At 38.8% G+C, this 72089-nt stretch overlaps 1 protein-coding gene and 1 long non-coding RNA gene across 2 annotated transcripts; one reads left to right on the top strand and one right to left on the bottom strand.

The window, feature by feature from the left end:
- Positions 1-11649: 11649 nt before the first annotated feature.
- On the bottom strand, positions 11650-12890 carry LOC110713358. The gene is made up of 2 exons (XR_002509880.1): positions 12486-12890; positions 11650-11885 (listed from the first exon to the last, which is right to left on the bottom strand). It is a non-coding gene; the product is annotated as an uncharacterized LOC110713358 (long non-coding RNA).
- Positions 12891-19683: 6793 nt separating this feature from the next.
- Positions 19684-21205, top strand: LOC110713478. Its single transcript, XM_021891921.1, has 2 exons — positions 19684-20395; positions 20919-21205. Exons 1-2 carry the CDS (start codon positions 19684-19686, stop codon positions 21203-21205), a joined length of 999 nt encoding a protein of 332 aa, XP_021747613.1.
- Positions 21206-72089: the final 50884 nt, after the last annotated feature.

Genomic DNA, 72089 nt, shown 5'->3' with positions numbered 1-72089 from the left:
TTAAGGGCTATGAGACCTTAGCTCATTTGGTTTGTGGTAAGATGGTTGTCGCTCTCTAGCTAGTTGAAGCTTTAAAGGTGATTTTTGCTATTCCACTATCGTCATTCTTGTGAGGATGTATATTTATTGTTCTAGCCATCTACATTTCTTGCATATGTGGAATTTGGATTCTTGGCATTGCTAGCTCATATCGAGAATTTGGCTTGATTCTACCCGAGATCGAGACCGAGCCAACCTAGGGGAAGACGAAGGCAACTAGGATTTTTTGTTTTGTTTTATTATTTTTCATTCTTTTTTTTTCTTTTGCACTTGCTCAATTAGTACCCCAATTTGATCCCTTTTCCCTTCTTTGGCATAACCACATTACAAACCAATGGACCTTTGATTTATTTTCACCTTTATAAGTTTTTGTGAAGCATTCTTGGGACTTGATTTGTATGTTTAGTTAATGAAATAGAGAAAAAGAAATGGAAAAGGAGTGAAAAACTCAAATTTTGGTACTTGTGATTATCTTTGTTATGATGAATAAATAGCAAATGAGAAGAAAAAAAAGGAAAAGAAAGAAAAAGTCGTTCAAAGTTAAAAGAGGCGAGAGCAATGAATATTTAAAAAAAATTAAAAAGTGAAAAATATTGAGAAAATACAAAAATATTTGTTGTTTGGTTGAAAAAGAATAAGCTTAGGGGAGGAGTTACTTTGCGATCTATTGTTAGGATTTTTGATTTGAAAGTTTTTAGTTTATTGAGTTTGAATTGAGGAATGGTCAACCTTACTTCACTTCTAGTTCACCACCAATTTCCAAATTTATTTCCATACCCTTTACCCTATCCTAAACATTTTAACCCTTTTTAAGAACTTTTGACCTTAGTGAGGTTTAGTTACTACCGGTGGAGGGTAATCAAGCCAAGCCTATTGAGCGAGCTATCGATGCTAAGATGTCGGTTAGCCTAAATGTCTTTCAATTTTTATATTCTTCCGGTTCCTTCAAGGAATCTCGAGATATCACCTTAAAAATGGATGCTAAACTAGTGAGGACGCGGAAGTTTGTTTGGAGTTAAGGAGGAGTGTAAGTCCCTCTAAGTTCTCCACCCTTTGCATGCTTTATGTGTGTACCAACCTTAGCTATTCTTTTGCTTGGCTACCTTTAATGTCTATAAAGGATTGTATTCTTGTGCACTTAGCCCGTTGTTTGTGCTTAGTTTGAAATGTCAAAACTTAAGTTTTCTTAATTTCACCTTTGCCTTAATTGTTATGTGTTGCCAAGAGTTGTGGGTTAAACCTCTTTGGAAACCCTCACGAGAGCTTACTCGTCCTCTTTGGCGATATGGGGGTTTAAAGGGCTTGATGCATACGCTAAATGCATCCGTGATTCCTACGGCAGTGAGTTAGTGTACATTCTTTCTATTTGTTTCTATTTTGTTTCTTTTGCTTTCAATAATTTCATCTTGTTCTCTTTTTCCCTAGCTTTGCTCGAGGACGAGCAAAGGTTTAGCTTGGGGGAATTTGATGAGTGACATTTATGTCACTCTTAGGGAGTAGTTTTAGAGTCAATTTCGGGCTCGGTTTATCTTATTTCCCCTTGTTTTCTCATTAATAAAGTTTCTTTTTATTTTAGAGTGTTTTAGTTTAATTTCTTTATTTAATTAGTTTTAGTTTATTTTCGTATTTTATTTGGTTTTGATTTATTATATTTTGTTCTTTATTTTTCCTTGAAAGTATCCTAATTTACTTTTATTTATTTTAATTAGTTTTTAGTCTTTTTCAAATTCTATTTGTTTGTGTTTTATTTAATTTTGTTAGTTTTAGTTTTATTTCTCTCATTTTCTATTTTAGCTTATTTAGTTCTATTTTATTATTTATTTTATTCTATTTATCTCGGTTTCACCCTCGGGTTTGTTTGTGTGTAGGCTTGAGTTCAAGGTCCAAGACGAGGCTTTTCAATTGCCACCCAACACCAACGTTGCTGCCCCTTATCCTACATCACTCTCTCCCTCTCTAATCTTTCTTAACCTCCACCACACCAATCAGAACTCCCCTGCTCCAGTAAGAACAACAGCAACAAAACCCACACATAACTCCACCTGTTCACACTCCCTCACGCAACAAAGCAGCCACCACCAACCTCCAATCACAGCCCGCATAGCTCACAACTCCACCTCACAGCCGCGTCTAACCAACACCCGCTGCTACAACTGCCACAGGCCACCACACCCATCCCTGACTCACTTCCCCTGCAGCCGCGCTGCACATCTCCGTGCAACCACCAACCACTACACCAGCTCCACCTACAACCTTAACGACGACACCAACAGCAGAACCTCGCACCTTCCCTCACAGCACACCCGCATTAATTGGTCCTTTAATCAACATTCACACCACTCAATTGCAGAAGTTGTGCAATTCCAAATTGCCCAAGTCGCAAGAAATGTCGCAAAATAAGAGCAAATGGCAAATTAATCGAGTTTGGGAAAACCGTTGAAGAGTTCGGTCGAAGTTAAAGTGCAAAAAAAGTAAGAATCATTAAAACTTTTCTGATTTTTACAGGTTTGGTCGAACACACCCATGGTTCGATCGAACTAACCCCATAGTTCGGTCGAATCTACCCTTGGTTTGACCGAACCATCTCACAAGCTTCTCACGTGGTGGTTTAGAAGATCGAACAGTCTAGATTGATGCCCAATGATAGGCGATGATGATGAACACTGGTGATTTAATGATGATGATTGATGATCGAATATGGTGAGATGGGAAGCAGAGGATTAAAAATCCCATTTTAGAGCAGCTACAATTCGAAGAAATGTGCTGATGCTTTATTGGGTGGGATTTGTTTTCATTTTAATTTCTTTTTCTTTCTTTCTTTATTCTTTTATTTTTCCTTTTTTTTTTTATTTTCTTTTTGTTTTTTTTGTTTTCCTTATTTATTTTCCTTCTTTTATTTTTATGTTATTTCTTAGCTTAGTATAAATACCCATTTTAGGGGTAACTAGGAAAAAATGGAGAACATAATTATTCTACTTTTCTTAACTAGTTTTAGGAGAGCTTCTCTCTCTAGGGTTAGCTTAGGATTAGAGTATTTTAGAGAGAGAAAGTGAGGGTTTCACCATTGTTGAGCTTGAATTTTGAAGAAAAAGATTGATTATCTTGTTTGTAGACTTTCATCTTCAATCAATGAGAATCTTTAACTCTCTCTCGTCTATTTTATTTGCTTTCTTTTGATTACTGTTTTAGTTGTTATTATTGCTTGTTAATCATGTTCATTCTTGATTATTTGTTAATTAATCTTGTTATTGTCATGATTAGTGAGTAATTTCCCCATTAAGGGGATGGTTATGGTGTAGTTGGACCTTGAGCATGTTCTAGGGTTTGGAATTGATTTATTTGTGATTAAAGTCTTTATATGCTTGATATTCTTCAATCTACTTGCAAAATGCATGTTGTTAGTTGATTGGGAGTGAGTTATTGTTAGAAGATGCTATAGCAGATCTAGCAAGAGACATTTGTATCGATTGTTATTTGATAGCACCTCCTAGTATATAGTTCTAATGTGGAAGGATAGAGGCTATGTTAGGAGAATCCAATGAACCCTGACAGGTGGCTAGATTAGACCTTTTATATCGATATTCATGCATGTTTAGTTCATGATTAATTCATCTTCTATGCCTTTGTTTCTGTTCAAGTGAATGTTATACCTAAACCATTTCCCTTAGTGTTTTATTTCTTGTTTTAGCATCTTTAGACTTTAGTTTATTTATCTCATATTCCGGACTAGAATAATTGTTGATAATATTTGGTGGTGTTTACTCGTTCCCTGTGGTTCGACCCTTATGCTTTCCTTATACTCGTATTAGGTTTGTTTAGGTTGTATAAATTTTATTTGATCTAGGGATAGACATTTGACGACATGTTTATTTCCCTTGTCATTACACTGAATTAGGCACTCTCACTAAGAAACCCAATGAACATCCTTACGAATCTATTCAAAAGATTCGCTATTTCTGTTCCTACATGAGTAATGTCCTAACGGATAGGGTTTATGATAATCCTGATCGTATTTCAGCTATGATTGTCCTCTGCCTTACAAGAGGAGCCTCCTTATGATGCTGTCAAAGCAAAATTTTCAGATTTCTATTTATTAGGGGACATCCCAAACTACCACAAATATAGATATTATTATGGACAATGGTACCCAGACTACAGATTTTTAATTTCTTATCATGTTATGGTCGAGAAAGCTTATTGTCGACATTTCCACCTTCCATACCCTGAGTACTATTTTGACAATCTAGTGGGGCGAAATCCCCCTTCTCCTAGTCACCAGCAAGGAATTCTTCTTCTTCTTCTTCTTAACAAGGTGGCCAAGCAGTAAAAGGAAAGCAAGGGGAGGGAGATAGTTCCCTTATGGAGATTCCTAATCCAAATCCAAATCCACCTCCAACTCCAACCATTATAGAAATTTCTTCTGATGAGGAGGAAGAGGGAGAGTTCGTGCAAGTAGAATATGAACCAGAGTCACCTGAACCCATGGAGGAGACAGATGATCCTGAGTTCGACCCTAGTAGCTACAAGCAGTTTGCGGACAAGAGAGACAACATTCTAAAGGATTATGTTTTTATAAATTCCTTCATTAGGGATTCTTAGTTTTGATTTCAGTTTATTATTCTTTCAGTTTTAAACTAATAAGTGGCATGACCACACCGAGTCAGTGAGCTTATGTAGTACATAAGTTCTTAGAACTCAATTTTTATTTCAGTAACTATATTTTATTTTAATTAATAAAAATCCTATTTATTTCTTTGTCAATTTATTTATATTATTGATAAATAATTCATTTTACTTTCCAAAATCATTCATTTCACATCACTATTCCAATAGCCAAATTTCAAGCAAAATCATTCCAATTAATTATTTCTAAGCTATGGGAATCTATGAGAATTATTTTATTTATCAATGTGAGGCTTTATTAAATGTATGGTTGGTTAGCAATAAATAATTAATTGGCAAAGCTACAAATTTAGGGAATTTTTAGCTTTTCCTATCCCAATTTGTTAGCTTCAAATGTTACTGTGAATGTTTCAAGGGTGCTAAGTAATAGATGAGTGTATGCCTTGAGAGCTAACCAAAGCCATTTCTAATATAGACCCTTTTTCTTAATTCAGGAGAAGCAAAATGGTAGGGGGAAGCAATTCTGGTAATGATGGGGTGATTTGATTGAGGTTGTGAGGCAATTAGCAGTTGTAGCCCAACAGTTGGCAAGGAATTCAACCAACAATGGGGATGCTTAGGGAGAACTTTTCAAGAAGGTGGCCCAAAGCAAACCACCAACCTGTCAAGGAGAGCCTGACCCTACCATACTGGAAAATTGGTTAAGAGAATTTAAGAAACTGTTTGGGGCAGTTGGATGCCTAGAGACTTACTTGGAATCAATAACCAATAACCATTGATGGGTGGGGTATTGAATTGTACCAAAACCTTTAGAGAAGTTCCTTTAAAGATCGAGGGGAAAGTGTTTATGTCTGACCTTATTAAGTTTGGGTTAAGTGATTTTGATGTCATCTTGGGAATGGATTGGTTGAGGAAGTACAGTGCAAAAATCAGTTGTCGATCGCAGAAGGTGAAAATGAAAACAAGTCAAAATGAGTTAGTGACTTATTGGATGCATGGTGAAACCAAATGCCCTAGGTTGATATCCATGTTAAAGTTGGAAATGTACATGAAAAGGGGCATCCAGTGTACTTTTGCAGTGTGAGGAACATGGATCATGAGGAGGCAACTAAACCAGAGGATATAGAAGTGGTGAATGAAGTCCTGGATGTATTTCCAGACGAGATCCCTAGAATTCCACCTAAGAGAGCAATTGATTTCACCATAGACTTAGTCCCAGGGACAACACCAATATCCAAAGCACCATATGGAAGGGCACCTATAGAAATGAGTGAATTAAAGGAGCAACTGCAGGATTTGTTTGACAAGGGATACATTAGATCGAGTACGTCTCCTTGGGGAGCACCAGTTTTGTTTGTTAAGAAGAAAGATGGGAGTATGAGGTTGTGTATTGGTTACAGGGAATTAAATAAGGTGATAATAAAGAACAAGTATCCACTTCCAAGGGTTGATGGTTTGTTTGACCAGTTAAAAGGTGCAACAACGTTTTTTAAGATTCAATTGAGGTCCAAATATTACCAGTTGAGGATTGCAGATGAGGACATTCCTAAAATTACATTCCTAAAGTTTACAATGATGCCATTTGGATTGACAAATGCTCTGGAAATCTTTATGGATTTAATGAACAGGGTGTTTTATCAATTTATGTATAAGTTTGTAGTAGTGTTCATAGATGATATATTGACGTATTCAAAGAGCAAAGAAGAGCATGTGGAACACTTGAGGGCAATTATGCAAACACTAAGAGAAAACAATCTTTATGAAAAGTTCTCTAAGTGTGAATTTTCGTTGGAAAAGGTAGCATTCTTAGGTCATTTTGTGTCTAAGGATGGCGTGGAAGTAGATCCAGCCAAGATTGAAGCAGTGAAGGGTTGGAATGCGCCCAAAAAAGTATCTGGTTTCTTAGGTATAATAGGGTATTATAGGCGTTGTGTGAAATATTTCTCAAAGAATGCTAAACCTATGACTACTCTGTTGAAGAAGGACAAGAAATTCGAGTAGGATGATAAGTGTGAAGAAGCATTCCAACTCTTGAAACAGAAGCTAGTTACAACACCAGTGCTTACACTGCTAGACGGCATTGGTATCTATGATGTGTATAGTGATTCATCAAAGAATGGCTTGGGGTGTGTGTGCTTATGCAAAATAGGAAGGTGATTGCATACACATCAAGCCAGTTAAAGACCCATGAAGTAAATTACCCAACCCATGATCTAGAACTTGCTGTAATTATATTTGCACTAAAGATCAGACATCATTACTTGTATGGAGTGACATGTAGAATTTACACAAACCATAAGAGCTTGAAGTACGTTTTCACTCAAAAGGATTTGAACTCTCGCCAAAGGAGATGGTTAGAGTATACGATGGATTATGACTTGAACATACAGTATCATGAGGGGAAAGCAAATGTAGTTGCAGATGCTCTAAGTCGTAAGACCAGTCATGGATTGAATACTTTAGTAGTGGATGATGAGTTATTTAGGGAAATGAGGAAAATGAATTTAGAAGTTGTAGAATGGGGAGTACCAGCTGTCATTCTTGCGAATTTGACTATCCAACCAACCATATTCGATGGAATAAGGGAAAACCAAGTAGGAGATGTAAAATTGGTTAGGATTCGTGAGAAAATAAAAAACTGCAAAGCTACAAATTTTAAAATTCATGAAAATGGGAGTTTGAGGTACAAAGGTCGATGGTGTGTAACCCAAAAATGCGAGGAAATGAAAATAAAGCTAATGGAAAAGAGACACAATACACCCTACTCAGTGCACCCAGGAGGGGATAAGCTATATAAGGATTCGAAAAATGTGTATTGGTGGCCTAGAATGAAGAATGAAGTTGCGGAATTTGTAGCAAAGTGTCTGACTTGTCAAAAGGTGAAAATAGAGCATAAAAGACCCCTAGGGACGGTGCAATCGTTGGAAATTCTTTGCTTAAAGTGGGATTACATTTCAATGGATTTTGTAACTTGCCTTCCAAAATCAAAAAGTGGAAATGACACCATTTGGGTAGTGGTGGACAGACTTACAAAATCTGTGGTGTTCATACCAATGAAGGAGACTTAGAAGATGAAGCAACTTGCAAAAGCTTACATCAAGAATGTTGTGAGTTTACATGGAGTTCCAAAGGATATTGTGTCTGACAGAAATTCCAGGTTTCTTTCAAATTAAAATTCTGGAAAAGTGTACAGGAAAACTTAAGTACGACACTTAAGATGAGTACAACGTTTCACCCTGCCACAGATGGAAAAACTGAAAGAACCATTCAAACCATGGAGGACATGTTGAGAACTTGTGTTATAGATTTCCAAAGAGGATGGAGGATAGCTTGGATTTGATTGAATTTTCCTATAATAATAGTTATCACGCGAGCATAGGAATGGCTCCATTTGAGGCATTATATGGGAGGAAGTGTCGTAGTCCAATTTGTTGGAACGACATAAGTGAAACAATGATTCCTGGGCCTCAAATGATTGAAGATACAGTGAAACAAGTAAGGGAAATTCAAGCCAAGATTCAAGCAGTTCAAAATTGCCAAAAGAGCTACTCAGATTTGAAGCGTAGAGAAGAAGAATTTGAAGTTGGTAACAAGGTGTTATTAAAGGTGTCACCAATGAAAGGGGTGATGAGGTTTGGAAAGAAGGGAAAACTTATTTCAAAGTATATTAGCCCATATGAGATACTGCAAAAGATAGGAAAGGTAGCCTACAGGTAGGCATTACCCGTGGAACTAAGCAAAGTGCATGATGTATTTCATATATCCCAATTGAGAAGATATATCCCTAATAAGTCTCATATATCACAAACTGAAACCATTGAATTAGACCAAAGTTTAACCAATGAAGAGAGACCTGTCAAAATTCTTGACAGTATAGTGCGTAGTACACACAATAAGAATTTTAAAATTGTAAAAGTTCTATGGTCTAACCAAGAATATGAGGAAGCCACTTGAAAAGAAGAAGATGAAATGAAAAATAAATACCCAGAGTTGTTTCAGGTATGTTGAGTTACAGAGACGTAACTTGTTTTCTTTAAGCAGGGTAGAATGTGGTAGAATTTCGCGCTTTTTCCTTATATTTTCAGTTATTTTTATGCATTTTGCACAATTTTAACAAGTATTTTGAGTTATGGTGTTCTCAAAGAGACACGAAAAGGTAAAGGTATGAAAAAAATACAACAATATTATACAAAGAGAGGAAAAAGTTTGAATTTTTTTTCCTAAGTTTCGGGATGAAACTTCTTTTAAGGGGGCAGACTGTAATACCTCGTATTTTTATACGTATTTTATTTAAAATAAGTATTTTGTGAAGTATTGAAATAATTTGAAATGTTTTATTCATGGTTTTTAATTATATATTTTAAATAAGTTTGGAAATATTTTATAAAAGGAAAGTTTGTTTAATTAATTATTTTATTTAAGTTCGAGTTTAATTTAAGAAAGTATTATTTTAGTAATTTTTTATTGGGAATGGGATTAGGTGATATGTCTATATTATATAGTGGTTTACCCTCGTCCTTTGGTCATAATTGGTAGTGTTTTTGGATCTTTAGAGCCACTTTTCTTACTAATTGGTATTTTCTAGTGTTTTTGTAATTTTGGTTAAGTTTTGTAGGGAATTGCACATTTGGAGCATTTTTCCAGGATTTGTGAAGCAACTACGAGCATTGGAGGAGCACAACCACTTTTCGTAGCCCAAGGCCGGTTAGTGTCATCAAATCGGTTATTAAGGGCTCGAAGTATGAAATATAGAGGCGTTGGGCGGAAGAATCAAAGCCCAATCAAGTGTCCAAGAGCCGCCAAAGAACTTTGCCCGATCAGGCTGCCCTCGCCCTGAGGCGTGCCCGACCGGGCGGGGTGGAAGAATAAGAGAAGCTTCGCCCGATCTCGTGCCCGAACGAGCGCGAGAAAAGACCCTACAAAGGAAAAGGCAGGCCCGGTCAAGCGGTGTGGCGCCCGACCGGACGCGTGTTTCTGGAGGAAGATTAAGTGTCGTTTTAGTTTGTTTAAGCTTAGGATTTTCTAGCTTAATATAAATACGTTTTTGTTAAGCAAGTTTAGTACTTCTTAGACCTCTTCTCTTAGCTTTTCTCTCTCTACTTAGTTTTTAGATTAAACTTCTCTCATTGTTTTTCTCTCTCTACAACTCTACAACTTTATTCTTAATTCAGTCTATTATTTCCATTAACTTTGGTAACGCTTTCTTCTCTATTATTTTCAGTAATTTAAATTCTCTATTTGATCATGTCTTGTTAATTTGCTTTGATTAGTTTAGATTTAATTATGTTTGAGTAGTTTTCTTTCTAAGGTTTATGGGGATCCATAAATAATATGAGGGGGTAATTTATTATTGTTAATTGTCAATGCTTCATTAATTTCCTATTGATTGATTTAATGCTATGCAATTATATTGGGCCTAGTTTAATTGTATGAATTATGCAATATTGATTCGAGATTTTAGAGATGAGAATTGATGTTTAGGCGTAGTTTCAATAGGCAGACTAATTTATAAATAGTTAAGTCGAAATTCGAGAGATGATATTTAATACTGGTAAATTAACTATGTGATTGTAATACGTAGATAAAGCCCTTTATGATCTTATTAATTGATGGTAAATTTAGTTACTTTATAATTTAGATTATTTTAATTAATTAGGAATAGGAAGACTTGTTTCCCTTTGGTTTGACCCTTCTTCCCTATCTGCATAGTTAGAAGAATTTAGAAATTATTTTTGATTAGGTGATACGACTTTATCTTGTCAAAATTTGGAATCGTTGCCGGGGAAACGATTTTATTTTTATTTCTAATTGTTTTTGTAGTCTAGATTATTTTCCTTCATCCCAGGGAACGTGAGTTCCTTGGGATAGTTCTCATATTTTTCGTCTAGTTCTTTGTTTATGCCCAGGGGTTCCAGATCAGGCTACATCCCTTTTGATCCTGTGATTGAGTGTTCTTTTCATAGACAAAAGAATTTAAACAGGAAAATAATGGCAGGCTCTGGGCCGATATTCCTAGGGACCCTCCATCTGATTCCAGCGATTTAAAAGTTTCTTAAGAACCAGAATATGAGATGACAGGAAATACACCTAAAAAGCTCAGCGATTATTCGCAGCCGTCACTGACCGATTTTCCACATCTCAATCCCACTCTGGCTCTTGATGGAGTGCAATTCGAGATTAAACCCTAATTTATCACGATGATAGAAAGGAAGCAATTTAGTGGAGCTAAGCATGAAGACCTAAATCTTCATGTTGCAGACTACTGTCAATATTGCAATACCATCAGGCAAGCTGGGGTCACACAAGACCAAATCAGGGAGATCCTTTTTCCTTTCTCTTTACGTGGGAAGGCTAAATTGTGGTTTAATGGTTTGGATAGAACTGCACTTGGTATTACTCAGTGGAAGACTCTTGTTTTGAATTTTTATGACAAATATTATCTAGCAGAGAGGACAACTTTATTAAGGAGTGCAATTCAAAACTTTTCCCAAGAGCTAGATAAAAATTTATATAAGGCTTGGGAAAGATTCAAGGATCTGCAAAGAGAGTGTCCCCACCATAATTTAGCATAGTGGCAGTTGATCCAAGCCTTTTATAATGGGATTGGAAATTCATCTAGAACTATTTTAGGTTCTGAAGCTAGTGGGAGGTTCACTACTACAAAAATGGCCAAAGAGACCCGTCCAAAAAAGCCAAAGAGACTGCTTTAGAGGCGGTCTCTAGCTAAGCGGTCTCTTTGGCAAAGAGACTGCTTTGATGGAAGCGGTCTCTAGAATGAATAAACTAAGACCGCCTATTGCTGAAAGGCGGTCTCTAGAATGAGAAAACTAAGACTGATTATTGATGTTAGGCGGTCTCTTTTTTGGGAAAACTAAGACCGCCTATTGACCTTAGGAAGTCTTTGTTTTTTTAAAATAGAGACCGCTTATCCAACTTCACAGGTCTTTTGGGCATCATTTAAAAATAAAAAAAAAACTTATTTTATTTGATATTTAAATCGTAAATTAAAATTACATTTCATCAAAATAACTAATTGATTTTTATACATTTAATTAATTTATACATGGTATAGATTATATAGTACAAAATTATACAAAATCCATAATTACATATATAAAAATGATTAATCCTATACAATGCTTCTTCATCCCGAACTTCAACAACTCATTTGTGTAGATCTTCTTCTTTAGTTTCGAATATGAACTGATCCATTTGAGTATAAGCTACAATTAACATATAATAATTAGCTTAACCCAGAAAAAATTGTAGTTAACAACAACCTCCACCTCAAAAAAAAAATAAAATTCCAAATCCAGAATTTCAAAAGTAAATTAAAAAAAAAAAGAATTCAAATGGAGTGCCCAGAAAAAACTATTCTACCCCAATTGAGTTGATAAAATCATTAATAACCTACGAAAAATGAAAGAAAAAGTATAACTAAACAAAAAATTTTTATTTAAAAAAATTACAACAAGTTCGCTAAAATTAATCCTCTTTGTGAAATGAGATCTGACTTTTAGTTTCAACACACTCTTTCGTTTGGTTGTTTTTGTTTTTTTATGAGATCTTTCGTTTGGTATTTTAAAATAACCTTTCAAGAGTAAATCTAGTTATCCATTGTGATTTTGAGCCGATAATTGTGATTTTGAGATATATTTTCATCTAATTTAAAGATTGTAAACTGCAAGATTTTTTGAAAACATCAAATAAATTACGGAAACAAATTTCAAGAAAAATAACCCACACATTCAAATCGAAAATCAAATCATTCTATAAAAATAATATACAAAAATAAAAGATGAAGAGAAGAGAGAGAGAAAAACCTTTGAACCCAAAGAGAGAGTGTCGAGTGTTCGAGCAGGAGAATGACGAGTTGATTGCTGAAGCACCGCCGCGTGACAAGCGATGATGAGGGATATATAGGGTGAAGTTATGTTGGCGGGGCTAAGATCGAGAAGGAGAGAGTATAGGTGAAGGACTGTGAGTGAGATTAATGGAAGTGCAAAGGTTAGAGGTGGTTGGATGAATTGAAACAAAATAGAGAGAGAAAATCAGGGAAGGGATAAGAAGGAAGGAGGCTGAAAGGAATCTAGGGTTTTAAATGAGGAGGGAGTATAAAAAACGGGTTGGGGTAAAGCCCAAAAGCTATAAAGGGGATTAAAAGAGAAAATGATAAAGTAAAAAAAAAGTAGCGTGTAAGCGTGAAAAATTAGCAAGAGACCGCCTAACATAAATATGTGGTCTAATGTGCTAGATGCAGAGATCGCCTAACTTAAATAGGCGGTCTAAGGTGTTAGTGTAGAGACCGCTTTTTTAAGAACACGGGTCTCTCCATTTTAAAAATTACAAATAAAAAATTCAAGAGAGACCGGTTCTCTTTAGTAAATGGTCTTTATTAATTTTCACTTTCTTAAGGTAGTATGAGAGAGACCCAATATTGGGTCTCTTGAAACAAAGAGACCTGTTATTTAATTAAGCGGTCTCTTATCTTAGATCTCTTTAGCCATTTTTGTAGTAGTGGTTTATGAATCTTAATGTTGATGATGCAGGCCAAGTTATCGAAAATATGGAAATTCAAAATTCCCAATATGGGAATCCTAGAGGTTTTGTTAACAAAGGGAAACATAGTGTTGACTCCGTATCCTTTTTGCAAGCTTAATTAACCTCTATTTGTTAGAAATTAGATAATCTTAGTACTGCAAGTATAGCTAATGTTTCTGCTATTAATAATAATTCTAAAAATGCTTTTGTGAAAATTGTGGAATTGTAGGTCATTGGGAACAAGATTGCAAGAGTTCCGTGGAGCAAGTTAATGCCTTTCAAGCCTATAAGCAGAAAGACCCATACTCCAACACATACAATCTTGGGCTCCAGAACCATCCATATCTTTCTTGCCGGAGCACCAATGTTCAAAACTCGATACCCCCACAACAATCACAAGCACCACAACAACCACAGCAGAAATATTACCATCCCAACTCTGGCCAGAAAAGCCAACCACAACAATCCTCCTCATCTTCTAACCCTGCTTTTTCAGAAATTAGAGCGATGCTAGCTAGTACGCAAAAGCACATGGAGAGTAAAGATGCTCAAATTGATTCGATCATAGTCCATAATAAAATCGTAGATAATCAAATTGCGCAGATTTCCTCTACTCTAGAAGCCAGCCAACAGGGAGCCCTACCATTGCAGCCAACCAGACCTTCACATCAAGCTTTTGTAATTACCCTGAGGAGTGGTTCACACTATGATGAACCCCCTATGCCCAGAGATGATGAGCCTGTTTTAATGAAAAATGCTAATCTTGATTATATCAAACCAAACAAAGTTGATAATAGCCCTACAAGGCTCAAAGGTAGTACTAATATTTTTGATAATACATTGCAGGGTACAACTCCAGGAAAGGTTGCAACTCAGGATGAGAATAGCAAAGTTCAAAAGCCAGTTATCAAACTTCCATTCCCTAATCGAAATTTGAAAAACAAATTTGGATAAGCAGTTTGGTAAGTTCCTGGAGATGGTGAAAGATTTGCATGTAACGGTTCCTTTCATAGAACTAATTATACAAATTCCTGCATATGCTAAATTCATGAAGGAAATATTGACTAGGAAAAGGTCTATTAGTGAGGTAGAGACAGTCGCTTTTACTGCAGAATGTAGTGTCGTACTACAAAATAAATCTCCACCTAAACTAAAAGATCCTGGTAGTTTTTATATCCCTTGTCATATTGGCAATCTGATGATTGATAATGCATTATGTGATTTGGCTCCTAGCGTTAGTGTCATGCCGTTGTCTGTGTGTTCTCAGCTAAATATAGGTAAATTAAAAGCTACCAATATTACTCTGCAAATGGCCGACCGTTCTTTTAAATACGCCCTAGGTGTTTTAGACTATGTTCCTGTTAGAGTAGGTAAATTTTATATACCTATTGATTTTGTTGTTCATGATATGGCCGAGGATTTGCAAACCCTAATTATTTTGGGTAGACCATTCCTTAATACTGCAGGAGCAGTTATAGATGTAAAAAGTGGTAAAATGACGCTATCAGTAGCAGATGATAAAATTATTTTTAATTTGAATAATGCCCCTAAAAGCCTCATGATAGAGGAGAAATGTTTTAGTATTGACGTGGTTGATAAATGTTCTAATAAGCCCCAACTCTTGTTACACATCCCTTTGAGGCGGTATCTAGTGTTGCAACTTCTACAGGAGAAACAATTAGATGGAAAGAGGAAGTTAATGCAATAGAAAGAGCCCTTTACTGTGAAGGGCTTGGTTTTGAAGATGACAACGAGGAGAAAAGTGAGCAAGTTGCGAAAAGTGAGCTTATAGTGAGAGTTCCACCGAATCGAGTTGTAATTGCTCAATCAAGTGAAAAATAAAGGCAATCAAAGGCCAAAAAGGGTTCCCTTGTAAGCAGTAGCGAAGAACCACCTGTTGAAGCCAAGAAACATCCGCCCGATCGAGTGAGTTGGCGCCCTACCAGGCGTGTTAGGAAGCAAAGTCGTGGTCTGAAAATTGCCCGACTGGGTGACAAACCGCCCAATTAGGCGGTTAGCCAAGGATCTTAACTTCTCGATATGTGGTAAAAGGGTCGTGTGGGGCCTAGATAAACCAGCGCTTTGCGGGAGGCAACCCGTAATTTCTTGCTTTTTAGTTTAGTCTTCTTTCTTTATTTTTCTCAACGTGAGGTGAGAGGAGAGAATTTAATGAGTTATTTGAGGTTTTGTACAAGTTTGAAGGAAAGAGTTAGTCAAATTTGGAGACAAGAAGAGAAGTAAAAAATTAGACTCAAGTGTTGTGCGCCAACCGGGCGAGCTCGCGCTCGGCCAGGCGTGAGAAGAGAGTCTAAAAAGGAGGAAATCCGCCCGACCGGGTGAAGCTCTGCCCGACTGGGCACGAGAGCTAAGGAGAAAAAAATTAACAATTTTCGCCCGACCGGGCCGAGAGTTGACGAGTACGAAACTTTTACTCGTCCGACCAGGCGAGATGGCGCCTGACCGGGTGTGAGAAATGAAGAAAAAATTTGAAAGAACGCTCACCTGATCAGGCGAGCTCGCGCCCGATTGGGCGCGAGATTAGCCTTACCTGGGCCCCCCTTTCTTTTTCTTCTTCCTCCTTCTTTCTTTCCTCCTTGTTCATCTTTCCACCATTTTTTCTCTCTCTAAAAACTTGAAACCTCTACCTTCTCTCTAAGATCTTATCTCCAATTCTTACCCAAATTCAAAAAATTTTCCATATTTCTTCTCCTCTCTTCATCCTCTACATTCCTACACCAATTTTACGTAATTCCAAACAAAATTTTTACAAACCTATATTGTCAAATGGCATCAAAGAGGGCAAGAATACTAATTAGGCGGAGTTCTAGTTTGAGCCAAGCATATGACCCGAACTTGCAGCTTCCACAATGGCCTACCATTCAAATCGCGACGGAAACTCAACAAGATCGGCTAATAAAACTGTATAGGATAGCTCCCGCTGAACTATCGCCCAGCTTCTCGGGATGCGCACTCATTGCCGAGATACCAACTGTGAAGGGCTCACTAGCCCGAAGGAGTCAGCTCGTAGAGCTAAACCATGCTCAAATCTCCACGAAGGAGATCATACACCTATAAATAGAGGGCAAAGTACAACGGAAAGGAGGTCAGACACACAAGTTATTACACTCTCTACATCTCTCTAAGTACACTTTCTTTCTCTAAACACTCTCTTACTTTAGCATCAGAGGGGGGTTCCTCGAGCCATCCCGAAGGGAAGTTTACATGTGTTGCCTTGTGTAGGTTGTCGACGGGACCCAGCTCACCCAGCAGAACCCTTGGATCCACACATGGAACAATTGGCGCTAGAAGGAGGGGAAGGATCATCTAACTTGAGGTTCACCAACTGAGTTAGGAACTATCTGACAAAACACCATGGCCGGGGAGGAAGTTGTACAAACACCCATACCCAAAGCCAATGACACCAACCAAACACCACAAAAGACACCACCAGCAAATGTCGATCCTAAAGGATCCGCTGAAAAACCCAAATCTACCATCTCACAAAAATCCAACCCCATTGGATCGACGTCAGCTGCAGTTAAAGCAGCGTTGAAACCAGTCGATCCGATAGGATCTAATTCCATTTTCAAAAAAAGTATGTTGTTGACAGGCGCGAACAATGAACCCATTGTTTCAGTACCCATAGCCCAAAAACCACAACCCGTAAACATGCCAGCCATCCTGAAGAACCTCTCTAAGTGCAGTAAGGAGCAGCTGGCAGCTATGACAGCAGTCCTTGCCAACTTTGGTAAGGGAGCGAGCTCGTCAACAACAGTAGGAGCTACAGAACTGGCGGTAAAGAAGCTAACACCCACGACCCTCACCCCCGAGCATAAAGAGCTTGTTCAGCTAAGGAAGAAAGTACTGGAGTTGGAAGCTGGCAATCTGAATCGCGAATAGAGTGTGGAGGAAATAGCTCAGGCTAGGGTCAGCCCCGAAAGGCGAGTTTCTCGCAGAAGGTCACAAGCCTCTAAGCAGGGACCCATCCTAGATAAGGAGAAGCGAGCGCGGATCCAGGTTATTCAAGATGATTCCCCATTTTGTCGGGAGATTCTGGAGGAAACGATGGAGAAGATAAAGAAGCCAAGTTGCAGGTACAACAGAACCACAACGCCTAAGAGCCATATATCAGCTGTTGAGAATCACATGGTGCTTTATACCATGACAGATTCAGTTTGGTGCAAAGCATTCCAACCAACCCTAAAGGGGCTGGCTACGGTGTAGCATGGAGCCATTCTAAAAGGTTCTGTATACTTATAATTAGCTTAAAAGGATGTTCATGGAGCATTTTATAACCTTGGTAGATCGAACTAAGATGACAACTGAGCTGATGTCACTAGTTTAGGGGAAGGATGAGCCCCTGAGGGAGTTTATCACCAGATTCAGTAAGGAGGCAACAACCATCCCGAATATGAGCCAGGAGGTAGCGTTGCTGGCAATGTAGAGCGATTTTCTACCAGGCTCACCATTCAGAGCGTATATGAGGCGTAAGAGCCTTCGAACGCTAACTGAAACGCTAGGTAAAGCGCACAAGTTCATCAAGGCAGACGAAAATGACAGAGCAATGCTGAGCAGGAAGGCGCCCTGTGACCCAATTAAGCGGGCAGAGATCACCCGGACAGGGGCAGACCCACTTAGTGTCATAGTGGGTCCCGTGACACACTATTAATTTTGAAAAAAAAAAAAAATTACACTCACTCACGCATCTTTCCACTCCCAAAGGCCAAAGACCCAGAACCCCTAATTCCCTTACAACACAGCCACGCTTCCCCTAATCCCCTCTCTCTCTCTCTCTCTACTCTCTCCTCCATGGCTCCATTGAAGAATTGAAGCTTCAAGCATTCAAGCATACTCGGCTAGTCGGCTACTCGCAAAAACTCCATTGAAGGGGCGTTTGAGCTTTTTCTTCTCCACCGAATCAATCTCAAAGGAGTCAAAGGTTAGATCTTGTTTAAGTTCTTTTTCTGTAATTATTTTGGGTTCTTCAAATTTTGGTAATTGTGGGTTGATAATTGAGTCAATCATTCGAATTTTGATAATTGTGGGTTGATAAATGAGTTGATAATTGCAGGGTCGAAATTCTCCATTGAAGGGGCTTCATACTTTCACTCTTTCAGAGGCTCTGAGTCACGCCTCACGCTGAGCTTCGCTCCTTCATTGAAGCAGCCTACTGCCTACAGCCAGGTTAGATCTTAAACTCTTTACTCTTGACAATTTGACAAATGGTGTACGAATTTTTTGTTAATGGAAGTAGAAATTGAACTGGGGGTTAATCGTACTTGTATTTGTATATTTATTTTTGTTAACCGTGTATTTAATTGTAGTTCTATAAGCCTATAACTATTGTGTATTTGTGTAAATTGTGCTATTTTAGGGAATTATGGTGGTATACTGGCTTACTTCCTGTCTCACTGTCTGCCTTACTGGTTTCGGTGGTGGTGCAGGGAAGGGGTCAAGGGGAGGGGGTGGCTGTGAAATTGGGCAAAATTGGTTATCAAAGACTCAAAGAGGCCAACTTTACCTTTGACAAACCCTTTACACTAGTTGATTTAGTCATGTTTTATAACTTGTTGATGTTGATTTGTTGGTAGAGAAAAAGTAATTAGAGAGTATGATGGATTAATAATAATTTGACTTTATAAAAGAAAGGTTAACGAAAATGGGTGGTAGTTGTTTGTATGAAATTTCTTACAATGTTCATTGATTCTGTTTTTGATTATATGCTATTTTTGTGATAGTTGGATTAATAGAAATGTTATAAAAGAAAGGTTAACGAAAAAGGGGGAAGTGTGTGAGCGTTTTCTTGGTATTGTGCATGTTCCTAATACTAGTTCTTTGACTCTAAAAGCTGCTATTGAGTCATTACTCATGGAACACTCTTGAGCTTTCTCTCAAGTTCGAGGTCAGGGTTATGATGGGGCAAGTAATATGCAAGGTTCAATCAATGGCCTTAAAACTCTAATTTTGAATGAATGTTCTCAAGCATACTTTGTTCATTGCTTTGCTCACCAACTTCAATTGACACAAGTTGCTCTTGCTAAGAAAAACTCAGATTGTGGTTGGCTTTTTATTGATGTACTTACACCTCTCTTGAACTTTGTGGGAGGTTCACCTAAGAGGAGACAATTTCTTCAAGAAAAACAACGTCAAGGGGTTGTAGAAGCATTGTCCTTGGGTGAAATTGAATTGGGAACTGGTTTAAATCAAGAACGTGGCTTATGTAGACCTTGTGATACTCGTTGGGGATCTCATTTTAAAACCATTTTGAATGTGCTTGATTTATATCCTTCAATACTTTTGTCACTTGATTCCATTGCAAAAGTATCTGATACACTTGATTCGAATAAAGCACAATCTATTACACACTTGTTGATGTCATTTGATTTTGTGTTTGTGGCACACTTGATGGTTGATATATTTTGAATTACAAATGCGTTGAATGTGGCATTGCAAAAACATGATCAAGATATTGTCAATGCAATGGTCATGGTTGATGTAACCAAGACTAATTTGCAAAAGTTAAGAGATGAAGGATGGGATTCACATATGGAAAAAGTCACTTCTTTTATGGCTAAATATGACATTGAGGTTCCAAACATGGAGGGGCAGTATATTGTTCCTGGGAGAAGAATGTATAGAGGTAAAGGTCCACATGTGACTAATATTCATAATTTTAGAGTTGAAGTCTTCCTAAGTGTCATTGATCTTCAATTACAAGAACTTGAAAATCGATTTCCCGAGGTAAGTAAGGAATTACTTGTGTGTATGTCTTGCTTTAATCCTGCAAATCGGTTTCATTCTTTTGACAAAAGAAAGTTAGTTCAACTTGCCAAATTTTATCCCGATGAATTTTCAAGCTCTGAGTTATTATTTTTTGAACATTCACTTGAAAATTTCATTGTTGATGTTCGAAATGATGAGAGATTTTGGAATTTGAAAAGTCTAAGTGAACTTTCTACGAAACTTGTTGAGACGGGAATGTTTGAAACTCATGATCGAGTCTACTTACTTTTGAAGTTAGTGTTGATTATTCCCGTTGCAACGGCAAGTGTAGAAAGAGTATTTTCTGGAATGACGCAAGTAAAAGATAAATTGCGTAATAGCATGGGAGATCAAATGTTGAATGATTGTTTGATTACTCATCTAGAAAGAGATTTGTTTTACAATGTTAGCATGGATGATATTGTACATCGTTATCAAAATATGAAAACTCGTCGAGAGCAATTGTAATAAAATTAGTACTTTTTTAGTTGTAATATGAATTTGAATTACTTTATGAAATGAACTTTTTATGTATTTTTTTTGTTCATTATTCAAGCTTTGACTATATTTTGATATTTTATGCGGTCGGTGGACGATGATGGGATGTGAAAAATTGTACTTTCACAAATGATCAATAATTGATGGTGACACACTATCTCGAAAATCCTGGATCCGCCACTGCACCCGGACATAAAACGCAGCCAGGGTTGACCAGCCAAGCAGAGTTGAACAAAGCCGCAGAGAGGAGGATAAAGCTTTAAGGGTGAGAAATTTAGATCCGAAGAGAGGAGGAAGACCTGGAAGGTTCGACCAATATACCCACTCGAGGTCTCACTTCTTCAGCATGAACAAAGCCGAGGATAAGTGGTAGAGACCCCCAAGGATGGTTAATAGGAATCGTCATCCCAGCAATTGGTTAGCCAACGTGGTCATTGAGCCTTGTAATTATCCAGAATGGTTAGCCAACGTGGTCATGGTGAAGAAGGAAAATGTCCAGTGGAGGATGTGTGTTGATTTCACCGACCTCAACAAAGCCTGCCCGAAAGACTACTACCCGCTGCCACGAATTGATCAGCTTGTAGATTCAACTAGTGGGCATGCTCTGCTGAGGTTCATGGATGCCTTCTCAGGGTACCATCAGATCAGCTTGCACAACCCGAACAGACAAAAAACCACATTCATCACCGAAGGGGGAGTGTACAATTACATAGCTATGCCCTTCAGGTTGAAGAATGCTTGAGCGACGTTTTAGAAGACAATGGACAGAGTGTTCATGCACCAAAAGGGTAGAAATTTTGAGGTGTACGTGGACGACTCAATCGTCAAGAGCGTCACACAAGTAGGGCATATCATGGATTTGGAAGAAACATTTTCCACCCTGAGAAAATATAACATCAAACTCAACCCGAAAATGTGTCTTCGGGGTGAGCTCAGGAAAATTCTTAGGCTTCCTGATCAGTGAGAGGGGAATAGAAGCAAATTCGGAGAAGGTTGAGGCACTCCTAAGCCTATTTGAGCCTAAATGCATCAAAGACATCATGCGATTGACATGCAGAATGACCGCGATGACCAGGTTCATCAGCAAGTCAGCCGACAAAGCTTTGCTGTTCTACCAGCTGTTGAAAGGGAACAGGAAATTTAAGTGGGGAGCCGCAGAAAAGGAAGCTTTTGAGGGTATTAAGGAGCATCTGACTAAGCTCCCAGCTTTTGAGGGTATTAAGGAGCATCTGACTAAGCTCCCAACAATGATCAGCCCGGAGTTGAAGGAAAAATTACAATTATACATTTCTGCGTCAATTCAGACAATCGCAGCCGTTCGCCTGGTGGAAAGACAAAAGCAGCAAAGGCCAATATATTTTGTAAGCCACGTGCTAACCGAGGCAGAGCAAAGGTACCCATTGGTGGAGAAGTTGGCCTTTGCAGTGGTAACAACATCAAGGAAACTGAAGCCATATTTTGACGCGCACATAATTCAAATCCTCACAAATCACTTGTTGGAGAAAGCGTTACAGAAAACGGACGCGTCAGGCAGACTCCTGAAGTGGGCTATTGAGCTCTCCGAGTATGAATTTGAGGTCAACCCAAGAGCAGCTATCAAAGCGTAAACCTCATTGAGCGGCCTTATCAGACTTCATTGTGGAAGCCTCGTACGAGGAGAAGGAAGATGATATTGGTATCTGGAAGGTGGAAGGTGGAGGTAGATGGATCATCAGCCCAAACAGGGAGCGGAGCAGGGATTATAATTACATCCCCAGAGGGAAATGTATTCGAGTATGCCATAAAAATTTAAATTCAAGGCATCAAACAACGAGGCAGAGTACGAGGCAGCTCTGGCAGGCCTACGTATGAGTATAGCAGCCGGAGCCAGGAAAGTCCATCTGCAGACTAACTCCCAGCTTGTCGCCAGTCAGCTGAGGGGGGCGTATGAGATTAGGGAGTCCACATTGTTGAAGTATGTGACCAAGGTGAAGGAGCTGGCCGCTCAGCTAGTCCACTTCCAGATAGACTTGGTCCCTAGAGTAGGAAATTCACAGGCCGACACATTATCCAAGTTACCTAGCTCCACCCTGCAGAGCCTCACAAGGACATTGATGGTGGAAGTCCTGGAGGAAAGCAGCATAGCTGAGAAAGAGCAGGTGAACTACATTAGACAACAACGGGCATGATTCACAAATATACTAGAATACAAAGTTCATGGCTCGCTGCCTGACGATGAAGTACATGCTAAGAAAGTGAAAAAAGATGCCAACTGGTACGTGGTGATGAACGGAGAACTCAACAAGAAAAGTTTCTCAAAGCCACTGCTAAGGTGTATCCCAGAGTGGCAACATGAGAATATAATGGAAGAAGCACACTCAGGAATATGTGCCAACCACATTGGTGGAAAAGCATTGGGAATAGAAGTTCTCAGAATGGGTGCATATTGGCCAACTCTGGCTCAAGACGCGCTAGCATATGTGAAAAAGTGCGACAAGTATCAAAAGTGCTCTCCAGTCATAAACGAGCCGGCAAATGATCCGACCCCAATTTTCAGCCCGATTTCGTTCGCTCGGTGGGGAATGGACATATTTAGATCGTTCACCACTGGGTCAGCGGGCAGAAAGTAACTCATAGAGGCGGTGGACTATTTTACTAAGTGGATAGAGTCCAAACACACCAAGTACATAAAGGCAACCCAAGTGAGGACGTTCATATGGAAGAACATCATCACAAGGTTTGGGATGCCACAGTGCATAGTCTTTGATCACGGATGCCAATTTGACTACGACACAATCAAGGATTGTCTGGAGGACATGGGCACTAAGTATGGAAGTGCCTCAATCTGCCACTCGCAGAGCAACGGTCAGGCTAAAACAGCAAAGAAGCTGATCTTAACAGCCCTACAGAGAAAGCTGGAGGAGCACAAGGGCCTATGGGCTAACCTAGTCCTAGAGGTGTTATGGGCAAACAGAACCACTGAAAAAGAGTCCACTGGTAAAGGCCCTTTCACTCTAGCCTACGGGGCCGATGCAGTTGTCCCAGTGGAAGTTCAAATCCCCAGCTTGAGGTTACAACACTACAAAGCATAAGGGAATGAAAAGTGCATGTTGGAAGAGCTAGACTTCCTGCCGGAAGTAAGGCTACAAGCAGCCCTCAAGCTGGCAACCCAAAACAGCAAGATCTCCAAGGCTTTCAACAAAAGGGTCAAGCACAAGAAAATCCTACCTAGAGATTTGGTCCTCAGAAGGACAACAGCAGTAGGAAGAGGAAACAAGCATGGAAAGCTGTCATCCAATTGGGAAGGCCCCTTCATCATTCATGAGCAGGTAGGACTTGGTGCATTCCTCTTTGCAGATCAAGAAGGTTAGGTCTTAAGGAATAGTTTCAATGCTGATGTGTTAAGGAAATATTTTGTTTAAAAATGCGAGAAATTAAGTAGAAATAGGGATAATTGTTTTAATTTTGCAAAGAACTCAGTATAGTACAGTTCATGTTATGTCAACTAAGGCATTTGAGCCATTTTAATTCAATGAAATACAAGCCTCTACGTGAGCAGTATACTGTATACACTTGTTTAGATATACCATGCTTTAGCATCATATACTAACATGCAGAAGTAAAAAAAAAAAAAAAAAGAGAGAAATTAAGCATGCAAGTGCTGAGGGCAGAAAGCACCCTAGCATGAAGCAGCAAAACAGCGTTAAATGGCAAAAAAAAAAAAAAAACTATCCCTCCCTAAAATCTCACCTTACATGCTTAAAGTAAAATAGGGCACCACCTCGGGGACGCCTGAGGGGGAGGCCTGGCACATTCAACTTGAGTAGGAAAGGGCAGTGAGAACGAAGAAGATGAGTTGTGCGGGAACACTAAGGTTCTCTTAGTCCCATCCTGCTCACCTCTTTGTGGTGGAGATGAGGAGGAGATAGATATATAATAAGCCCTTACGAAGAGAAGTAAGAGGCACAAAATAACAAGTCGCAGCATAAACAAGCTGAACGACATAAACATGTCACAGCAAAACAAGCTGAATGACAGATATTGAGCAGCCAAAAAGCTGATTGACACAAGTAAGTCTTAGCAGAGTAGACTAGATAATGCCCAGGCAGGCAACAATCGAATAAACTAATCAACATGCAAACAAGTCTCTACAAAAATTAAGTAGAGTATACAATGCCCAAGCATCCAATGCAAACAGGGCAGGAAGAGTAAAACGCATCGAAGTTCCTTCTAAACACAGTAGAGAACAAGAAAGCAAGAGAGCCCTTGGCAGCCAAATCAGGAAAATAGGAGGACCAACCTACGAGGCTTTGCTAAACGCAAAAAAGAGGCTGATGTGCTAAGGTCTAGGTACTACTACACCTTGGCCCAACAGCAGGTCCACACAAGCACGCATGCTATAAAATAATCAACAGGTAAAATAGTAGAAAAATCACCAAATACATACAACACAAGGCTGAACCTCTGCCCACCAGGGCAGAGTAAACATTCAGCAAGGAAAGTTGTAATAGCTACAAAGCTGAACCCCTGCCCACCAGGGCAGAGTAAACATCAAGCAAGTTAGTTACAATGTATGCAAAACTGAGCCCTCGTCAACTAGGACAAGGAAACACTCAGCAAATTAAGTCAGAGAAACATAAATCCAGGTCACGCTGGACAGGCCCAGCAGCAAAAGATAAAGTATTCTGAAAGGACGCATGAAAATATAATCTTTGGCGGCTATACACCCCAAAGACAGCCACAAAAGCTACCTAGTCACTACAGATCTGGGTGAAGGAAACTCAGAAGAACCACTGAAGTAGGAAGGTGACAGCCGCCATAACCTTTATTGCCCACCAGCCAAGGAATCCACCCCAATAGCCGCATCAATGTCAGGCCAGAGGAAAACCTCTAAGTTCAGCACATCGTGGTCAGGTACCTTGCAGTGAGCAGCACGGGGATGGTTAGCAGGCAACTCAAATAAGTCAGCCTCCCCAGTAGGCTCTACCTTAGCCCAGAAGGTGTTAAAGCGCGCTTGCTGCTCCGCACATTCACCATACAAGCTGCTCACATAGCGGGCTGTAGCCTCCCAGCCACCGTCATGACGATCAGCCAATAACTTAGCAAAAGCAGGGGAGAGCGCGAAGGTATTAAGCGCCTCCTTCCTAGCAGTTTCCAGATCGGTCACATGCCCGGCCCGCAGATCAGCAATCTTTGCTTCCAATGCCTGAACCCTGGCCTGAGAGGCTAATAGCTGCTCCTCGTAGCTCGCCAGCTTGGTCTGGGTGAGCTGAAATTCTCCCAACTGAAGTTGTAGGGCGTTCGCCCTCTCCCTTAGAGGAGTCACCTCACTGATAGTAGCATCCTTCTCAGCACGAGCCTACTGAACCTCCAAATCCTTCTAAGAAAGAATCAAGCCTTGATTCTGATACTCCTTCTCCACTGAAAGCAGGACATTGGACAAATCTCCAACAGACCTGACTAGCTTCAGAAAAGGCAAAGAAAGAAAAGGGTAAGCCAAAATAAGAATCAATTAAAAAAATAAAATAATAAGCAAAAGAAGGAAGAAAAACCAGAATCAGAGAAGAGAAAGCTAAAAGCAAGAACTAACCTTCTGCAAGTCATGATAAGCCGTAGCAGCAGGAAGACCGACTGAGCTGCGCGTAGAAGCCCTTCTGGGGGGGTCGTCCACGAACAAGGATTCATCATCTCTCACATTCATCCCAGGTCGAAAGGGAGCATTCTCAGCTCCAACAGGACACAGTATGGGGCAAAGATGGATATCAATGGGGACCTCAGAAAATTTAATGGGCCTAGTAGGGAGAAATGTACCCCTAGCAGAGATTGAGGTACGAGACAGCGGGTTCTCAAAAGCATCACTCAGAAATTGGTGAACGTAATGATTAAGTTCATTTGAGTACTGAGTATCAACCCCCCTGTCAGCATTCCCACCAGGAAACCCAGTGTTAGCAAATGAGAAGCAAAGGGATCAAGGCCGGAGGAGGTGCGAGCCTTCTTCGTAACAGGCTCATCCTCGGCAGGGGCAGAGGTCACAGGATCATCCTCCAAGTCAATAATCGGCTGATCCTGCTTGTAAGTACCCCCTGCCTGAGCGTGCCCAGCTCTGGAGGCACTTTAGAGCCGCCCTCTAAGTCTAGAAAGGCGTGGTTGAAACTTTGGAAGCTCCATGATAGTTTCATCAAGGAGCTGGAAATCAGCGGCTTCAACAAAAGGACCTACAATGTCCTTTGCAGTAGTAGCATTATCAATATCAGAAGAAAAGAGCAGAACATGCTCAGTAGAAGAAGTGGGCTTTACACCCGCAGTAGTAGTCTCAACCTCATTAGAGGGAAACTTGAGAACAATATCCGCAAAATCGTCAGCGGTATTCTTTGGATCATTAGAAGCTTGATCACGTTGTCTTTTGGAAACAGAGGTCTGAGGTGCCACCTGGCCGGAAGCCGCAACATGCTGCTTCTCAGGAGAAGCACCATGCACCACTCACGCCTCATATTCTGAAGCCCCTCTTCGAGGGGCAGGCCGAGTGTCGTGTCTACTCTAAACAGTGGAGGATGAAGGCTCAACTTCAGCACGGTTGGACCCTGCACGGTCAGCAACCGTCATGGTGCCAAAAATAGCCCGTAGCTCATCCGGAGCCAAACTTACCTCACTCTTTAGGGAGCCAGCATACACCTCTAGCGTGTCAAAGAGCTCAGGGGGATTGTCAGGAGTAGCAGTCAAAGGGTCCCTCAAATTTTCAACAAGTCCAAGGATGCGCTTGTCCAACTTGTCATAACCTGAAAAGGGAAAAATAAGAAAATAAAATAACATAAGGACCAAGGCAAAGAAGGAAAAAGAAGAAAGGAAATAAAAGAAGGCCAAAAACTTAACAGCCTCATGCATATAACACAAACGAATGGCAGAGAGCTGCTCGTTGCCCACAATGTATATAGAGTTGGGCAGCCAGATCTTGGGAAACTTCGAGTCACCAATCCCTGCTCCATGTAGAGCGTCGAAGGCTTCCGTCTCACGGACGGACTCGGAGGGGGGAATAGTAACCCCATCCATTTTAGTACGAATCTCCATGAAATTGCGCGGTGCAGCAAAAGTAGAGGGCACCTTCACCCGGAAAAACTTGCTAGTCCAATCCTTGAAGCGACCAAGCTTTGGGTAAGACATAACCCTGCCCTCCTTGGGAGCAACGTATTACCACCCAGACTCAGTCCTAGAAGCAGACCTCTTTAGGCTCATTAAGGACTTGAACAGGTGTAGGGATTTAGTGTACCTCCGAAACCACAGGAACCATAAAAGGCAAATCAAAGTATGAAGAGAAACTGGATGTAGCAAGGATATGCAAATATTGAAGGCACGGAACACCTTCTCCAAAGTAGGGTCAAGGAGAAACCTAAGACCCAAATCCAACTGAGACGTAAACACGACAATATGCCCATCAGGGGGAGCAGATAGATTTGCACCATTAGCAGGCAAGACCAACTCATAGCCCTCACAAAAACCGTAATACTTCTGCCCAATAGAAGCAAGGTTCAACCTTTTGGCGTCCTTGCGCCAGCTAGAATCTAGGACGCAGTTCTTAGGCCCATAGCACTTGTCAGTCTTGTCTTCCTCTACAGGCTCCACAACATAAGTGGGTTGGCAATCGAAAAGAGAGCAATCACCTGGGGACTCAGTCATCCTGCCCGATTGGACAACTAGAGAGGGAGAGGGTGATGAAGTCTCAACACTGCCACCCCGCACTATATAATGGTCAAACCAATTCATATCATCCATGTCATCAAGCCTAGTAAAACTATTTAGGGGCTGAACGTGGGGAATGGGGCTAACAGGAGACACATAAGGGGGATTAGCCTTAACGGCATCAGCTAACATCTTATGGCGCATTGCGCGCAGCCTTAAACGGGTGAGGTGGGACAAAGTAATCCCATCCTTAACAAGCACCCGCTCACAATAGGGATCAAAGAAATCAAGCGAGGCTTGCGCTGAAAAGGGCGAAAGGCACTACCCTCAGCGGGACGACTACTACCTGACTCGGATGCAGCAGTAGGAGTCGCAACAATACCCGTCCCACTCGCAGCAGGGGGAAAGTCAAAAGGCATAACATTTGTATAGGAGTGGGGGAAGAAGAATGAGAAACAGGAGGAGTGTGCGTAGGGCGCTCACCTGAAGGAGATGATCGTGTAGGAGAATCCGATTCAGTGGCCACTTGAGGCTCACTAATGTTCTGACTATCAGAAGCCTCGGACATTATGAAATCTACAAAGAAAAAAAGCCCACAAAGAGAAGAAAAAAGCAATGGGGCACCGAAAATCAAAGACCAGTTTAGGAGACAAGAACAATAAAGGAAGAAAGAGAAAGAATCAAGAACGCAATTACAACAACAAAAAGGGGGGGGGGAAATTAGACAATGACAATTATGGCAAATCAAAAGATACAATCTTGGGAAGAAAAACTCAAAAAGAAGCTAAATTGGGAAAATACATACAACAAAAAGGTACAAAGTAAGTACCTTTAAGAGAAAAGTAGCAGAAGCAACAGAGTACAACAACAATGACGAATGCAAGAACTTGAATAGAACAAAGTTCAAAACTGCAGTTAAGAAAGACAAAAGAAAAAGCAAATTAGTAAGGAAGTAAGAGCAAAGAAGAGAAAAACGAGGATGGTAGAAAATTGAAGCAAAAACAAAGGCGAAGAAAGCAGATACGTTCCACAACAATGGAAGAACACAAACGTCTGAAGAAGAAAACGAAGAGCGAAATCTTTGAAATTAAAGTAGAAAAGAGAGGAAGATGAAATAATAAATAAGGTAAAAAGAAGTGGGGGACAGTGAAATTAATATGGAATTAATGGGCGGTTGAGCATGAAGTAAAACCAAATCGCCATGCCACTTCAATAAAATCAAAACTGTATGATTGGATGATCGACACGTGTCCCATTCATACAAATGCTATTCCCACCTAAAAAAAAATAAAAATAAAATAAAATTTAATTAAAAAACAAAAGCAGACTTCAGTGAAAGTGATCGAAATCCCTCTCATCATGTTTCTTAGACTTCAGCGGGAGTGATCGAAAATCCTCTCCGCAAGATCGTCATTTCTCAGACTTCAGCGGGAGTGATAAAAAATCCTTTCCGCAAGATCGTCATTTCTCAGACTTCAGCGGGAGTGATCGAAAATCCTCTCAGCATGATCATCATTTCTCAGACTTCAGCGGGAGTGATCGAAATTCCTCTCAGCATGATCGTCATTTTTCATACTTCAACGGGAGTGATTGAAAATCCTCTCAGCATGATCGTCATTTCTCAGACTTCAACGGGAGTGATCAAAATTCCTCTCCGCAAAATCGTTATTTCTCAGACATTAGCGGGAGTGATCAAAATTTCCCCCTGTAGATTTAGCAAGTGGCGAACTAGTGTCCGCCTAGCAGGCAAAAACAAAGCCACCTTTAACACTCAGTACTTCTATAGAGTCCTCTCCAAGATTCCAACCTGACCACTCAAGTCTCTGGATTGTGTCCCCAATCCAGAGATTGGAGGGGCTAAGAGTGTGTAGGGTAACTTGGCTAGACGACCCGTTGAGACATGGCCGATAAGGCTAAACACTCAGATTAGCTGGCATGAATTGCCTCATACCACCTCTCGAGGGGATAGTTGTAGGGGATAGCTTCTACTGAGCTATTCCTTCCAGCTGGGATTAAGATTAGAAGGCTATGCCATGAAAAGAAAAGTCGGCATGAGTGACCTCATACCACCTGTTAAGAGGCTAGTTGTATAGGATAGCTCTCGCTGAACTATCGCCCAGCTCCTTGGGGTGTGCACTCATTGCCGAGAGACCAACTATGAAGGGCTCACCAGCCCGAAGGAGTCAGCTCGCAGAGCTGACCATGCTGAAATCTCCACGAAGGATATCGTACACCTATAAATAGAGGGCAAAGTAAAACGGAATGGAGGTTAGACACACAAGTTATTACACTCTCTACATCTCTCTAAGTACACTTTCTCTCTCTAAACACTCTCTAACTTAAGCATCGGAGGGGGTTCCTCGAGCTATTCCCGAGTGCAGTTTACGTGTGTTGCCTTGTGTAGGTTATCGACAGGACCCAGCTCACCCAATAGAACCCTTAGCTCCACACCTGGAACAAAAACTATATGAGCATGAGGTAATCCCTTCTCGGAGTTACACCGCCTTACTCTTAAGTCCTTAGGATTGTTTGATTATGTTAGGAGATTCATGAACAATATAAGAATGAGAAAATTTGTTGATATGCATTATCCTACATATCGTGAATTGACTTGTGAATTTCTTTCCTCTTTGAATGTTGTAAATAGAAAAAATAGGCCAAATTTTCATTTTAGGTTGAACAATAAGAAAATTAGTTTAACTTATGTTGAATTTGTAAATTATTTGATTTGGAATCCGAACTGCCCTACCATTGGAATTAACAATGTAAAATGGAAGAAATTTATCATGTTTTAACCGGTTTACCAGCCCCAAACGCTCAACATTCTAGTACCCGACCTATTCATCACCCTGTTCCTAAAATTTGGCAAAGATTTTTGGGTGTTTGTTTTATAGGTAGGAATGAGCCACACAATGCACAAACTAACGAGCTAGTTGTTATTGGACATTATGTGTTTAATTATGGTAAATTAAATATGGGTAGGTACATCATCCACTATTTGAGTAGACATGCCACGACTAGTACCATATCTAGTACCCCTATTCGGTTAGGAGGCCTAGTTACTAGGATAGCGGTAAAGAAGGCCTGTTTTAGTGAGACTAGGGCCCAAGGTCTCACTAACTGTGGGGGGATACCTACATTACCACTAGGAATCTACAAGACTTGGGTTGGGTACGGATGGATAGCCAAATTCCCTATTGGTGTGTTAGGGTTGGAACGGAGAAACCATTGCCTAACCCCGATTTGACCGCCTTTACACCTGGGAAAGATTCTTATACATATGTTGTTTTAATTTCCCATGCCCAGGGGCGAGCACCTCCACCACCTCCACCCCAGCCTAAGCCTATGGTAGCACCTTCTCCACCTCTTATGCCTCCATCTCCCCCTAGGCAAGACGCAGAGACCGTATGGGATCTCTAGAGCATAGGGCAGGCCTTAGGCCGTATTGAGGGGAACTATGGAAGATTAGACAGATGGTTGGTTTTATAGACCAACGTTTGGGCTACATTGAGAGGAACCAGGGTAAGACTTTATACCCTATGTTTGATGATTATGCTCGTCGGGTGCCATTCCCGACGATGCTCTCTAACCTGACTGGTTTCAGGCACCACCCCAGGGATACGTCAATCCCACCTCCCGTGGTATTTACACAGACTACTCAGCCTTTCATGGATATGGCCAGTACATTCCTTTTGGGGGGCCTACAGGGGGAACTTATAACCCTAATTATTTTGGTGGTAGTTCTTCTGGTGGTGCAGGTGGTAGCGGCGGTAGATTTGGCTTCATGGATGATGAGGCGGATGATTAGCCATGTGGGCTAGTTTCCAAGCCAATGAGTACATTTTCTGATCTTGGCTTGGGGAGATTTTTGAATTTTGGTATATTTCTTCTTCTCTTTCTCTTATTTTGGTGTGTTTTAGTATAGATTTAATTTTTTTCTAGTGTAGTTTTATTGCTTTGAAAAAAATAATTAAAAAATACAAAGAATTGAAAAATAAAAAAAATACAAAAATAACTCCAAGGAATTGTAAATCATGCTTCCCTGTGCCCCATAATTGAAAATTGTTTTGATACTTGGTATATGATGATGAGCATTGTGGATAGGTTAACCATGATTTGATATTTGATTGCCTTAACATGCGTCAATTTTGTGCAACTACTTGTGAATATAGTGCTTAACTAGTTGATTTTGTTAGGAATTGTGTGTTAGTTCTTGATATGCCAATGAATTTGAGTATTGGTTTGTAACTTTGAGTAATGTTTGTATGACTCAATATTATGCACATTGAAGAGGACAAAGGCGTTTGTTCTTTTAGGTGACTGTAGGCATCGTTTGATGTGCGCCTACGTTAAAGCATGTGTGAATATGCTTAGAACTCATATGAAGAGGGAATTGACATAATACGATTAGGGACAAGGAAAGTAGGGAGCCGCCAACAAGTTTTTAAGGAACTTGTAACCCGTTCACGAATCATAAAAGGCAACCAGGATAAAGGAACAACAATAGGCAACAACGATTGACCCGTGAAGGTTACACCCCATTTATAATCCATGAGATTACTAACTCCATATGGTTCGGAACCACGAAGAAGGATCGGGGATGATGGTACAAAGTGACTCATGGAGTCACATTCGCCCGTATTGGCCTCTACTCGATTATTATAGTGAAAAACATTCTTGCGATCTCAAAGGCATACAAACAGAGATTCAATTTTCTCCAAACTATTATTAAGCTAAATTGGTTTAATATTAATGCAACATATAATTCTATAAAATTTGTGATCACTTTAATTAACAACAAGATTAAAAAGAAACCTAAACCGGTTGTCCAAATTATCTTATTAGGCGTGATTTTCAGTTACATATTCCCTTTAAACATGCAATATAGTGATCAATAAATATAAAAAAAATAAGCATTAATATTGGAGGCAATTTAACAAAAAATTGTTGGTCAAATCAAATATAAATTATTAACCTAATCATGATACTAGCAACAAAAAATAAAATAAGTAATTAAATTAATTAATTATTCACATTCTGCACGTTCTTTTAAATTGCTACATCATGAATAAATTGTTAGTAACTTCAATAAAAAATATAAATCAAATTGAAACAATTAAATTAAATAAAAAGTAGAGTTTATTTAGTCCAAACCCTCAGTCAATTATACCTTTTACGCCTTGGTTTAAGTATAGAACTTTGGGTATTGTATGGACTCCTTGGAGTGCTTAAGGGAAGAATTATGGAAGAATAAGGAGGCTAATGTTTAGGGAAAAGAGGGAGAAGATAATTATTTGATGATCAATCTTATTGATGATTCCAAAAAGGTGAGATATGAACTCTATTTATATGTAAAAAAGAGGGTCAAGAAAAGATAAGAATTCGAATCGGATAAAACTCTTGCGATAAACAGCATTTTTTTGCGATTTTTGTTTTTATCATATTTTTTGATCCAGAAATCGGAATAAGATAAATTAGATATTGTTGGAAATCTCTACAAGTATACTTTCTAAAAAAATTATAATAAGATTAAAATATTTTGTAGAATAAAAGACATGGCCGAAATAGTGAGACAGTGTCAGTTTTGGATAGAGTTTGATATTTTATTCATATTTTTTCCGTTATAGCTCGGAATTGATATTATAATATATCATTGGAAATATAATTTCAAGGGCTATCCAACCGTTTAAAATTTGGATAAAAAATATGGGTCACAAAAATCATATCTGACTATCTTTGAACGTCTTTCAATTCAGATAGAAATAGGATTTTCAAAAAGAAAAATTTTATTCAATTTTAAACTCTTTAATCTTATCTTTTCAAAAAGGATAATTAAGATATTTTAGAAACTTATAGAAGCTTCTAATTAATCCTAATTGGTTATGGAATGGGATTAAATAATTTGGACCCTCCACATGATCATTGGGTCATAGGTAAGGTGGCCAGGGCTTAGGTTCGGTTTAGGCTCAATTTAATATTTTGGCCATAACTTATTCGTTATAACTCGGATTTAAACTTATAATATATCTTTGGAAAGATATTTTAAAGCCCCATCCAAATATTCAATAATTGAACCCAGATAATGGACCAAAACAAACTGGACTAAACATTTTTTTAAGAAGGACACGAAATGAATGATTTTATAGGACACGAATTGAATTATTTTGGGTTTAAAGGCACGAAAAGAAGAAAATAAGTTATGGTTTGGGGAAATGGGATGGAATTATGGATTTAATCACTCAAAGATTAAATACTCAACCCAACCAATAATGGCGGTGAAAGGTTGTTCTTCATCGGGTTTTTGGGAGACATTTTTAGGTGTCTACAGAAGCCCCCACTTTGACTGAGTTTGTAGAAACGTTAGTTTCAGAAACGATAGTCAAAATAGTCGATAGGGACGGAGAATGATTTAAGACGTTTTGCAATCCTAAATCACTCTGTATACGCCGATACCTGCAGAAAAATGTTAGTTCCACAGATAAAAGAGCAAAGGAATAGAATGCTTATCTAACACAAGTGTGTCGGTGACAAATGTGTTTGGTAGCTTCCTATGCTTGAAGGTATCCACCGAATGATGCTTTGTTGAAATACTTTCCATGCCTGAGGAAAGTCGACTGATGAATTTGGTAGCTTTCTAAGCTTGAAGAAACCTACCGGATGATACTTTCCATGCTTAAGGAAAGTCGACATATGAATTTGGTGTTTTTCTATGCTTGAAGAAACCCACCGATAATACTTCCCATGCTTGAGGAAAGCCGACAAAGGAATTTGGCGGTTTTCTATGCTTGAAGAAACCCACCGATAATACTTTCCATACTTGAGGAAAGTTGACAGATGATGAAATTGCAAGTCTCTGTGTATCGAGAACCTTGCGCCATGAAATGATGGTGGTTTGATTATCCCCGAACGTGGGTTGTAGTTGGTTCGCTTGCCCCCGAACGTGGGTTGTAGTTGGTTCGCTTGTAGATAGCCTGCTTGTCCCTGGACGTGGGCTGTAGATGGTCTACTTGTCCCCGTACGTGGGCTGTAGATGGTTCGCTTGTCCCCGAACGTGGGTTGTACATTGTTCGCTTGTCCCCGAATGTGGGTTGTAGATGGTCCGCTTGTCCCCAAACGTGGGTTGTTGATGGTTCGCTTGTCCCCGGACGTGGGCTGTAATTGAGACCTTCAAAATAAAATTTGCCAAGGGACTCGTATAGACTATGATTGACTTGACCAACTGACTTGACCAAGTTTGACTTGACACGACATGACATGACATGAGTATGACTTATGATTGTATGTGTATAGTTTAAGTGTGTGTGCACAGACATAAGCAATCGAAAATGCAAAAGCAAAAATTCCGTCATTTTTCTCATGAGATGAGTGAAGGGTACTGACTTTCTCCCAAAAAAGAAAGAAGTGAAAAAATGTTTTATTTTCGAACTTCCCTTGATGAGAAAATTTTAAAAATATTTTTTTAATTTCCCTAAAAAAAAAGTTATGAGAAAGGAAAAGAGTTTTGAACTTCTTCGTTGAGCAAGACGAAATGAATTGCATGAATTAAATTTCTTGTCTTGAAAATAGTTTATGCATGTTCTTAGGCCAAGACGCTAAGGACAATTACATCATGTGACACGATAGATGAATGAACTTAGGTCATGGAGCTAAGCATCATATATGGTGTAAAGAAATGATCTTTAACGTCACTTAGGTCTTGAAGCTAAGCACATATATAGATAACGTGATTATAGCATAATGAACGTTTCTTAGGTCAAGGAGCTAAGAATGATATGCTTTGTATGATTAGAAATCATTGATATATAAATGTTGCTCATCATATTATGCGATGCATGAAACAATGAACATTTCTCAGGTCAGTAAGCGAAGCAAGTATACAATGTTTCTTTTAATGAATGTTGTTTTGAAAGATGATGAAGCATGCACAGTGTTGAAACAAGATTTCATGATAAAGGGCTATTAAAGGGAAGAATGATTGATATGGATATGGATGTGTGAGTGAAGTGTGTGAATGTGATACTAAGGCTGGCTGCAAGGATTATGGTGATGGAAATATAAATGAGAAGAGCCAAATATGATGACTCTTTAGGCTGAGTAGGCTAAATGATGTGGGTTCAAGCCCCCAAGTCTAGCTCTAAATGGGTAGAGGTAAGCAATGGATATTCTTTGACTCGATCAAGCATATGAATGTGAATATGAACGTGGATATGAATGTGGTCGCACCTTGTTGTGAGGTTGCCTACGTAATCCGTTAGGAATCAGGCCGAGCGTAGCTCTAGCCGAACTTTGCACAAGTGTATGTACACCTCAAAGAGGCCTTTCAATGGTTGTCATATTGTTAAGTTGATGGTTTATAAAATAAAAGGGTACAAGGCTCAATACCCGAGAGAATCCCCAAGATGTGTAATTGTGAATTTGAAAATTTTGAATTTTGCAAGTTTATTTTCATTTTTTTTGTTTTGAATTTTTTTTTTATTCTTTTGAATCAATGTAGGCAATCTAAGATCATGCGGTCCATCACTCACTTACCATTCATGATTCTCAGTCACGGTACCAAGCACTCAATGAGAGACGCAATTTGAGACGTGTTCATATCAAAGACATTAGAACACTTGCCTTTAGTCATTGTGTTTATTGTTGTTCTAGTGCTTCTTTTTTTTTTTTACTTGCTTTTTGAATGTTATACAATTACACATCTTCAAATCCTAGGGTTAAGTGAATGTGGGTTGAAGAAATGAAGGCCAAACGTTAGACGAGGCTCAAAGTGGTTGATGAAGAAATGGAATGTGATTGAACGGTTAACAGGGAATGACAAGGTTGCAAAGGTGCCTCAAGTCATTGGTGTACCTTGTGTTTAGTTCGGTAATTGATTTTTTTTTTTAGAATGAGTGGATGAAAATTTTTATGATCAAGATGTAAAGGAAATTGCTCATTTTATTAATGGAATAAAGGTGAACGAAACACATGAAACATATAAAAATTTGAAACGGAAAACCTATGCTAGACATGAATGGGGGAATGAAGATGAATCATAAAAAAAGAAAAGAAATCATGAAATCTTGCACGAAGGATATGTTGTGCGCCTTGTGTTAATTTCTTCTTGCCGCCTGGAGGGACATGAAGTTTGTTTGCATCCACCAAGTCATGAATGACGTCCTTCAAATTCCAACATTGCTCCGTAGTGTGGCCCCTTCCTTGATGGTACTTGCAATAGGCATTGGGATTCCATTTGGCGCTCCTTTCTTCAAGTTTTAGCTCTGGAAATGGCCCAATAAGTGTGATCAAGCCTTGACCATAAAGGCGATCAAAGGCCGCATCATAAGTCATTCCTAAAGAAGTGTAAGTTCTTTTCTTCTTGGGAAATGGAGCATCAAGCGCTAACACTTCATTGAGATCAACTTGGCTTATATTGTTGGTAGTATTTTCGTGCTTAGAAGACGAAGAAGAAGGATGGTCGTTCTTCTTGTTTTTCCAAGGGTTATTATTGTTACTACCGACAGTCTTTATTAGATCATCCTCGATATTGATGCCAATGTCATATACAGCGTTAAAAGTGTTCAAAGGAAGAAATTTGAAATGTTGCTTATACTTGTGAGTCAATTTTTTTATGAATAGGCGAACCATCTCTTTTTCTTTGGGAGGATCTACCAAAAGTGCATATGTTTCCCTCCACCTGTTCAGATAAGCACTGAAGCCTTCATTCTCTTTCTGTTTGAGAATGGAGAGTTCACGTTCAGAAGTTTTACTTTTAATGTTACACTTGTAACGATTCATGAAACTTTCAGTGACATCTTTCCAAGTTGCAATGTGTTTGGCATCTAGAGAATAAAACCATTGTTGACAAGCATGTTCTAAGGAGAGAGGGAACACCGTAGGGAAGAGTATTACGTCCAATCCCTTAAGATCCATGGTTGTAGAACGCCTTCAAATGGAATATTGGATTGTCAGTAGGCTTGAACTTTGGAATATTAGCAGTGGAGAACTTTTCAGGGAGTCTTTCCTTCACATCCAAAGGAGTAGGAGGTCATTACAAATAGGTGAAATCCTCAGAAATCTTGCTCATTTGCTCTTTGATCTTGTCCATTGCAGCCGCAGTAACATTGTTTTGCTCTACTGTGTTGGCTCTAATAGTGAGTGCTTGTAACATGTTAGACATTGTCTCAATGGAATTGTTAATGTTCTCAATATCTTCCTTCGTGGCCATTGGGACAAACTGAAAGTAGTTTGAAGGTGATGAGTGACGTGGAGATGAAAAAGTTCTCTTTAAACGCCTCTTAGGTCTAAGAGGTTGATGTAGTAATGACTCGAACCGTACTAATCTACCCCTGCTCCTTGACCAAGTGTTGTGAAATAAAACAACCACACTTAATTGTTTGACACATTGCTCAAGATAGGAAAAAAAAGTCATTTGAAAATAGGTGAGAAAACTCCACACATTTTTTTAATTATGACGAAAAAAGGGTGCACGACCCTAGTATACGATCATAAACGACCTGGTGCACGACTCGAGTCGGAACATAAAGAAAGTGTGTGGAATATGCTTGACTTGTGAGTGATTAAGTGATGCTATAAGAATCGTGGTATGATCATATGGCTAGACATGAGGACGTTGTGAATAACAAAGACCCAATGACCAAATAGCACAAAAGACTAAAAGACAAACTAACTTGATTAATTTTGTCCAATTTTAATGTTTATGCTATTTACTAGGTGAAAACGGTCCATTGGCAATCCTTAGTCGTAAATAATATCAACAACAATCAAAGACAAAGAACACATGTTAAGGTTAGCACAAAAATCGATCACAAGAAATTAGGAAGAGGACTAGAATTCTAGAAGAGTTATGACTCATGGGTATAAAAAAATAAGTAAATAAAAATAAAAATCTGTAATCCTATGTTATACGAGTTGACACGGATTAAAGGACTTGGCTAAGAATAGTGATTAGGGGATTTTTATCCACCAATCACCGTCTGACAAGTGGACCAACCAGGTTCCGCCACGTGTCCTTCACGAAGGCCAATAGGAGCCTGCTACGTGTCAATCACAGATACGTCCTCTACGGACCAATCGAGGCACGCCACGTGTCCACCCATGCCAAATGGGAAAACCGGCCAACAAGGCCCAATCCTGTCTAGAGGCCCGGTCAGCCCTAGGTTTACCCTAAACCTAGAGAGTGGCACGCTTCTCAAGGCTATAAATACTTAATTAATCCTCATTAATTAAGCAGTCAAGCAATCAAGAAATAAAGAGAAGAACAGAAACATTACGGAACACTAATAACCGGCTAATCTCGCTAACGACGCAGATTACCAACATTAAACACTCTCACCTAGAGAGATCTTATTACTTTAATTTCCGTATTAATTACTCCTTAATCAGGTACTAACTTGACCGTTGGAGGCGGAGCTCTCAGGAGTCTCCGTTATTTTGCAGGTACAGGCGTCCGGTTCCAGTCTCGGAATTGTAACTCTCCCGCAGGACATCAGAAAACCCCGAAACATTTGGCGCCGTCTGTGGGGAGAGTACTTCAGAGATGGCATCCAAGTCTGTACCGACTCCTAAAGAGAGGCGTCCCCTAGACGACCCTCAAGTTCAGTCGGACCATGATACCGAAAGTGAATTTGAAGTGGAAACTCATACAGCTCCAGACGGGCCCCTAAGGGCCCGACGTACCCGTCATACCGAAAGGAGGGAACGGGAGCATCTTCAAACAGGAAGCGAGCCAGCAGGCGCACCGCCTGCTCGGCAACAGCCGACTGATGGGTCTGCTCCCATCACAAGGAACGAACTCATGACCTTCATGAGGGACTTCAAGGGATAGATTCAAGAGTTGATCAACAAAAAGCCGCCTGCTTCAGTCAAAGAGCAGTCGGCCAAAAAACCTTCCACTTCACTGAAGAGGAAGCCAGTTCAAGGGCGAGAGGCGACTCCTCATCCTAAATCCAAGAAGCGGGAGCCACTTGCTCTTGATTTCACAAAATTCCGTTATCCTACGGGAAATAGGAAACCGGTTCGTCATATTCAGGCGGACGGGTCAAAGCAAACGTTCACAGATGCTCGGCTACTGCTAGAGCAGAAGAAGAGTGACCGATTGTCAGAGTCGGCTTCTACTTCAAATTTTCAAGACAGTTTGCGAAATGCCTCGATGAGGCATACTCAGTCGTACCATGAGAGTCAGTCAGGCGGCACCTCCCGTCAGTCCGGCTTTCATAGTGCCCAGGCGGTACCAAACTTACCATTTGTGCCGCAACAACAGTATTTTATGCAGCCACCTCCATTTGGTGGACCTGCAGCAAAAAACGTCCAACCTATGGACTGGCAGCTATGGTTGCTTAGACTTGGTGAACAGCCATCGGCCTTCTCCAAGGAAATTACTGAAGCCGCTCAGCCGGCCAAAGTAAAAAATGTACTAGTAGGCGCCTATGACGGCACTACTAACCCAGAAGACCATCTGATGGCATTCACCAACCTGATGTACCTTCAAGGGTTGGATGATCCCACTTGGTGCAAGTGTTTCCCAGCGACTCTAAAGGGAATCGCACAGCAATGGTTCGGCAACCTGCCGACTGGTTGTGTAAACAGCTTCAGGACGCTTGCTTACTTATTTGCCTCCAACTTCGCCATGAACATCCCTGCGAAGAAAACGACCCTTGATTTGGGAACAATTCAGCAGGGCGAGAAGGAGGGGCTTCGTTCTTACATCAGGCGGTTCAACCTGATGAGAATACAGATTCAAGGGTTACCGGATGAGGTAGCTTATACTGACTTTTTTAGAGGTCTCAAAGACGGGTCTACCTTCAAATTTGATTTAGTTCGAAAAAGGGTGGCGACTCTTCAAGAGGCCTTGATTGAAGCAGAAGCCTATATACAGGCGACTGATCTGTGTACGATAAAACAGTCGGACGGGAAAAGGTTCGACAAAAGAGACGGACGACAGAAACAGTCGTCTAACAAAGATGAGAAAAGAAAAGAGGTCTGGGCGGTTGATTCTTCTAAACAGCCGGCCCAGAAAAAGAAAAAAGAATTCAAACCATACTCCCCAAAGTATGTGTTTAACAAGGATAACCAGTTTATCCTAAAAGAAATAAAGGGACGGTTCTCAATTGAGAAGTCGGTCCCCATGAAGGGTTCTGCAAACAACCGGAACCAAGACAAAATCTGTGCTTATCATGATGACGTTGGTCATCACACCAATGACTGCATCAGTCTCATGCGGTACCTAGACCGCTTGGCTGAGCAAGGTGATCTTGACACTTATGTCAAGAAATCTACGGGGAAAACTTCCTCAAAAAAGCAGTCGGCCAAAAAGAATCAACAGGCCGACAGTTCCGATACAGATGATGCAGTCGTCTACACCATTGCAGGCGGCTTCTCAGGAGGCGGCCCCAGTATTAGGGGCAACAAAGATAATATAAGGCGGTTAGATGTAAATTCCGTTCACCAAGAACGGCCGTCCAAATATACATTTCCTGAGATTGTCATCACTGAAGAGGATCTAGGAGGGGTAAGGGGGCCGCATGACGACCCTCTCGTTATTGAATGTAAAGTGGCCAACCAGAGAGTTGGCCGAATCCTCATAGATACCGGGAGCTCCTCGGATCTCATCAGCAGCAAATGTCTGTCAAAACTGAAATATCAGACGGACTGCATACATCCGGCCTTCCACCCTTTAATAGGGTTTGGAGGAGGAGTCGTCCACCCACTAGGACGAGTAGATTTGCCCATTCGCCTTGGCGAAAAAGGGGAAGGACGACACATGGTAGTCCGGTTCCTAGTAGTAGAGGAACTCTCGGCCTACAACATGATTCTGGGTCGACCAACCCTGAATAATTCCAAGGCTGTTATAATCCCGTCTCTTATGCTGCTTAAGTTTGAGAGGGATAATGGAACAGTCGGCTCCCTAAGGGGAGATCAGAGGATGGCCCGAGAGTGATATCTCAAGGATGTCAAGCCCACTGTTATGGCCACTGGGTCAAGTGGAGAAAAAACAGACCTTGACAATGTCAAGGAGAGTGCGCCTGTTCAAGAAACAGGCGACAAAAAGAGAAAGGCGTCCCAGACAGAGTCTGCAAGAAAAGCAAGAAAATAGCAATCATTGGCAGAGGAGCGGCCGGATGAGTTCCGCCCTCAGCCGGCTGGTGAGCATGCGGACCTGATCTTAGACGACTCACGTCCTGACTGAACAGTCAAAGTTGGGACGACTGCTCTGAGAAACCTTGGTGACGACTTTCACAATCTATTGAAAGAATACAAGGACATCTTTGCATTTGAAGTCCATGAAATGCCAGGCATTAGTCCTGATCTGGCAGTACATAAACTCGCTGTGGATCCGAAAAAGAAGCCGGTACGGCAAAAGAAGCGGAACCATGGCGAAGAAAGAAGTCAGGCGGCAGCCGCCGAAGTTAAAAAATTACTTGATGCAGGGTTCATTCGGCAATGTTACTTCCCAGACTGGGTTGCAAATGTGGTGCTTGTTAAAAAGCCGAATGGCACCTGGCGAATGTGTGTAGACTACACAGACTTAAACAAGGCGTGCCCCAAAGACAGTTACCCTCTGCCTAAAATTGATAATCTGGTCGACTCAACAGCCGGCCATGCCTTGATGAGTTTTATGGACGCCTATTCTGGTTTCCATCAAATTCCCTTATGGAAGAAAGATCAGGAGAAGACGACCTTCGTCACTGATCAGGGGTTATACTGTTATACGGTCATGCCGTTTGGTCTTAAGAATGCCCCAGCTACCTTCCAACGAATGATAAACACTGTGTTTTTTGATCAGATTGGGAGAAACGTCGAGGCATATATTGATGATATGATTGTCAAGACTAAACTTCAGAAAGATCATCTGACGGACCTCCGAGAAACTTTCGCCACACTCAGGCGGCACCATGTCATGCTCAATCCCAAGAAATGTGTATTTGGAGTTGAGTCTGGGAAATTTCTCGGATTCCTTATTAATCAGAGAGGAATAGAGGCGAACCCTGAGAAGGTGCAGGCGGTCATTGACATGCAGTCGCCTCGTACCATCCGAGAGGTTCAGAAGTTAACAGGTTGTCTGGTGGCCTTGGGGAGATTCCTAAGCCGATCAGGCGACAAATGCCTATACTTTTTCCAGGCAATTAAGAAAAAGGCAAGGTTTGAATGGGGGCCGGATGCTGAGGCCGCCTTCCAGAAATTAAAAGTTCACTTGCATTCCTTGCCGAGGCTGGTCAGCCCTTTGCCCAAAGAGGATCTCTACATGTATCTGGCCGTCTCTGATCATGCGTTAAGCGCTGTGCTCCTTGCTGAAAGGGACGGCTGTCAGCTCCCGGTCTACTTTGTCAGTCACGTACTGAAAAATGCCGAGTTGAGGTATCCCCTAGTGGAGAAATTTGGTCTTGCACTCTTCATGGCTGTTAAAAAATTGAAGCCCTACTTTTTGGCACATGCAGTCGTCGTGTATACCGACCAACCAATCAAGCGGCCCCTTACCATCATGGAGTCGTCAGGACGAATGATCAAATGGGCCATAGAAATACAGAGCCTCGAAGTTACTTTCGAGCCTAGAAAAGCAGTGAAGGGGCAAGCCTTTGCTGACTTTATTGTAGAGATGACTCGTCCTCCTGACTCTCAAGTTCCAGACCAAGTCTGGAAGGTATATGTGGACGGAAGCTCTACTTCAAATGGTTGTGGAGCAGGCGTCGTATGTCAATCTCCAGAGGGCGACAGGTTCGAGTATGCTCTACGCTTCAGTTTTCAGGCTTCAAACAATGAGGCAGAATATGAAGCTTTACTAGCCGGGATCCGCATGTGCAAGGCGGCAGGGGCAAGAAAAATAGACGCCTGTTCTGATTCACAATTGATAGTGAGTCAGTACAATGGCGAATACGAAGCAACCCATCCGGCCATGATCAAGTATTTACAGGCGGTCCGACAATCATTCGGCACCCTTGAGGATTTCCATCTGATCCAAGTGCCGAGATCAGAAAACAACCCGGCAGATGCACTGTCAAAATTAGCATCATCCGCCTCCTCCGATACTCCTCGAACTGTTTTTTGGGAAGTAATGGAGAAGAGAAGCATCGAGGAAAACCCTATTGGAATCCTAGACAGAAGCTCAACCTGGATGGATTCAATCAGGGCATATCTGACAAACGGTACACTGCCGGATGATCCTCAACAGGCGGCAGCACTGAAAAAACGAGCCTCCTGTTTTGAAATGATACAGGGAGAACTTCACAAGAGGGGGTACCGTCAACCCTTCTTAAAGTGTGTTACTCCTGAAAAGGGACGAGAGATACTAGATGATCTTCACTCTGGTTACTGTGCTTCTCATATAGGTGGTAGGATGCTTGCTCAAAGGGCAAGGCGGCAGGGTTACTTTTGGCCTACTTTGGAAGCAGATGCAATGGAGATGGTGAAAAAATGTGACAAGTGCCAAAGGTTTGGCAAATTAATTCACCGTCCGGCTACTGACCTCACTACCATTCACAGCCCACTACCGTTTGCTAAGTGGGGCATGGACATTCTGGGTCCATATACGCCTGCTACAGGCGGCAGAAGGTAAATACTTGTTGCCGTTGACTACTTTACTAAATGGGTAGAGGCGGAGGCTGTAAAGGGAATCAAGACGAAAGATGTAATTTCATTCATTTGGAAAAACGTCATCACTCGGTTCGGGGTTCCCATGTCCATGGTTTTTGATAATGGTCCCCAATTTGAGACGCCTGTTCTCAAAAGCTGGTTGGGAGACCAAGGAATTGCACACTACTTTGCATCTGTCGGCCGTCCACAATCAAACGGCCAGGTAGAAGCCTTTAATAAAATCATCTCAGACGGTCTCAAGAAAAAGATTGAACGAGCAGGCGGCCTATGGGCGGATGAACTACCACATGTTCTCTGGGCCATTAGGACGACTGAAAAAGGGGCGACTGGAGAAACTCCATTCCTCCTAACTTATGGTGCGGAAGCTGTTCTTCCAATAGAACACTACGAGCCGACTCTTCGAGTAATGCTATATGACGAAGAGGCAAACTGGGAAGCCATGCGCCTGGCATTAGACTCACTTCCTGAAAAGAGGGGCAATGCTGTTTTGCGCCATGAGATCTATCGCCTGAGAATGACTAGATCATACAACAAAAAAGTACACAGGCGTCCACTCAAAGTAGGGGACTTTGTACTTAGAAAAATGGAAGCAGTCGGTAGGGATAATGAGTCTGGCAAACTAACTCCCAACTGGGAAGGACCCTACCGAATCTATGAGGAAGTCAGGGACGGTACCTACCGTCTGGAAACACCAGACGGACAACCGTTGCCTCGAACTTGGAATGTAGATAACCTTAAAAAATATTTCTTCTGAAAAATGTAAAGTAAAGAGCTACTTAATAAAGTTTGCACTTACTATTCAATTTTGTATTACGAGGGGCATGCCGTCTGTACCTTTACAGTCGGCTACTCTCCATTGAGTTTTTTCACTCTATCTTTAGAGGGGCATGCCGTCTGTACCTTTACAGTCGGCTACTCTCCAATGAGTTTTTCACTCTATCTTCAGAGGGGCATGCCGTCTGTTCCTTTACAGTCGGCTACTCTCCATTGAGTATTTTACTCACAATACTTAGCTAAAAAGATTAGGGCGTGGCCGACCCTGTGCCTAACAGGCGGCTACCCTTCTTTTACTTAGCACCTACGTTCACCAAGAACTTACCAAGGCCACCGGCCGAATGATCAGACCAGGCGCCAAGCTACCTGATCAAATCTACAAAACTAATACGACCTGTCCCAACATCATAGCAGGCGTCCGACGGCATCCCTCCGGATGAAATTCGTCGCAGAGAGCAGCTCCCTTTTGGGTGGAACATTGTTCTATAAACTAATTACACGGCACCTATACGACTGTCCCCAAGGGCAACCACGTAGCCGTTTTTGAGACAAGGATAACTCTATCACTAACCAAACCAGTGGTAGCAGTTGACATCTGAGTCAGATGACCGCCTGTATTACTTGGGATAAATGCAGGGGGTACCTATTGAGTTAATAGCCAACAAACATTGGCGAATCAAGGGGTCTAGCCGGCCTCCGCCGCCTGGTACCTCTACTATTCAATCTAGAGTGTGACGAAGACTAAGTAACTCCTATGTTAACTTAATAGTCACTCAAACTTAGTATGGAGCCTAAAAGGTATGAGTCGTCCGCCTGTTTTTAACAAACAGGGACTCTCAACCACTACTCTTGCTAGGTTAAACAAATTACGAGTTAAAAGCCAACATTGGCAATAAAGGGAAACAACCGGTACCCGCCGCTTGTTATCCTACTTAATTCCTTGACGACTAGGTAATACTATTTACTTGGTCAGACCGATTGAATAAATAGTTCGAATACCGATTGAATAAATGGCCGACTGATCGTCTATCCTGGAAACAGACAACCAGTCGTCCAGGGGCATAGGCGGCGTACTTACTATTTGTACCTGTCTGCAACGTTCGGCCATACACAACAGTCGGTCTAGTGAACAATGGGATATTAGATATGGAATACTTAGACAAATTTGAATCAAAACAAAAATTTGATTAAAAATAAGCCGGTCATTAAAGACCAGCAAAATATTCAAAACCCCGGCCCCCTGGCCGGGTAAATACAAAGCAAACGGCACGCAGGCCGTGGAAAAAATACATTAAGCTTAAGAAGGGGGCAGTTCAGTATTAGCAGCTGTCGCCTGGTCAGCACTCTTCTTGCTGGACTCGGCTTTAGCTGCACCCTCTTTTGATGCCTTACCCCCAAGTGGCACAAGCGCCACAACCGGCTCTTCCTCCTCTTCTTCCAACGCCTCTTCCTCAGCAGCCGCCAGGATATGTTGATTATATGTTTCCGAACACTGGCGGTACGTTCTTTCCCATGAGGCAAAGTCGGCACTGGGGAACAGTCGGCCCCAGGTCATGCGCTGGATTTGAGCGGAGTCTTCCACCATCTCCCGGACGAGCTCTTTCTTCTCTTGCTCGGCCTTTTCCGAGAGCTCTTGGGTAAGACTCTTCTCTTGGCTCACCAGGCGTTCTTTTACGTTGGCCAAAGATTTCTCCATGGCTTCGTAAGAGTGCATTTTTTGGCGAAGAGGTTTCAGCTCGGCCTTAAGATTTGTGACGGTCGCCTCCAGCTCGTCATTCTTCTTTTGGGCCGCCTCTAACTGAGCCCGAACAGCGGCGGTAGCCTGCGCCTGATAATAAAGAAGATCAATGGTCAGTACTTCATTTTGGGCAATTTGAAACATTGCCTTATCACAGTTGGAGGCGGCCATAGCTTTTGCGGCCTTTACCTCTTTGTTTTTCCGATCAATCGGCTTGCGAAGGCTGTTAACTCGAAGCAGGGCCTAAGTACAAAAAAACAGGCGTCAGTTTCCAAACAAAAAAGATAACAGGCGTCCTGGAACTCAAATACTCAAAAATATGCTAAGTATACCTCAGCAAGGACCCCTGAAATCCCATCAAGGTCAAGGGTGCCGGCACCCCTGACCGCCTCCCTTTCAGATGGAGGAACTACTTTGACCATGGACTTGGCTACCTCAACCAAGTCAAGCCCCTGAGGGCCGGCTGCATCAAGCGTAAAAAAAAGCAAGTTAGACCTAGTCAAGAAGGAAGCAAATGAGTTTTTACAAGTAATTGTCCATACTTCTAGGCGGCCCCGCCGGGGTTTTAGAAGAAGTGGCCGGCTGCTTCTCAGCCGCCACTGTTTTCCTGGAAGACCCAGGAGAGCTTGCAACAGTCGTCCTCCGGGCCTTGGGGTCCGGCTGTTGCGAGGAAGAAGCCCTTGGAGTGCCAGACTGAAAACAAAAAGAGTTAGTATATGCATAAGACAACTAAAAGAGGAAGAGTTTTCGAAGCCTACCAAGGGTGCCCCCTTGTTGGGGGAGTCGGCATAAGACTGTTGCATGAGAGAGGCCCGCAACATGGCCGCCGCAGTCTTGGATGCTGTTATTTTACTCATGGCGCCAGCTGCAAAAAATAAACAGCAAAGTTAGTAAAGATCCCAAGTAAACAAGGCGTGAAAAAAAAAAAAAAAAAAAACAGAGTATTTGTCAGGCCGGCTACCTCTAGAGCACCGACTGCTGAGGCCACAGGCGGCCAAAAAGTACTCGTCATAGAGCCACTTGAAGCTCGGGACGCAGTTTAGGGGTACTTGCTCTCGTACCCCTGAAGTAGGGTTCACCCTAGTCTCTACTTTGAAGAGTCCTTTGTCTAGGATCTCTCTTTTAGCCTTTGGGGGAACAGGCGGCATGCTGCGGCCGCCTGCGAGAAGAGGCGGATCCCTATTCCACTTGTTAAAACGTTGGTTCAGCTCCGTGTCTGAACCCTCAATGATAAGAAAGGTGTTCCGCCAATCCTTCCATTTGTTCGCTTTACCTCTCGTCATGAGGTAACCCCTATGGCTTGTTAATTGATACCAGCCGGTACCTCCCGACTTAGGGGTCCGGCTGAGATAGTTCATGTGGGCGAAAGCCTCAAAGCTTGGCTCCACCCCGTACATTTCGCACCCGGCCACATAGCCGAGTACGTTTACCCAAGAGTTGGGGGCTAACTGCCATAACCCCAAATCATACCCATCTAAAATCCGCTGAACAGCCGGATGTAATGGGAAGCGCAGTCCAGCTTTGATGGCCGCCACATAGCAGCCAAAGCAGCCGTCATTATAGCTGGTACCAGCCGGCCAGACGACAGTGTCTTCTGGATCCGGCACGAACAGTAAAAATTCCGGGCCCATTCTGTGGTTAGCAATAAAGCTCGCCACTTTGTCTTGCATGGTTGCGATCCGGCCCCGGGGTACCATGCAGTAGTAGGGGGCGTTTTCCTCTCTGTAAGAGGCGGACGGCTCCGCCCAATTGTCCCCCTTCTCAACTGCATGAGAAAGTCTCGCCTCTTGTAGGCGGCTACGTCTTTCTTCTGAGCTTGGAGAACTGTGGCCAGAAGAGCTGGACTCGGACTCGTCCTCTGACGAGTCCGAAGAGGACGACTCCTCCCCTCTCCCAGAGGGGCCCGCCTCCTCTCCCTTAGAAGGAGCAGAAGGAAAATTAGACATGTCAACGGTAAGATGGGAAAGGACCACCTTGGCCCCTCTCTCAGAACTGTCGGCTTGGCAGCCGCCTCGTTTCAATTCTACATCTGGCGCCTGGTCAGATGTTTCACTAATGAGCACCCTTTGGGAGGAGCCGTCTGAGTTTGATATCATAGCAGTCTGTTTTGTTCTGGCCATCATGCTCTGCATAGACACAGATACAGTCGGACTTTGTATAAAGGGAAAAGATGGGTCCAGAAAAGGGCAGGCGGCACTCCTAGTCCTAGATTCAGCCGTCCCCGGTGACCGGCTGATCACTAACTTAGGTCGTGTCGTGTGCTTCCGTGGTGCCATTTCAAAAAATAAAAAGAAAATTAAGAGTAAGAGAACTGAGTTACCTGAACGAGTGACGGTTGATGAAGTTCTGGAAGTCCGGTGCAGTCGGCTTGTCAGAACAGGCGGTAGGCAGAAAAGGTCCGAAATGTCAGAGCAAGTTCAGGGGTCCGAATGTTCTCGCAAAGTTCTCAAATGTGAAAATGACCGAAGTCAGCACTTCCTTTTATAGGCAAAGTGAGAAGGCGAAGGGTCGCTTCCAAATTCGAAATTTGGGCGGGAAAATCTCTCGGCCGTTTGCAAGGTGACACCTGTAGCAGGCCGTCGCCTGTCACCATGCGACACCTGTCACAGGCGACACGTGACCAGTCACGTGCCACCTGTGAGGGGCAAATGATTAGGGGATTTTTATCCACCAATCACCGTCTGACAAGTGGACCAACCAGGTTCCGCCACGTGTCCTTCACGAAGGCCAATAGGAGCCTGCCACGTGTCAATCACAGATACGTCCTCTACGGACCAATCGAGGCACGCCACGTGTCCACCCATGCCAAATGGGAAAACCGGCCAACAAGGCCCAATCCTGTCTAGAGGCCCGGTCAGCCCTAGGTTTACCCTAAACCTAGAGAGTGGCACGCTTCTCAAGGCTATAAATACTTAATTAATCCTCATTAATTAAGCAGTCAAGCAATCAAGAAATAAAGAGAAGAACAGAAACATTACGGAACACTAATAACCGGCTAATCTCGCTAACGACGCAGATTACCAACATTAAACACTCTCACCTAGAGAGATCTTATTACTTTAATTTCCGTATTAATTACTCCTTTATCAGGTACTAACTTGACCGTTGGAGGCGGAGCTCTCAGGAGTCTCCGTTATTTTGCAGGTACAGGCGTCCGGTTCCAGTCTCGGAATTGTAACTCTCCCGCAGGACATCAGAAAACCCCGAAACAAATAGCATGACACTAAATGATATAAAAAAATATTAAAAAAAAATTAAAAGATAGAAAGTTGAAGCTAAAAAGACAACTAAACTAGACAAGCTGTAGTATATAAGTTATAAATTTTGATTTTTCACTCTTATTGGGACGAAACCAACTCTAAATCAAAGATAAAAATCAGGGCTATAGATCCATAGGTTGCACGACACGTAACTCTTTCTAGAACTCTGGCTATGACCAAAACAAGTTGACTCATGTGCGGGATATGAGAATAAAAATCCGAGTTAACTCAATTTAAAAAAAAATCTATGACTCGACTCTAAAAAAAAATAAAAAGTGTTTGATAAGAGAAAAATATAAATAAACAAATGAAATGTAAAAAGAAATGAACACATAAGCACATTGTCACGCATGATGCAATGAAGTTCGCAACCTAAAGTCAAGTTCTATGTTCGACTATGGTCAAGCTTATTTAGGTGTCAAAGGGTACCATGGTTAAGAGTTAGGACGCGTTAGCAAGGCATCCTCTCTTGAGGGTGTATGCCAACAGGCGGCTCCGCGAGTTCATGATGAAAGTGAACTTGACTCCATGGTTTGGGTGGATTTAAAAACTCGGATGAACCCTTATTGCCATGAGCGTTTTCGGGTTGATAGAGCATAAATCCCCCGGGCTAGCCACATACGTAGAACACGTACTATTGTGGCAAAATAGGTAAGCTAAAATGCATATGCATATGTGACAATTGCAATTAAATTGCAGGAATACAGTTCAAGAATCTTTCAAGTCTCATTCACTCATCTCAATTAAATACCGATCACACAAATCAATAAATAACCAAGAATCCTCCCTAATGGAGTCGCCAAATTGTAGGCGTCGTTCGATGTGCGCCTACGTTAAAGCATGTGTGAATATGCTTGGCACTCATAGGAAGTGGGAATTGACATAATACGATTAGATACAAGGAAAGTAGGGAGCCGCCAACAAGTTTTTAAGGAACTTGTAAACCGTTCACGAATCATAAAAGGCAACCGGGATAAAGGGACAACGATAGGCAACAACGATTAACCCATGAAGGCTACACCCCATTCATAATCCATGAGATTACTAAATCCATATGGTTTGGAACCATGAAAGGAGGATCGGGGATGATGGTAAGAAGTGAGTTATGGAGTCACATTTACCCGTATTGGCCTCTACTCGATTCTTATAGTGAAAAACATTCCTGCAATCTCAAAGGCATATAAACAGAGATTCAATTTGCTCCAAAATATTATTAAGCTAAATTGGTTTAATATTAATGAAACATATAATTCTATAAAATTTGTGATCACTTTAATTAACAACAAGATTAAAAAGGAACCTAAATCGGTTGTCCAAATTATCTTATTAGGCGTGATTTTAAGTTACATATTCCCTTTAAACATGAAATATGGTGATCAATAAATATAATAAAAAAAGCATTAATATTGGAGGCAATTTAACAATAAATTGTTGGTCAAATAAAATATAAAATATTAACCTAATCATGATACTAGCAACAAGAATAAAATAAAATAAGTAACTAAATTAATTAATTACTCACATTTCCTTTAAATTGCTACGTCATGAATAAATTGTTAGTAACTTCAATAAAAAATATAAATCAAATTGAAACAATTAAGTTAAATAAAAAGTAGAGTTGATTTAGTCAAAACCCTCAGTCAATTATACCTTTTATGCCTTGGTTTAAGTATAGAACTTTAATTTGGGTATTGTATGGACTCCTTGGACTGCTTAAGGGAAGAATTATGGAAGAATAAGGAGGCTAGTGTTTAGGGTAAAGAGGGAGAAGAGAATTATTTGATGATCAATATTATTGATGATTCCAAAAAGGTGAGATATGACCTCTATTTATATGGAAAAAAGAGGGTCAAAGAATCAAGAAAAGATAAGAATTCGAATCGGATAAAACTCTTGCGATAGACAACAGTATTTGCGGTTTTTTGTTTTTATCATATCTTTTGATCCAGAAATTGGAATAAGATAAATTAGATATTGATGGAAATCTCTTTAAGTATAATTTCTAACCAAATTGGAATAAGATTAAAATATTCTGTTGAATATAAGATATGGCCGAAATAGTGAGACAGTGTCAGTTTTGGATAGAGTTTGATATTTTATTCATATCTTTTCCGTTATAGCTCGGAATTGATATTATAATATATCATTGGAAATATAATTTCAAGGGCCATCCAACCATATAAAATTTGATTAAAAAATATGGGGCACAAAGTTCATATATGACTATCTTTGAACATCTTTCAATTCGGATAGAAATATGATTTTCAAAAAGAAAAATTTTATTCAATTTCAAACTCTTTAATCTTATCTTTTCAAAAAGGATAATTAAGATATGTTAGAAAATTATAGAAGCTTATAATTCATCCTAATTGGTTTAGGAATGGGATTAAATAATTTGGACTCTCCACATGATCATTGGGTCGTAAGTAAGGTGGGCTTAGGTTCGGTTTGGGCTCAATTTAATATTTTGGCCATAAATTATTCATTATAACTCGGATTTGAGCTTATAATATATCTTAGAAAGATCTTTCAAAGCCCCATCCAAATATTCAATAATTGAACCCATATAATGGACCAAAATAAATTGGACTAAACGTTTTTATAAAAAGGACGCGAAATGAATTTTTTGGGTTTAAAGGCACGAAAAGAGGAAAATAATTTATGGTTTGGGGAAATGGGATGGAACTATGGATTTAATCACTCCAAGATTAAATACTCAACTCGACCAATAATGGCGATGAAAGGTTGTTCATCATCGGGTTTGGTTTTGGGGAGACATTTTTAGGGGTTTACAGTGACCTTCGGATGATTTTAGATACATTTGTTCCCTTCTTACTACCCATGGTTTTACCTTGACTTTTTGTTGTTTATTAGCCACATTACAAGCCGATTTTCCCCATTGGTTACTAGTCCCAAGCTTGGCTTGGGGGAGCTAATAGTGAGTGAGGTGAGGGAGTTTTGTGGTGTGCTTTTTATTTACACAATGTGGGTGGATATGAGGAGTTGTTTTGTTCTTGATTGTGTTTTACTTTTTGATGATCTTGAAAGTTAATTTTTCTCGAAAAAACAAAGTGTGATGATATGAAAAAAAAGAAGTTCAAAGAAAAAAATAGGAAAAAAAAGTGAAAAGAAAAAGAGTGAATTCAAACGAAAAAAAAGGAGCAAAAAAAGAAGGAAAAAATGTTATATGTTCAAATGTTCTAAGTGGAGGTTGATAAAAAAAAAAAGGGAAAAAATTGGAATTTAAAGTTTGTTATTCACTCAAGTTTTACATTGTTATATTTTAGGAGTGAAATTGTAAGTTTTGGGAAGTATTGTTATGAATGAAGTTGTATTTGGTGAATTTTTGGTGGAGTTCAGTATGTTGGAGTTGGTTGGTCATTACTTGTTTTTTATTACCTTGGGTTTTATTAGGATTTGTCTCCCTTAAGCTTGGATTTACTCTCACATTTTCCCAAATTTATCCTACCTTTTACCCTAGCCTTACATTACAAGATTTAAAGACCTTTCAACCTTTGTGCATAGAGTTATGTGAATGTGAAATTAGTTGTTTATCAATGGAAAGAATGACTTGACATATTCTGAGTCAACTATTAGGTTGAGTGCATGTTTTCTTAAACACACGAGAGTGTGAGTTGGGAGGGCATTGTTCACATAAAGGGATTGGAATGGAGAGAGATCGAGTACATCTTTTACTCGCCACATAAATGAGAGTTGAGTGTGTGAGCACTAGTCTTGAATGTAGGAGTTTATAGGTACTACGCAGCAGAAACAACATGAATCATATTCAAACAAGTACCATTCCCAAGATCGCATGCATAACACAAAAGACACATAATCATACCTTTGACGCGTGAATTCCACGAAGCTACTCAACAGGAAAATCAGGGAGAGAATAGAGTCCCAAGCGTTGCTCCTCTACTTAGTCCACGAGATTCGAACGAGCCGTCCACCAATACGAGATTGGTTGAGTGATTGAGGAAAATCGCGATCACCAACTTTACGGACAACCGACCACCGCACGAACCACCACCACCACCACGAACCACCACCGACGTGAGGAGGAGGAGAGAGCCTTGTGAGAGAGGACTTTGAGAGGGGTTGGGTTTCGTGTTTGCTAATTAGGGTTTGATCACACTGATCAGTTAATTGCTTACATGCAAACCTAGGCACCTAGTCTATTTATAATCTTATTATAATTAGACTAGGGCACGAAGCCAAAACTCTCTTATCCACTCCATATGGCCGGCCACCTAGAGTGATGAGGCCCATGATAGGCCTCGTCCTCTAATGCTTGATCTAGCCCCTTTGTGTGGCCTTATAGGATCCGTCCAATTGCGCTTTTGGCTACTTTACTAGTCCAAAGATTGTTAGTACCTCTAGCTATGATAAAACGATGACCCAAATGTACGAACTTAATTATCTCCATAATTTGATCCATTTGTATATCTAGTAATTGCACATGACGAAGACATAACTCTTTCAATCTCCCACTTTTCTGAGACTAGGGTGCAATATTCAAATTCATTAAGTCAATATATGTGTCAATTTGATAATATGATTACATCACATGTCGAGATCATATTAATCTACAAATCGTTTGTTGAAATCTGAGTTAGAATTACAAAACTAAATGATTACTATGTAATATATTTAAACGCGGCCATGTATTTTCTGAATTCTCCCTCTTCAAGCGGCCATGACACATTTCCTAATTTAATAGGTAGACTATATCCAATCTTGTGGTGACATGACTCACACTCAACTTCTAAAATAACCGAGAAACACCCTTTATAATCTCCAGTTATGGCTAGACGTTTGAGTGTACCACAATCACAACATCCATTGAATGAAATCAATATTCCACTCATGTCAAAGGAATCCACTAATATATACGGAAGCTCTATACTTGAAGTTCATAGTAGGTCAATAGTTCGATCATGCATCATTCATGCATATCCAAGAGATTGACCGAGCATCACTATGCCCCTATAGCCCATGAAACTGCGCTATCCAATCAATATTACATGCTAGTCCATTTATTGAAATCATTTATGTCCACTTTAATAATCTCGAACTAGGAACTTAAATAATATATGAATTTTGTTCACCTGTGGGGTTTCAATTCACCAGGTCATCAACCTGATGAGCCCATCAATTCATAATTATTTTAGACATTTTATTTAATTTCAAAAACCATAATTAAATAAGAGAAATAATAATTTCTATTTTAAACATAATTCTACAAATTGATGCATTTCTCATGTAATATGTTTTCTCAAAACATATACAACTTAAATTACATAACTTGCTTAAATCCTAAGACTTTAATATAACTCTCATACCTTAGTCCATGGAAGGGGTTTAGTGATTTCTTACTTATAATAAAACTTTGCAGAACATGACCTTCCGCTGGTCAATGATCTCATAATTGAGGTGATATCTCATATCTATAAGTTTGGGTTTGTGATGTGACCTGGCTCCTTTTGTTCTTGGGCAAAGGTGACTTGTTAGTCACATGACATTTTTAATCCGAACTTCCTCTCTAACTATCTTACTATAGTTTAATACACAAATTCTGACTTTAAGTATGCAACAGTACTCTGCTTTGAACTCTTCAAGCTCACTTTCCTTCTCCATCCAGACACAAATATGCATTTAGATCACCATCTAGAATCATCTTGACTGTTTGGAAAACTTGCATTCGTGTAACCTTTTGACAACTTGCTTAAATTACCATTTAAAACAATAGCTAGAAGAATTCCTCTTAGTGCCTTTCAAGTACTCAAGGATCTGTTCTTAGTAATTCTCTCTATGCTTATTCTGAATTTTCATGAAACCTGCTACACATGCACAAGTCATATGCAACATCTTGCTTTGTACAGTTCATGGCACATGTAATGGACCCTATTGCAGAAGCATAAGGTACACTACCCATACAACTCAACTCTATTAGCTTTTGAAGGCACTAAGTTTAATACCATGAAACATGAGAAGACATCCCCTCTTAGAGTCTTGCTTCATGAACTTGTTAAAATCCTTATCAACATAAGTCTCTCGATTCATTCCAATCATTCTTCAAGATTCACTTCATGGATCTTAATCCCCAATATGTGCTCAACGTCTCCTAAATCAATCATATTGAAACAATCTTTCTAACCAGTGCTTGACTTATTCAAGCATTGAAATATCATTTCATATGAACTGTATGTCAACTACATACTAGACTAAAAAGACCAATTACTCCCACTAAACTTATTGTCTCTACAAGATTCCCTTTTCGTTCTACTAAGGAAATCAAACTGTTTGATTACCTAATCAAAACGAATGTTCCAACTCCTTAATGCTTACTTCAATCCATAAATGAATTTCTGAAGTTTGCAAAACTTTCTAGGAATTTCTGGATTTCAAAACTCTTAGGTTGTATCATATACATGTTCACCACCAAGAACGTTTCATGAAGGTGATTCTGATATCCATAACTAGAATAATCCGCATAAGCTTATCCTACGAATAGGTTTGACCCTATTGGTAAGACTATTATGGACTAACACATCTTTACAAACATGGAGTCCATACTGGATTTCATGGCTTTAAGCCATTTCTTGAGTTGGCACTTATCCAAAGCTTGCTTGTAGGGCATGGATTCTAACCGTTCTTAATAAGAAAATTTTTAGAATCCACCTTTCTCAGAATTTCAACAAATTGTTTGTATTGATCCCAAGTAACCTACGGTAGGTATGACCAACAGCAGAATTATTTTCTTCAACTCTTTGAATCCTTTCATTCAAGTGGGATGATAGAAGTCTCGATAGTTGAATTAGCTTGCTTTGACACATGGTTTATCAAATTAGCTGATTTCATATGCCTTCATCTCTGATGTAGTGTTATCCACATCCATTTGTTGCTCGTCTCGAATCTCATCGAGATCTTACTTTACTCCCACTTGGCTTTGTATGAAGACATTCTTTCTATAAAGACACTATTGTGAGCAACAAACACTTCGTTTCAACGCGATTGTAGAAATAATACCTCTTAGTTTCCATGAGAAAACCCATGAAGAACTATTTTTCTTATTTAGGGTGCATTATGTCAACTTTGTAAACATTTTACATTGATTTCATTACCCTTAATCCTATTTAGAAAAGATAACTTTTGGAACATTTCCAAATCATAACTCTTGTGACATCTTTTCTACTGCTTTGATTAAGTTTCATGTTTAGTATATTCACAATTGTTGTTGTAATGCATGTCCTCAAAACAATATTTGTAAATCATTAAATCTTGGATCGCACAATGGCAAGCAAAGTCTGATTCCTTCTTCATAAACATACACTTTAATTTGTAATGTTTCTGGATTGTGAATTAATTTAACAATTCCCTCTAGATGATCATTCCTTTTGAGTTAAATATTTATCACAACAATCATATTGTGGTGTTAATTGTTTATCTCAAACTAATTTTACATTTCATTTTGGAATTCTTGAACTCATCAAAGATTCCAAGCTTTACTTCATTAAGTAATTATCGATATATTTACTTAAATCGTTAGTAAAAGCAATGAAGTAGTTAAATTTCTTCGCTAATTTTGAACTTATTGGTCCACATACATCATATGTATGAGTTCAAAAGGTCATTTTAGCTTCTTTTACCCTTTCTACTAAAAGCAACTTGGTCATCCTAACTTATCAAGTATGACTTCTAATTCTCAAGTGATTCATAATCATATATGAATAAGAGTCCATCCATAACTTTGGATGTGCAAATGGTTAATGTGACCTAACTTTACTTGTTATAAGTAAGTGTATATTGAATCATCTAAATTTACTTTTGTGATCTACTTATATCAATTTCATCAAACAAAATTAACTCATATCAAGCAAAATGAAAACAATTTATTACCTTGGTCATGGATCAACACTTGTCCAAGCCAAGTAAACCAAATTCAGTATTAAAAACAAGAAAACCGAAACATTGTCTCATCAAAACTGGAAATTGTTCTAAAATCATGATAAACTAATCAAAATTTAAAAACTATGAAGCTATCTCTGGTCGCTCAAACACTTCTAGTGCACCTTCAAGCTCCATTTCCATGCTAGTTTCACTTGTTTGCAGTTCCTGCGCAACATCTCAATGTTAAGCACTGCAACTTGGTATCACATACCAAAGTGAAAGTTAAAATGTTTATAACATAATACCTGAGGTTGATGCTCCATTCTTCTTGAGGAAGTTGAGGTATTTCTGGCAATTTCGCTTCCAATGCCCCTTCTTCTTGCAGTAAAAGCATTCACTTTCACTTGCAGCCTTGGGATTTGGAGTCGTCTTAGGATTTTCAAGAGCCTTGGAAACTTGCTTTCCCTTACTCTTGGCACTAGACTTTTGCCCCTTCTTCTTGAACCCCTTTACCTTTTGAATCATAAGAACTTCCTTCTTAGGTTCTATAGGAATTTGTTTCTTAGCACTAACCAGCATTGCATGCAATTGATTCATAGTCTTTGCAGTGGCAGTCATGTTAAAATTCATGATAAACTGGTTGAAACTTTCTGTTAGTGAATGGAGAATGATGTATGTTTCCAAATCATCACTATATGGGTGCCCAGTTTCTCCATACTTTGAATTAGGTCGATCATTTTGAAAACATGATCATGAACTATGGCGCCCTTCTCCATCCTACAATCAAGAATCTCATGATGGAGCTCATACCTTTCAACTTTAGCTTGTTTCTTAAACAAAGATTTGAGTTCTTGCATGATTGAGTAGGCATCCTGGTCCTCAAAACGCTTTTGAAGACTAGGCTCCATGGTAGCAATCATCAAGCAAGTGATAGGTATAGCTCTGTCATGCACTTCCTTGTGCTTCTTGATCTCTGCCGCAGTTGGATTTTTTGGCAGAGGTCCTAGCAATGGGGCGTCAATGACATCCTCTCTACCTTCAGATTTTAGAACCAACCTTAGCATTCTTTCCCAGTTGGAAAAGTTATCCCCTATCAACCTATCCTTCTCAGGGAATGGTCGAAGGTTGTAAACGTTGTTGTCATTGTGATTACGGCTACCCATCTATGTCAAAATAGGGCAAAGTTTAATAATTATGTTTAATTTAATAATTAAAGTACCATAAACGCATTCATTTGGTAACTTTTAAACACTTTATTTAATAATTAATTGATCCCAATTGAATTTTTAGTGATTCCAAGATCCTTTATTTGTGCAATAATTGACCAGACTGAGCCCCTACCATCAACCATTATATTTTCAAGGTGAGTAAAGTCTTTACTGATTACAACTCTTGTAACTCTTGGTTGAATAATTAATCATCACATGCTTAATTATTACCCTTAGCTTCAAGATTCTAAACCCTTTAGGTACCCTTGTTGAGTATAACCAATTAAAAGTGTAAAACGTGATTTACCCCCTCTCCCCAAAGATATAATATGACACCCAGCTGAGGCATGACCCATCATAAAATATCAAAGGTTCCATAGGGTTTTTAATTGGAAAAGCTGCCTCAATATTACTAGGACCTAGATTTATTATGTTGTGATTATTTAGTGAACTCTAGAGCATCATCAATCAACAAAAATAATATCTAACATGCATAATCTACTAATGCAATAAAATAAAGCATCACATAGTACGACCCCTTAGTCCTAAGAAAACTAGAAATGAAAATGCTCCCACTTGAATCATCATGGATCTCCATCCACCTGCTCCTTTGGGCCTTCACTTCATGGACTTCTTTGAACTAACACTATTTAAATAACTATTCTATTTACTTTAAATAAATGTTATAAAAATACTTAACGGTACGCAGATCGTATTTAGATTACAAAAATACTTCACGATGTGCTGATCGTATTTAAGAATATGTGGGCCACACTAGTCTATATACAGCAACATAATATCATATATTATAAAAGTGTCATATAATAAATCACTCAACTTGCTTGTCTAAACTACAACATCGAATGTTCATAATAAAGTCAACGCATTTCTTAAAATATCTTATATTTTAATCATAATTAGATAATATCAAATATTATTCATGACCGTTTATAAAATATCATATATTTAATTTAGTCATGAGATAGAATTAAATCATATTTTAATCTCGAAAGATAAATCATATTTAATCTTCCATGATTATCCTAAAAAATTTAGGAGATTCTATCCTAATTACTGGCCAATCAAATAATTTAAAAATCAATTATATTCTAATCAAATTATGGGATAATCACATTATTTAAATCAATTATTATCCTTTTGGAATATGCTTAGAATATCGTAATCAATCTTATCCAAAATTAACCACTTTAATTAAGATAATTACCAAATTAACAACTTTAAATATGGATAATATCAAATATAACAACTTTTTAATATTTGATTTTATCCTAAAATAAAAGATTTTATATCCAAATAAAACCATTTTAATCTTTTAAAATAAAAGATCATATTTTCAAAATATTTTATCTTATCCAAAATAAAACTGATTTTATCCCGAAATAATTCATAGTTATCTTGAAATAATTTTTCAAAACAATTTTTTTTTTTTGAAAAATCGCAAGCCACCACCGACCACCGTGGTTGGCTAGCAGAAGCTAGCCACGGTGGCTGACTGCCTTGACGTTAGCCACTGCCGCAAGGGCAGTAGCGCCAGCAGTCGTGCAACACTTGCACGCTGTTGCCCACAGCCACCATCGACCTCCCTCCCTCTCGGACTGCCACCTAGTGGGCAGCCGCTGTGGCTGCGCCATCCAGCCGCGGTTGCCGACCAAAATAATTTTGTTTTTTGTGTTTTTAATTTAGTTAAAATAACATTTATTAAAATTAAATTAAATCAGTCCAAAATTAAAATTAAATCTACATTCAATCTTAAAATTAAGGTTCTTCATAAAATTAATCCCAATTTAATTCTAACTTTTAAAATTAAATCGATGATCATACACAAAACACTTTTATGCATAAATAAATCCGATTAAAATTATGAATTATAAAATAAATCGAATTAAATAAAAATCAAGCACAAAAATCATATTTTAGGGCTAGTATTTTCGAAAAAATCAAAAATATGGTTAGGGGGTTCGAAAATTTCGAACATATTAGGGCTAAAATTCCGTCATCTTCATGGCTATTTGAGCATAATTAAATCACATTTAATCGATTCCAAAAGTTTAATCACATTAAAATAATAATTGAACCATAATTAAATTAATTTCTCCCTCTTAATTGATTATAAAATTAACATAGATATCAAATAATCGTATTATTATGATCTAGCACGTTAATGCAAGAGGCTAGCTGATACCACACTATAGGAGTTTATAGGTACTACGCAGCGGAAATAACATGAATCATATTCAAACAAGTACCATTCCCAAGATCACATGCATAACACACAAGACACATAATCATACCTTTGACGCGTGAATTCCATGAAGCTATTCGACAGGAAAATCAGGGAGATAATAGAGCCCTAAGCGTTGCTCCTCTACTTAGTTCACGAGATTCGAACGAGCCGTCCACCAATACTAGATTGGTCGAGTGATTGAGGAAAACCACGATCACCAACTTTATGGACAACCGACCACCTCACGAACCACCACCACCTCCATGAACCACCACCGGCGTGAGGAAGAGGAGAAATCCATGTGAGTGACTTTGAGAGGGGTTGGGTTTCGTGGTTGCTAATTAGGATTTGATCACACTGATTAGTTAATTGCTTACATGCAAACCTAGGCACCTAGTCTATTTATAATCTTATAATTAGACTAGGGCACGAAGCCCAAAACACTCTTATCCACTGCATATGGCCGGCCACCTAGAGTGATGAGGCCTATGATAGGCCTCATCCTCTATTGCTTGATCTTTCCCCTTTATGTGACCTTATAAGATCCGTCCAATTGGGCTTTCGGCTACTTTACTAGTCCAAAGATTGTTAGTACCTCTAGCTATGATAAAACGACAACCCAAATGTACAAACTTAATTATCTCCATAATTTGATCCATTTATATTTCTAGTAATTGCACATGACGAAGACATAACTCCTTAATGTAATTTTATATGCTCTTGCGGTTTGCTCTATTTGACAATTGCTAGGGAGGATGAGTGATTGGATGGATGAGATTGGTTGTTGTTGATGCATGCTTTTTAGATTTGCCTTGAATTGGCTGTTCTTCATTTTGATTATTTGGGGTGAGGCATGTTTTATGTATTCATTGATGAGCTGTATGCTTAGGGGCAAGCAAAGGTTTGGCTTGGGAGAGTTTCATATGTCTATTTTATATAGTGTTTTACCCCCGTCCTTTGGTCATAATTGGTAGAGTATTTGGCTCTTTAGAGCCACTTTTATTAATAATTGGTGTTTTCTAATGTTTTTGTAATTCTGGTTGAGTTTTGTAGGGAATTTCACATTAAGAACATTTTATTGGGATTTTACAAAGCAACTACGAGCATTGGAGCAGCACGACCACTTTTTGTAGCCCAAGGTTGGTTAGTGTCATCGAACCAGTGATTGAGGGCTCGACATATTAGATACCGAAGTGTTGGGCCGAAGAATCAACGCTTAATAAAGTGTCCAAGAGCCGCCAAGAGTTTCGCCAATTAGGCCGCCCACGCCCTGAGGCGCGCCCAACCGGGCGAGGCGGAAGAAGAAGAGAAGCTTTGCTCGATCTCGCGTCCGACCGGGCGCAAGAGAAGACCCTTGAAAGGAAAAGGCGGGCCCGGTCGGGCGATGTGGTGCCCGACTGGGCGCGTGTTTCTGGAGGAAGATTAAGCGTCATTTTAGTTTGTTTAAGCTTAGGATTTTCTTGCTTAATATAAATATGTTTTTATTAAGCAAGTTTAGTACTTCTTAGACCTCTTCTCGTAGCTTTTCTCTCTCTATTTAGTTTTTTTATTAAACTTCTCTCATTGTTTTTCTCTCTTTATAACTCTACAACTTTATTCTTAATTCAGTCCATTAATTCTGTTAACTTTGGTAACGATTTCTTCTCTATTATTTTCAGTAATTTAATTTCTTTATTTCATCATGTCTTGTTTATTTGCTTTTATTAGTTTAGATTTAATTATGTTTGAGTAGTTTACTTTCTAGGGTTTATGGGGATCCATAAATAATATGAAGGGGTAATTTTTTATTATTAATTGTCAATGCTTGATTAATTTCCTATTGATTGATTTAATGCTATGCAATTAGATTAGGCCCTTGATGATCTGATTAATTGGTTTAATTGTATGATTTATGCAATATTGATTAAAGATTCGAGATTTGAGATTCGAGGGATAGAGAATTGATGTTTAGGCTTAGTTTCAATAGGCAGACTAATTTATAAATGGTTAAGTCGAGATTTGAGAGATGAGATTTAATACCGGTAAATTAACTCTGTGATTGTAATACGTAAAGATAGCCCTTTATGATCTGATTTATTGATGCATTGATGATTGATTATTATGTTTTACCCTGGAATTTTATTTAGTTGTGAACCTATACCCTAGGCTTTCATTAATTGATATCTCTCTACTTTTATCTCCCTTAGTTTAATTTCATCATATCTATAATTTAGTTACTTTATAATTTAGATTTTTTAATTACTTAGGAATAGGAAGACTTGTTTCCCTGTGTGTAAGCGTCGTTTGAAGCGCGCCTACGTTAAAAGCATGTGTGAATATGCTTGGCACTCATAGGAAGTGGGAATTGACATTACAATTTGGGACAACAATTAGGGACTAATAAAGTAAGGAGCCGCCAATCTATTATTAAGCTAAATTGGTTGAATATTAATGTAACATATTATTCTAAAATATTGTGATCACTTCAATTAACAATAAGATTAAAAAAGAACCTAAACCGGTTGTCCAAATTATCTTATTAGACGTGATTTTCAATTACATATTCCCTTTGACATGCAATGTGGTGATCAAAAATAATAATAGAATAAACATTAATATTGGAAGAAATTCAACACTAATAGCATTAATCAAATCAAATCATAACCCTAATCATGATACTAGCAATATTAGAATAAGAGTAATTAAGCGAATCAATTACTCACTTTTCCGCGTTTCCTTGAATTGCTACATCATAAATAAACTGTTAGTAACTTCAATTAAAATATAAATCAAATTGAAATAATTAGATTAAATAAAAGTAGAGATGATTTGGTCCAAACCCTCAGTCAATTATACCTTTCACGCCTTGGTTTAAGGACGGAACCTCGGGTTAAGTATTGACTCCTTGGAGTGCTTAGGGGAAGGAATGAAAGAACAGGGAGGCTAGTGTTTAGGTTAAAGAAGGAGAAAATAATTATTTGATGATCAAGATTGTTGATGATTGAAAAAGGGGTGATATGAACTCTATTTATAGAGAAAAAAGAGGGGTCGAAGAATTAAGATAAGATCCGAATTAAATCGGAATAAAACTCGATAAACAACAGTTTTTTTTTATCATATCTTTTGTTCCAGAAATCGGAATATGATGAATAAGATATCGTTGGAAATTTCTTGAAGTCTACATTCTAACCCAATTAGAATCATATTAAAATATTATATATAATAAAAGATATGGCCGAAATAGTGAGACGGTATCAGTTTTTGATAGAGTTTGACATTTTATTCATATCTTTTCCGTTATAGCTCGGAATTGATATTATAATATATCATTGGAAATATAATTTCAAGGGCTATCCAACCATATAAAATTTGGATAAAAACTTTGAGGCACGAACAATAATATCTGTCTATCTTTGAACGTCTTTCAATTCGGATAGAAATAGAATTTTCAAAAAGAAAAGTTTTATTCAATTTCAAACTCTTTAATCTTATCTTTTCAAAAAGGATAATTAGGATCTTTTTGAAACTTATAAAAGTTTCTAATGAATCCAAATTGATTTAGGAATTGGATTAAATCATTTGGACCCTCCACATGATCATTGGGTCGTAGGTAAGGTGGGTTCGGTTTGGGCTCAGTTTAATATTTTGGCCATAACTTATTCGTTATAACTCGGATTTGGGCTTATAATATATAGTTGGAAAGCTCTTTTAAATCCCCATCCAAATATTTAATCATTGAACCCAGATAATGGACTAAAATAAACTGGAATAAACGTTTTTATAAAAAGGACACGAAATGAATGATTTTAAGGGACACAAAATGAATTATTTTCGGTTTAAAGGCACAAAAAAGGAAAATAAGTTATGGTTTGGGGAAATAGGCTAGGAATTGGGTTGGTTTATGAAATGGAAATATGGATTTAAGCACTCCAAGAATAAATACTCAACCCGATCAATAATGGCGGTGAAAGGTTGTTCATCATCGGGTTTGATTTTGGGGAGACATTTTTAGGTGTCTACACCGTGGTTCGACCCTTCTTAGGAATTTAGGAAAGATTAAAAAGGGAAATTTTAGGAAGAAGGGTTTATAGAAAAAGGGTATAAATATTCAACACTTAAGCAAATCAAACTTTGCCTAGTGTGGAGAAAATCCAAGATAAACTTTCTCTTTCTTCTCCTTTATTTTTTCTTTTCTTTTTCCTTCCTTTTCCCCTTCCCCTTTTCGGACTTCACCACCACCGGCCACCACCACACCACCGATGGGCCGGCGGCCACCGCCAGCATCGACGGCAGTAGCAGCCGGCTATGGTGCTGTGGTTGCTGCCCGAATCTCCAAAATAAATTAATCTTTGTTTTAATTTATGTTAAATTATAGATCTAATTATTAAATATAGGTTTTGAGATTGATATTATGATATTTTATTATAGGTAGTATATAATTCAATTTTCAGATTTTAATTCTAATTAAAAAGCCCTAATTTTGAAACCCTAGATTCATAATTATTAATTATTGAAGGATTATGATTTAAGGTGGTTTAAACCTTTGATTTAAGTGTTTTAAAGCCTAATTATAGCAAGTTTTCATTAATATATAATGCAGGAATTTTTGGTAGTACATTAAAATCAAGTTTCTTTATGAAATTTTAATTACCCATTAATTGGGATTAAAGTATGGTGTTTTAAATATATTTTAACTTATCTTATTTAAATTATGAGGGGTTTAATAATAGTATATATTGCTGGAAATTTATGTAGAGAGGATTTTAATACTCTTTTATTATTTTAAATTGTAGGAGACGTCGAAGTGAGTGATTTCTATTAGTCATGGCGATATTAAGATCATACTCAAGGTACGTTCGCGTACTTAGCATAATTTTGATTATGTAGTAGCATGCTAGATGTGATTAATTGATTACTAGTATCATGGTAGATTTAGAATGGAAATTGTGATTTGGTTGCTAGTGGTGATTGAATTATGAAGCATGACTTATTTGTGATGGATTAATGGTTGGAAAATAATAGTTTGGAATGTTGAATATGAACAATGGCGGACCTTTGAAGGGGTGTGTGTGGGCTTGGCCCCTGAAGCAATTAGGAATTTTTGTTAAATAGATCCTATAATGCATGGCAATTGCATGCCAATTGATAGGACAGGTCAACATATTAATTTCATATATTTCTTTTACATGCTTTTTGGCACAAAATTGAAATTTCATTTAATTAGTCTGAGTACTCAAAGTAAAACTGACGAAAGTAACCTTACACATCATTAATAAATCGTTAATGCACTTAATTTTATATTAGTAATTAAGAAAATAATTTTAAATCAATAATTTATAAATGTATATATTGAGACATCATTGCTAATGGTTTGAAAACAATTTGAAAATAGATTATTCTAATAAAATTATTACATGACTATGTATTTCTTATGTATAATTCACAATTAATGGTCAATAAAAGATGTGTGAATAGTGGAATGTCCAAATGTCCAATTGTTGCAATATTTAAAGTACAAGTACGGGAGACATGTATTTTTTATGTTTATCATAGTGACTTTTTTAATTTTAGACTTGTTTTGGTACTACGTATATTCAATCTTAGAATTTATCGGCACCTAGAAGAAAAGATATAAAGATCCGCCACTGAATATTAACCACACTTTTATTTATGGCATGATAGAAATCATGTTTAATTAAACTAAATGTTTAATTTGGATTGGAATATAAAATGAGAATTTTATTATGGTTATAATACAAGAAAAATCTCTTTTTGTAGCGATTATTTTGTAGTGACTGTACATTCGCTACAATATGCAAGCATGTTTGTGAAATAACTAAGGATGTTGTATCATTTTACAATCGTCATGGTTTTCCCATATAAAATCGATACGGAAAACATAATAATACATATCAACACTATTTTTACACATTTATATAATTTTGAGAAAGCGTATCATTTACAATCGCCACTAAATCCAAAAAATCGATACAAAAAGCCTTTTCAACACTAGATATATAAATATTGTTTGACAAAGAATACATAAAATATGTCATAGCTTATTGGTGAAACATTTAATATAAGAGTTTGAGGTTGCATGTTTGAATCTTGTAAAGATCATATGCATGTTTTTTTTTTTAAAGAAAATGAGTTAAACATTTATAGCGATTGTAATCGCTACAATAATCACCACGATTGGATGTAGTTTTTTGTATCGATTATTGAGGCCAACCCCAGCGATATTGAAAACCACTACTAAAGGCTAAGGCAACGGGGGATATTGTATTGAATGTCCATTCGTTGGGAAAGCTTTTTGTTGCAATTAAAATCGATAATAAAGGTTAAAATAATCGCTACGAAAAGATTATTTTCTTGTAGTATATAATTTTTATTGATGCTATAAGCATGAGAAAGTAGCTATGTAAGTGTCCATGTATACGAGCAATGAATTGTTTGTTGGTGCCTTTGTTCACTTAAGGTGTTTTTAACACCAAGGGATAGGATTTGTAGCATTAAGCGTCTAAGGTGTCTGTATCACTAAGTTAGATTTAAAAAGGGTTCAACATTAAATATTATGTGGTCACTAGTTATTCAAGAATTAAATTAAAGTGTTTAATTGTTTGAATAATCATAATGTTTGATGTTGTTTCAACTTGAGAGTCATCATCAAGATTAATAAATTGTAAAGAACGTTAAGTGAAAGAGATTACACACCAAAACTCTTGAAACGTATATACCTTGAGTATGAACATATGAGGGGAGTTATTGGGTTTTATATTTAACTTTTTATTATTATCCGCAGGAATTCCACCACTTACGAGTGGTTCTTTTATACTGGCACGGTTAGCTCCCGTGTTAGTAACCCTTTATTGGGGCAAGTTAGGGCAGGGGAGAATCCCGTTTGATGCGTAATAAAAAATAAATAAATTATTTAGGTACTTAGTTGAGAAGTTTTGTCGAATATTGTGTGTTTGATAAAAAGGTGCAACAAGGAAAGTTGTGTGTTGATAGGTCTAGACACCTGATCCTGATTGTGTCTCCCAAAAATCAAACCCTGTGATGAATATCTTTCCCGTCATTTGATTATCGAACAAGGTTATATAATTTAGTAAAACACCTTTTTTTTGTTTTTGAAAGTATTTCTTTTCTTACTCTATTTCTGATAAACGACCAATCCAGTTTAGTTTGGTCCATGATAAGGGTCCAATAATGGTTTAGTTGTATGGGGATTGAAAAGACATTTCAAACAATATATTATAAGCCCAATTCCAATGAATAATGAGGAAGTTATGGCCAAAATACTAAACTTGGCCCAAACCGGATTTTACCTATGGCCCAATGATCATGTGTAGGGTCCAAAGGTTTAATCCCATTCTAAACTAATTAGTATTTATTAGAAGGTTTTATAATTTTCTAAAATATCTTAATTATCCTTTTTTAAAAAAATTAGATCAAAGAATTCGAAATTGAATAAAACTTCTCTTTTTGAGAGACCTTGTTCTGTGCGAAATGATGATGATTTTATATTATTTTTGTTCCTCAATTTTATCCAAATATTTTATAGGTGGATATATCTTGAAATGATATTTCCAATGTTATATTATAATATCAATTCCGAGCTATAACAAAAAAGATATGAAAGAAATACAAAACTCTATCCAAAACTGACACCCTTCCACTATTTCGACCATATATTTTAATATACAAAAGGTTTTAATATAATTCTAATTGGATTGGAACTTTTACTTCAAGATCTTTCCAACGACATATTATATGACTTATTAGGACTTCTGGATCAAAAGATACGATAAAAACAAAATCCGTAAAAAATCGACTCCAGCGCGAGACGACAGGTTTCACGCACTGCGTGATCTCTATCGCGCGCGAAAGCTCTGCGATAGGAGCCAATTCTATTCCAATTCAAATTTTAACTTTTTCTATTGTTTCCGGACTATTTTCTCTATAAATAGGGTCGTATTTCTTCGTTTTTAATCATTTAACATTCATCAACAATCATCAATTTCAATTTCTTTCTTTCTCTAAAAGCTAGAAGCTTATTATCTCTATATTCTTTTTCTAAATCTTCCCTCTTACAAAATTCCACATTCACGAGTTCTAGACACACTTATCCAAGTTCGAACTTGCCTTCGCCCTAGACGTGAAAAGTTGATAATTTCTGAGGATTTCGTCTCAAATCCCTATTTCAATAATTTAAATTAATTATTTTATTTAATATTTTCCTTGAAGTTACTAATGTGTGTATTTTGTTATTAGAAATAGATACGAGGAATCCAAGTAAGTAATGTAATTGTTATTCTTTTATTATAGAAATAATGGTTTGATTATTTTAATTCATAGTACCATGTTAGGATGTTTTATTGCTTCCTAGTATCATGTTTAGGGTAATAACTAAGATTTCTAATATCATGTATGGTTCTAGTATCATGTTTAGGTTGCTTTCTATTCTTTCTAATATCATGTTAGTATCATGTTAGGGATAAAATCTTTGATCTTCATTGTTTAGTGACATGCTAGGATTTGTTAAATCTTGTTAGTATCATTCCTAGGATCTTGCTAATAATATTGTTGCTTTGAGATTGAGATTATTGTTATTATTTTTATGATGTTGATCTGTTGTATCAAAATAATCAATATGTTGTTTAATATTATATTGTTGTTGCTTGATCACACCTTTTATGCATGTTTAAAGGGAATTTGTACTTGTAATTGCGCTTAATAAGATAATTTACAATCTTGATTAGGCTAATATGTTTATAATTCAAGTGATCGCCAATAATAGATTTGTTTGTGCATTAGTATTCAACCAACATAGATAAACAGGTTTAGGGTTAACCTAATGATTGTATGTTAGTCAGAAAGCGCATATGAATATGAGAAGAATAAAGTAAATGCCTATTTTTAAGGCAGGTTCAATATCTTTTAGGTTGGATTTGTACCTTCATCCCTGAATATCCAGTCATGGTACCAGACCACTATGGAGTTAGCGATCTCATGGATCGTGAAGGAGTTTAACCTTCACCTTGTGAACGGTTTACAAGTTCCTAAAACTTGTTGGCGACTCTTTTTCTCTAGCTTCATTTCCTTTGGACGCCACCATGCTTCAGTGTATGATCATAGTGGGGCTCAAGTGTGGGATGCTTGAAATATTCGATACAATAGGTAAATGCATGTTAGTGTGTTTAATTATGCTTATGTACTCAGCTTTGCTGATTGTGTGTTTGTGTGTTTGTTGGCCTTGTCTTTACCTTGGCCATATGATGACCATTTTTAATGGAGAATAGTAGAAACAAGTACAGAGAAGTTTTTCAAGTAACGAAACATATTCATGATGGGCATGAGTGACGAGTGAATCATGCTAGTTTCCATATGTTTATGATGTGTTATTGCTTTTAATTATACTATGATATTTCTATTGCAAGACTAACGTAAAGGTTTTAAATTGGATTGGTTTGTTAAGGGCCTACAGTGGTTCCAAGTTGTAGGTTTGACTTTGGTTGACTTTACTTTTGTGAGTTGACTTTTTAAGCTGAGTCGTTTTTAAAATATTTTAAAGGAGCGTCTTCCGCTGTGTGTCTTTGATAGTTACCTTAGCCGTTTTTACGGTGGCGGTAATATCTTAGATTTTCGTATTTAAAGTTTTAAACAGGGAAAAACAGATATTTTAAAAGAAAGGGATTTTTAGGGTGTTACAAAGACACCTTAAACGCGTAATGCGCCAAAATTCCTATCCCTCGGTGTTAGAAACACCTTAAGTGCATTTAGGCACCAACATAAAATTTATTTCTCGTGTACAAAGACACTTACATAGCTACTTTCCCATGCTTATAGCATCAATAAAAATTATATGAACCATAATAAAATTCTCTTTTAATATTCCAAACAAAATTAAACATTTAGTTTAATTAAACATATTTCCTATCATGCCATAAATAAAATCGTGGTTCATGTTCAACATGGCAAATGATTATTTTTAAATCATTAATCCATCACAAACATATCATGCTTCATAATTCAATCTCCAATATCAATAAAATCACAATTACCAATCATAATCCAGCATGATACTACTAGGGATTAATTAATCAAGCCTAGCATGTTATAACATCATCAAAAATATACTAAGTACGCGAACGTACCTTGAATACGATCTTAAAATCGCCATGACTAATAGCAATCACTCACTTCAAAGTCTCCTACAAACCAAAATCATAATATGGCATTAAAATTCACTCTATACAAATTTCCAGCAATATATACTCTTGTTAAGT

Source organism: Chenopodium quinoa, unplaced genomic scaffold (assembly GCF_001683475.1).
Source record: "Chenopodium quinoa cultivar QQ74 unplaced genomic scaffold, ASM168347v1, whole genome shotgun sequence".
NCBI classification, from domain to species: domain Eukaryota; kingdom Viridiplantae; phylum Streptophyta; class Magnoliopsida; order Caryophyllales; family Amaranthaceae; genus Chenopodium; species Chenopodium quinoa.
This window is presented reverse-complemented; position numbering and strand designations above follow the sequence as displayed.

Coding starts and splice junctions, on each gene's coding strand:
- LOC110713478 (XM_021891921.1), top strand. CDS start 19,684: ATGGTCATGGTTGATGTAACCAAGACTAATTTGCAAAAGTTAAGAGAT. Junction 20,396..20,918: donor CATGGATGATATTGTACATC/GTTATCAAAATA, acceptor GTAATTATCCAG/AATGGTTAGCCAACGTGGTC.